Raw genomic sequence first — 67,976 nt, forward strand, 5'->3', positions numbered from 1 at the left:
TATTGTTCCTAATATCCGGGGGGGGAGAGGATATTACTGTCAATATCGCAGGGAGTGTACAACCCTTCTGTGATATTGCTCCTAATATCCAGGTAGGGAGAGGATCATATCACTTTCAATATCACCAAGTGTGTACATCCCCCTTGTGATATTTTTCCTATGTTTAGGGGATAGTGGATTATATTACTGTCAATATCACAGGGGCTGTGCACCCCCCCATGGTATTGTTCCTAATGTCCAGCAAGGGATAAAACACTACTACTCCCAATATGGCAGGGGGTGTACAAGTCCTATGCGATGCTGTTCCTATATCCATGGGGGAAAATGATATTGGGAACAATATTACAAACAATATCACAGGGGGGTGTACGTGTCCTGCGATATGAGGAGTAATATAACCCTCTCCCCATCTGGATATTACAAACTGTATCACAGAGGGGTGTAAACCCCCTGCGATGTGGAAAGTAGTATCATCCTCTCCCCCACTGGATATTACAAACAATATCACAGACGGTGTACACATGAGGTGTTTATGATATTGGGAGTAATATCATATCCCCCAGTGGATATTATGAACAATATCACAGAGGGGTGTATACACACTCTGCCTCATAGGGAGTAATATACTCCTCTCTCACCCTGGATATTACATCGCAGGGAGGTGTACATCCCCTGTGATACAAGGAGTAATATCATCCTTTCCCAGCCTTGATATTACAAACAATATGGCAGGGGGCAGTACCCCCTGGCGATATGGGTAGTAACATCATCTCCTCCCCGTGTGGATATTACAAACAATATTCTAGGGGGTTGTACACCCCCTGCAATATGGGGAGTAACATCATCTTCTCACCGACTAGATATTATAAACAATATCGCAAGGGGGGTGTACACTTCCTGCAATAAAAGGAGAAATATCATTCTCTCCCCCCAGAGTATTATGAACAATATTGCAGGGAATTGTTCTCCCATGCTATATGGGGAGTAACATCTTCATCTTCCCCCTGGATATTACGAAAAATAATGCAGGGGAATGTAAATCCCCTGCGATATGGGGAGTAAAATCATTCTCTCTGGCCAGGTGCGGTGGCTCACACCTGTAATCCCAGCACTTTGGGAAGCCGAGGCTGGTGGATCACGAGGTCAGGAGACCGAGACCATCCTGGCTAACATGGTGAAACCCCGTCTCTACTAAAAATACAAAAAATTAGCCGGGTGTTGTGGCGGGCGCCTGTAGTCCCAGCTACTAGGGAGGCTGAGGCAGGAGAATGGTGTGAACCTGGGAGGCGGAGCTTGCAGTGAGGCAAGATCAGGCCACTGCACTCCAGCCTGGGTGACAGAGCGAGGCTCTGTCTCAAAAAAAAAAATCAAATCATTCTCTCCCTCCCTGGATATTATGGACAATATCACAGGGGGGTGTACAACGAGTTTCTAGAATATATTTGAGGAGGGTGAAGGGCGGTGTGTGCGTGCTTCATGGCCTCATTCAATTAAACACTCTGCTCTCAATTTATTGCTAAATCCTCCTTGAGCCCTTAGATTTCATAACGGTTGTCGCGAGATTTTTCTGGATGTAGAAAACGTACCCATTTCTTGCCACCTCATGGGCTACACCTTGACCTAACGTTTTTATGTAGATACTTCTGCTTACTCTGTGGCCTTTCCAGGGTTTGCTGAAGATGGAGGTATATAGGCTGGGCAAGAGGTGGTGAGGTAAATTGGGGTTTATCGATTATAGAACAGGCTCCTTTAGAGGGATATAAAGCACTGCCAAGTCCTTTGAGTTTTAAGCTGTTGCTTGTAGTGTTCTGGCGAACAGTTTTGTTGATCTAACTATTCGAGTTTAGGGTTAAGCATAGCGGGGTATCTACTCCCAGTTTGGATCTTAGCTATTTTGTCTTCAGAATATTAAAGGCACCTTCGTAGTTATTTCAGCTGGGGTTTTTTTACAACTTTTTTACAACTTACTTAGAAACTTTCAGGTTTCTAAATATACGAATGAACCATAATATAAGCCTTGGCCAATACAACGCCAGTTAGGCCTCTTACTGTAAAAAGGAAAATAAATCCCCGGGCTCACAGCATTGCGGGGGATCATTTGATATTACCGCCGTGAAGTTTAACTAGCTAGTCAGCTAAAAACTTTGACGCTAGTAGGAATAGCAATAATTATAATAGCAGAGGTGAAGCAGGCTCATGTATCCACATCTATCCCTACCGTAAATATACGGTGGGCCCATACAATAAACTGTAAGAACCCAACTGATCCTATAGCTCACACTAGGCCCATATACCTGAACGGTCCTTTTTTTCCAGAATAGTATGTTACGACGTGGGAAATTATCCCAAAGCCCAGTGGGATGAGGATGTAGACTTCAGGGTGACCAAAGAATCTGAATAAATGCTGATATAAGATAGGATCACCTCCACCAGCCACGTAGAAAAAAGTAGTATTAAGATTGCGGTCAGTTAACAATATAGTGATGCTGGCGGCTAGGACTCGGAGACAAAGGAGTAGAAGAACTGCTGTAATTAGGACTAATCAGATGAAGAGGGGTGTGTGATATTGGGACATGGCTGGGGGTTTTATATTAACAATTGTGGTAATAAAGTTAATAGCCCCTGAAGCAGAAGAAACACCTGCCAAGTGGAGTGAAAAGATAGTGAAATCTACAGAGGCGCCTGCATGTGTTAGGTTTCCTGCTAAGGGAGGAGAGACTGTTCAGCCGGTTCCAGTGCCAGCTTCTACTATAGTGGATGCAAGTAATAATAGGAAGGAGGGTGGGAGGAGTAAGAAGCTCATATTATTTATGCAGAGAAATGCTATAGCGGGGGCGCCAATTATCAGAGGGACTAATCAGTTGCCAAGACCTCCAATTATAGTATTACTATAAAGAAAATTATGACAAATGCATAGGCTATAACAATGACATAAATTTGATCATCTAGTAGAGTTCAGCTCGAATAAGGCTTAAAGCTGTACTGACTATCCCTGCTCATGTGCCAAATAATAAATATAATGTCCCGATATCTTTATGGTTGGTTGAGAATAGTCAACTGTCAGCCAACATAAATGAAGTGAGAAAAAAGGGTAAAATGACTGAGTAGGGCATTAGACTGTACATCTAAAAACAGAGGTCAAGGCCTGTTTTTACGAGTCCCGAGGTGATTTTCATGTTAAATTGTAAATTCAAAGAAGCAGCTTCAATCCTGCTTCTCTCACCTTTTTTCCCCCAGCGGCTGGAGAAGAAGATTCAAACCAGTTGACTAGGGAGTTTAGCTGTTAAGTTTTCGTGGGTTTAAGTCTCATCAATTTAGTAAGGACTTAGCTTAAAGTGATAGATCTGTATTCAATTGACCAAGGGTGATCTGTATCTGAGAAAGTACATTTCAGGGCTACCATACAACAACTGTTCAAAAAGGCCTCCAATATGGGATAGTACTATTTATTATCTCAGAAATTTTTCTCTTCGCTGGATTCTTTTGAGCATTCTACCATTCTAGCCTAGTCCCTACTCCAGAATTAGGAGGACATTGACCCCCAACAGGTATTTCTCCCCTTGACCCCCTGGAAGTACCTCTCCTGAATCCATCTGTATTACTTGCTTCAGGAGTTTCAATTACTTGAGCCCATCACAGCCTAAAAAAGATAATCAAAAACATACAATCCAAACACTACTTATTACAATTATATTAGGTATTTACTTCACCCTCCTACAAGTCTTAGAATACTTCAAAACTCCCTTTGCTATTTCTGATGGTATTTATGGCTCAATATTTTTTTATAGCTACAGGCTTTCACAGACTTCACGTCATTATTGGGTCAACATTCCTCAGTCTGCCTTCTCCGCCAATTAAATTACCACTTTACATCTAGTCATCAGTTTGCCTTTGAAGCCGCTGCCTGATATCGACACTTTGTAGATGTAGTATGACTATTCTTATATGTTTCTATTTATTGATGAGGATCTTACTCTTTTAGTATAAATAGTACTATGATTTCCAAAGTTTCGATAGCATCCGAAAAACAGTAATTCACCTAACATTAACCCTAGTAATCAACACACTATTAGCCCTGTTACTAATAATTATTACATTTTGGCTACCACAACTTAGTATATATATAGAGAGACAGAGAAAAATATATATATATGTATAAAATAAATATATATAGAAAAATCTAGCCCTTATGAATGCAGATTTGACCCTCTATCCTCTGCCTACATTCCCTTCTCCATAAAATTCTTTCTAGTAGCCACCACATTTCCCCTATTTGAGTTAGAACTTGCCCTACTACTACACTTACTGTGAGCCCTTCAAACAATCTGATACTAATAATCCCTGTGATATGTGTAGTGACTTCACACTTCACCACCCCCCGGATATTATGGCCAATATCAGAGTGGAGTGTGCACCCCCTGCAATATGGGGAGTGACATCCTCCTCTCCCCACTGGATGTTATGGACAATATCACAGGGGGTTTACTCTCTCTGCGATATGGGGAATAATATCCTCTTGTCCCCGCCTGGATGTTAGACATATTTACAGGGGGGTGTCCACCCCCTGCGATACAGGGAGTAGTAATATCCTCTCCTGCCCTGGATGTTATGGACAATATATAGGGAGATGCACAATCCCTTCACTTGCCCAAGTGTTCTGTCCTGTCCTCTGAATCCGCTTCCAAGTCGCAAGACGCTGTGAGCTCCAAGTCCACGCAGAGTCCTCCAAAAGCTCCGGCCGCTGCTCCGCTCTGCGAAGATCTGAGTACAGGCCAGCCAGGGTGGGTTTAAATAGCCTCGGGCGCAGCCTCGCAGCGGAAAGGGCGGAGCTTCACTCCTCCTTTCCATCAGTCACCCCCAACGTTCCCAGGCTACACCTCGTAGGAAACTGTTCTCCTGATTTGATTTCATGCGCCACCTTTGGGACAATCTAAGAACTTACAAGTTTTCTTGGCCAGATATATTAGGAGTTGTATGCACTGAAACACTGAAAACCAACTAGTGGTTCTGTGGTTCCCACGTTGTGGTTTTGACACCAGCAGCATCCTTGCCACAATCAAACCCCGGAGATCCGCAGATCTGTGTTGTAACAAGACCTCCCCCTGACCCTGATGCATGGCAGTTGAAGAAGTCTTTCCGTGTAAGCGAAAAGACTTTGAAGAAAAGGTGGAGATATGCGTTGTATAAACATTCTTTTGCTCTGGAACCCCGTAGAGACTTGGGAGCCAGTTGGGTGGAGCATTCGTTGGATGAGGGTGCTCGGGTTAGGAATATCAAGGTGTGGCTCCAGATAATTCCGTCATCTAGTTAAGATTCCAGATATGCTAATCTGTTTTAAAATTCCGTTTGTGTAAATTCTTTTACTCAGACTGAGAATGGCAAAGCCTCAACCCCAATTTCCAGGGAGGGTTGAGAGCCTCAGGTTGAGTTGATCACCAATAGCCTATGGTTTAACCCATCATGCCTATAGAATGAGGTCTCCATAAAAACCCAAAAGGACTGGGTTTAGAGAGCTTCTGGATAACACTTCCTGGAAGGCAGTGCGCCCCTCCCCACATGCCGGGCCCAAAAGTTTTCTGAAGTTTTTGCAATATCTGCTAAAATACAGAAAATGGGAAATGTCAGTGTTTCCCTGCGTGCTGTGAGCTCTTCCAGCAAATGAATGCAACTAAAACTGGGAGTGGTGGAAACTTGATTTATAGCCAGTTGCTGAGAAGCACAGGTAAAGCAACGTAGGGCTTCCCATTGTTATTAGTGTGGGAGGCCAGTCTTGCGGGACTCGGCCCTTTGGAATCTAATGCTATGTCCCGGTAGATAGCGTCACCGTTGAACTCGAAGCCACACGTATGTTGAGAACGATTTTTCTGGTCCTCCGCTGCATGTCTTATTTACAATACGTCATCAAATTCTTTATGCTGACCTTATGGCACCTGGGTTGAGAACCATGATTTGAACCAAACATTGGTCTGTCACTTTCTCAGTTTGAAACTCTGTTTCGCCGTTAGCGTTTTGCTATCGCTTTCTCGTTTTCTTTGCTTTCGTTTCGTTTCTAAGTTCTGGGATATATGGGCAGGCTGTGCAGATTGGTTACTAAGGTAAACGTGTGCCATGGTGGTTTGCTGCACCTGTCAACCCATCACCTAGGTATTAAGCCCAGCATGCAGTAGCTGTTTTTCTTAACGCTCTGCCTCCCGAAAGGCCCCAGTGTGTGTTGTTCCCCTTCCTGTGTCCACGTGATCCCATTTTTCAGCTCCCATTATAAGTGAGAATGTGGCGCTTGGTTTTCTGTTCCTGGATTAGTTTGCTGAGGATAATGACTTCACATCACCAGTGTCTTTGTTTTTTATTATAAAGAGTAGTATTTTATTGAATAAGATTTACTTCCAGAAAAATAAGCTTTAATCTACAACGAATGCCAGACTCTACAGCACAAAGCAATTTTCTCAGTTTTCCACACACAAAGGTTCCTACTAAGTGAAAAAAGCCACAGAATCTCATACACTGTCTCAAAACATCTCACATAATCATCACTGTACTAATACCATTAGATCAGCTCTTCCGTCAGGTTAAAGTATCCCTCTAATAACTGATTTTTATAATGTTATCCACATCCACGCCCAATCAGTCTGCCATTGTTAATGGTGTACAGCATTATTGAATACAATGGAATTGATGGAGCCCATATCCAGCGACAAATCGTGACTTAAGTTGGTTTGATTTATGATTTTTCAACGTTATGATGGGTCTATTGGAATATTAGATGCGTTTCTGAGTTACACTGGGTTTATGAGTATGCGACCCTATACTCCAGAAACAGGTGTATAAAGAAAAACAGGTGTACCTAATTAAAATATACTTAGTGACCTGGGATAAACCAATAGATGCTTACAACTGATGGAGAACCATGAAAGAGAGATACCGGTAAATAATTACAATAACACAATTTTCCAGCACCTGTCGAGGATTCCCCAAAAAGACGCAGGACGTAGGATGCACCTAAGGCATATGAAAGAGAGAGGGCAGAAGGAATAAGAGAGAAATGGGAGGAAGGGAGGAAGGAAGGGAAGAAGGAAGGAAGGAAGGAAGGAAGGAAGGAAGGAAGGAAGGAAGGAAGGAAAGACGGAAGGAAGGAGAAAACACCCGGTGTTACTGAAACCACAAAATGCGGTTTCCCCCTTTGGGTATGGCTGCAATGTGGATGAATCTTGAAACTACTGTGCTAAAAGTGTTATGTCAGTCACAAAAGCTCACGTATTGTGCAATTCCGTTTATAGGAAATGTCCACAATATGGAAATCTATGCATATGGGGTTGATCCCTCTATGCAGTTGTTACCTAGGGCTGAGGGTCAGGGAGAGGGTTTGAGACAGAATGAGGAGTGACTAATGTCCACAGGGTGTTTCTCTGGTCGGGGGTGATAAAACCTTCTAAAATGGATCGCGAATTAAAATTGAATGTGCACAACCACAGGTATACTAAAATCCACTCAATTCATGACTTTTAATGGGGCAATTTTATGTGGCACACTCTTATGGAGACCACGGCAGACATAGTGAGAGAGAAAAAGGTGAGTAAATCTCTGAAACGGAGGCAGAAACAGAGAGAATGAGAAGCCCTGTGAATGGAAGGGAGAGAGAAAAGGGAAAATGGTCCTATTTACAAATGACAGCTGTGAAACTGGGGTTCAAATCAGCAGTGTCACTGCCAGGAAGGAGGGTGATGCTAGCCATGTCACCGGTAGCGTGGCCCGCAGGGACGCCGACATGCTGGAGCGTCGTGCCAGCATGGGCTGTGGCAGCCACGTGGGCCAGCAGGAGGGTCCCGCTGCACAGCTGTGGGGTGAGGATAGACTGGGCGGTGATATCGGCCATTACAGGGGCCTCTTCTGCTGGCAAGAGTGTGACAGTAGCAAGTGGAAGGACAGGCCTGTGTGTGAGGACGGAATGCAGGAGGGGCTCTTCTGTGGCTGGGTGTGGGGCCCTCCCCAGAAATGTGGAGACATGGCCAGGTAGCTGCATCATGTTGGCTAGTAGATGGGCCAGGGCTTCGAGCTGAAGGACAATAACGGGGAGTAGCTGTCAGGCCCTGGGAGTGTCTGAGTGTAAGTGGAGATGGGTTTGGGGTCACTGAGGGAAGCATGGGAGCCATCCCTCTATAGATACAAGTCATTGGGAAATAGTCTCGTGAGGCCTGTGAGTGTCCAGGATTCCCCTGGGTGCCTGGGGCTGACTGTGGCAGAAATCTGGGGAAGGCTGGAGAGAAGCTGGGAGGCACAGGAGAGTCCCTGAAAGCAGGGGGTGAAGAGGTGAAAGAAATGGGGGAGGGTTGCAGTAAGGTCCCTGAGTTTGTAGGTGATTCCTGGGTGTGGGAATCTGACCCCAGGTGTGATGTGGAGATGGTTGGAGAGTAGCTGAGAGAGACAGAAGAGTCCCTGAGGGCTGGGGGTGAGAACATGAGAGAGACTGGGGAGTAATTCAGTGAAATTCGTGATTTTGGTGGTGTGTCGTGGGTGCCTGGAACTGAGTCCAGCTGGAATCTAGAGAAGTTTCGAGAGTAGCTGAAAGAGACACAAGAGTCCCTGTGGGCTGAGGGCAAAGACCTGAGAGAGACCAGGGAGGACCTCCGTGAAGTCTGTGAGTCTGTAGGTGATTCCGGAGTGTGGGAGGCTGACTCCCTCTGAAACCTGGGCGTGGTGGGAGAGTAGCTGGGACAGACAGGAGAGTCCCAGGGGGCTGGGGGTGAAGACATGAGAGAGACTGGGGAGTAACTCAGTGAAACTGCTGAGTTTGTAGGTAATTCCTGGGTGCCTGCAAGTGACTCCAGCTGAAATGTGGGCGTGGTTGGAGAGTAGCTGGGACACACAGGAGAGTCCCTGAGGGCTGGCGGTGAAGACATGAGAGAGACCGGGGAGTAACTCAGTGAAACTGGTGAGTTTGGTGGGGACGCCGGGGTGCCTGGAACTGACTCCAGCTGAAATCTGGGGGTGGTTGGAGAGTAGCTGGGACAGACAGGAGGGTCCCTGAGGGCTGGTGAAGACATGAGAGAGACTAGAGAGTAATTGAGTGAAATTGGTGAGTTTGGAGGTGATTCTGGGGTGCAAGGAACTGCTTCCAGCTGAAATCTGGGCGTGGTTGGAGAGTAGCTGGGACAGATGGGAGAGTCCCTGAGGACTGGTGAAGACATGAGAGAGACTGGAGAGTAATTGAGTGAAATTGGTGAGTTTGGTGGTGACTCAGGGGTGCCTGGAACTGACTCCAGCTGAAATGTGGGCGTGGTTGGAGAGTAGCTGGGACACACAGGAGAGTCCCTGAGGGCTGGCGGTGAAGACATGAGAGAGACCGGGGAGTAACTCAGTGAAACTGGTGAGTTTGGTGGTGAATCCGGGGTGCCTGGAAATGACTCCAGCTGAAATCTGGGGGCGGTTGGAGAGTAGCTGGGACAGACAGGAGGGTCCCTGAGGGCTGGTGAAGACATGAGAGAGACTAGAGAGTAATTGAGTGAAATTAGTGAGTTTGGTGGTGATTCTGGGGTGCAAGGAACTGCTTCCAGCTGAAATATGGGCGTGGTTGGAGAGTAGCTGGGACAGACAGTAGAGTCCCTGAGGGCTGGTGAAGACATGAGAGAGACTGGAGAGTAATTGAGTGAAATTGGTGAGTTTGGTGGTGACTCCAGGGTGCCTGGAACTGACTCCAGCTGAAATGTGGGCGTGGTTGGAGAGTAGCTGGGACACACAGGAGAGTCCCTGATGGCTGGTGAAGACATGAGAGAGACTGGAGAGTAATTGAGTGAAATTGGTGAGTTTGGTGTTGATTCCGGGGAGCAAGGAACTGCTTCCAGCTGAAATGTGGGCGTTGTTGGAGAGTAGCTGGGACAGACGGGAGAGTCCCTGAGGGCTGGTGAAGACATGAGAGAGACTGGAGAGTAATTGAGTGAAATTGGTGAGTTTGGTGGTGATTCCTGGGTGCAAGGAACTTCTTCCAGCTGAAATCTGGGGGTGGTTGGAGAGTAGCTGGGACAGATGGGAGAGTCCCTGAGGGCTGGTGAAGACATGAGAGAGACTGGAGAGTAATTGAGTGAAATTGGTGAGTTTGGTGGTGATTTCTGGGTGCCTGCAACGGACTCCCGCTGAAACGTGGGCGTGGTTGGAGAGTAGCTGGGACAGACAGGAGAGTTCCTGAGGGTTGGAGATAAAGACGTGCTTGAGACTGGGGAGTAACACAGTGAAAGTGGTGGGCTTGGTGGTGATCCCTGGGTCCCTGGATCTGACCCGCGCTGAAATGTGGGCGTGGTTGGAGAGTAGCTGGGAGAGACTGGAGGGTCCGTAAGGCCTGGGGGTGAAGACGTGAGAGAGACTGGCGAGGATCTCACTGAGGTCTGTGAGTTTGTAGGTGTTTCTGGGGTGTGGGATACCGACGCCCGCTGAAATCTGGGCGTAGTTGGAGAGTAGCTGGGACAGACAGGAGAGTCATTGGTGGCTGGGGGTGAGCTGCTGGATGATGGCAGTAAGAACATATGGTATATTATTGATGACTGGGGTGACTGTGAGGAATCTCCAGAGGAGGACACGGGAGAACACAATGACATGAGTGATTGTCCTGCTTGGTTAGGAAAGGGAAATGTAAAGTTGTGGAATTCTGCCGATGACGGATGTGAGAGTGGTGAAACCCTGCGGGATGATGTAGAGTACTTCCACATCCCTTGTGAGGAGCTGCCCCTTGGGTCTGAGTTCCTGGGAGGGGAGAGGTAGATGCTGGGTGAGGCAGGCATGAATCTTGAGGAGTCAGGGCTGGGGGACCGCTCATATTCTCCCGAGACCTGTGAGTCTCTGGGGGACTCCTGAGTGCATGGGGCTGACTCCCGCAGGAACCTGGGGATGGCTGGAGAGTAACTGGGAGCCACAGGAGAGTCCCTGAGGCCTGGGGGTGAAGAGATGAAAGACATAGGGGAGGAGCACCGTGAGGCTCGTGAGTTTGCAGGTGATTCCTGGGTGTGGGGGGCTGACTCCAGCTGAAATCTGGGGTTGTTTGGAGAGTAGCTGGGAGACCCAGGAGACTCCCCGAGAGCTGGGGGTGAGCTGCTGGGTGATGGCAGTAGGAACATGTGGTATATTACTGATGAACGTGGTGACTCTGAAGAATCCTCAGAGGAGGACACGGGAGAGCCCAATGGCTTCATGGATTGCCCATCACGGAGAGGACAGGGAAATGGGAGATTGTGGGATACTGGTGATGACAGAGGTGAGTGTGGTGAAGCCCTAGGGGATGGTGAATGGTAGCTCCGGATCCCTGGTGAGGAGCTTCCTCTTAAGTCTGAGTTTCTGAGAGGGGAGAGGGAGAAGCTGGGTGAGGCTAGCATGGATCTTGGGGAGTCCGGGCTGGGGGACCGTTCATAAGAAGAGCCAGACAAGACCCTAGTGTTCTTAGGTGCAGACATGATTAGGAAACCTGCAGCTCCCAGAGACCCCTACTAATTTCCAAACCCGCAGAATGAATTAGTGTGTGTGTGTGTTTGTGTGTGTGCATGCGTGCGTGCGTGTGTGTGTGTTTGTGTGTGTGTGGTGTGAGGTATGTGCTCCTTAAGAAAATGGAAATAAACCAACCAATGAGACAGACAGACAGACAGAGATTCACTTGCCCAAGTGTTCTGTCCTGTCCTCTGAATCCGCTTCCAAGTCGCAAGACGCTGTGAGCTCCAAGTCCACGCAGAGTCCTCCAAACGCTCCGGCCGCTGCTCCGCTCTGCGAAGATCTGAGTACAGGCCAGCCAGGGTGGGTTTAAATAGCCTCGGGCGCAGCCTCGCAGCGGGAAGGGCGGAGCTTCACTCCTCCTTTCCATCAGTCACCCCCAACCTTCCCAGGCTACACCTCGTAGGAAACTGTTCTCCTGATTTGATTTCATGCGCCACCTTTGGGACAATCTAAGAACTTACAAGTTTTCTTGGCCAGATATATTAGGAATTGTATGCACTGAAACACTGAAAACCAACTAGTGGTTCTGTGGTTCCCACGTTGTGGTTTTGACACCAGCAGCATCCTTGCCACAATCAAACCCCGGAGATCCGCAGATCTGTGTTGTAACAAGACCTCCCCCTGACCCTGATGCATGGCAGTTGAAGAAGTCTTTTCGTGTAAGCGAAAAGACTTTGAAGAAAAGGTGGAGATATGCGTTGTATAAACATTCTTTTGCTCTGGAACCCCGTAGAGACTTGGGAGCCAGTTGGGTGGAGCATTCGTTGGATGAGGGTGCTCGGGTTAGGAATATCAAGGTGTGGCTCCAGATAATTCCGTCATCTAGTTAAGTTTCCAGATATGCTAATCTGTTTTAAAATTCCGTTTGTGTAAATTCTTTTACTCAGACTGAGAATGGCAAAGCCTCAACCCCAATTTCCAGGGAGGGTTGAGAGCCTCAGGTTGAGTTGATCACCAATAGCCTATGGTTTAACCCATCATGCCTATAGAATGAGGTCTCCATAAAAACCCAAAAGGACTGGGTTTAGAGAGCTTCTGGATAACACTTCCTGGAAGGCAGTGCGCCCCTCCCCACATGCCGGGCCCAAAAGTTTTTTCTGAAGTTTTTGCAATATCTGCTAAAATACAGAAAATGGGAAATGTCAGTGTTTCCCTGCGTGCTGTGAGCTCTTCCAGCAAATGAATGCAACTAAAACTGGGAGTGGTGGAAACTTGATTTATAGCCAGTTGCTGAGAAGCACAGGTAAAGCAACGTAGGGCTTCCCATTGTTATTAGTGTGGGAGGCCAGTCTTGCGGGACTCGGCCCTTTGGAATCTAATGCTATGTCCCGGTAGATAGCGTCACCATTGAACTCGAAGCCACACGTATGTTGAGAACGATTTTTCTGGTCCTCCGCTGCATGTCTTATTTACAATACATCATCAAATTCTTTATCCTGACCTTATGGCACCTGGGTTGAGAACCATGATTTGAACCAAACATTGGTCTGTCACTTTCTGAGTTTGAAACTCTGTTTCGCCGTTAGCGTTTTGCTATCGCTTTCTCGTTTTCTTTGCTTTCGTTTCGTTTCTAAGTTCTGGGATATATGGGCAGGCTGTGCAGATTGGTTACTAAGGTAAACGTGTGCCATGGTGGTTTGCTGCACCTGTCAACCCATCACCTAGGTATTAAGCCCAGCATGCAGTAGCTGTTTTTCTTAACGCTCTGCCTCCCGAAAGGCCCCAGTGTGTGTTGTTCCCCTTCCTGTGTCCACGTGATCCCATTTTTCAGCTCCCATTATAAGTGAGAATGTGGCGCTTGGTTTTCTGTTCCTGGATTAGTTTGCTGAGGATAATGACTTCACATCACCAGTGTCTTTGTTTTTTATTATAAAGAGTAGTATTTTATTGAATAAGATTTACTTCCAGAAAAATAAGCTTTAATCTACAACGAATGCCAGACTCTACAGCACAAAGCAATTTTCTCAGTTTTCCACACACAAAGGTTCCTACTAAGTGAAAAAAGCCACAGAATCTCATACACTGTCTCAAAACATCTCACATAATCATCAATGTACTAATACCATTAGATCAGCTCTTCCGTCAGGTTAAAGTATCCCTCTAATAACTGATTTTTATAATGTTATCCACATCCACGCCCAATCAGTCTGCCATTGTTAATGGTGTACAGCATTATTGAATACAATGGAATTGATGGAGTCCATATCCAGCGACAAATCGTGACTTAAGTTGGTTTGATTTATGATTTTTCAACGTTATGATGGGTCTATTGGAATATTAGATGCGTTTCTGAGTTACACTGGGTTTATGAGTATGCGACCCTATACTCCAGAAACAGGTGTATAAAGAAAAACAGGTGTACCTAATTAAAATATACTTAGTGACCTGGGATAAACCAATAGATGCTTACAACTGATGGAGAACCATGAAAGAGAGATACCGGTAAATAATTACAATAACACAATTTTCCAGCACCTGTCGAGGATTCCCCAAAAAGATGCAGGACGTAGGATGCACCTAAGGCATATGAAAGAGAGAGGGCAGAAGGAATAAGAGAGAAATGGGAGGAAGGGAGGAAGGAAGGGAAGAAGGAAGGAAGGAAGGAAGGAAGGAAGGAAGGAAGGAAGGAAGGAAGGAAAGACGGAAGGAAGGAGAAAACACCCGGTGTTACTGAAACCACAAAATGCGGTTTCCCCCTTTGGGTATGGCTGCAATGTGGATGAATCTTGAAACTACTGTGCTAAAAGTGTTATGTCAGTCACAAAAGCTCACGTATTGTGCAATTCCGTTTATAGGAAATGTCCACAATATGGAAATCTATGCATATGGGGTTGATCCCTCTATGCAGTTGTTACCTAGGGCTGAGGGTCAGGGAGAGGGTTTGAGACAGAATGAGGAGTGACTAATGTCCACAGGGTGTTTCTCTGGTCGGGGGTGATAAAACCTTCTAAAATGGATCGCGAATTAAAATTGAATGTGCACAACCACAGGTATACTAAAATCCACTCAATTCATGACTTTTAATGGGGCAATTTTATGTGGCACACTCTTATGGAGACCACGGCAGACATAGTGAGAGAGAAAAAGGTGAGTAAATCTCTGAAACGGAGGCAGAAACAGAGAGAATGAGAAGCCCTGTGAATGGAAGGGAGAGAGAAAAGGGAAAATGGTCCTATTTACAAATGACAGCTGTGAAACTGGGGTTGGAGAGTAGCTGGGACAGACAGGAGAGTCATGGGTGGCTGGGGGTGAGCTGCTGGATGATGGCAGTAAGAACATATGGTATATTATTGATGAATGAGGTGACTGTGAAGAATCTCCAGAGGAGGTCACGGGAGAACACAATGACATGAGTGACTGTCCTGCTTGGTTAGGAAAGGGAAACGTAAAGTTGTGGAATTCTGTTGATGACGGATGTGAGAGTGCTGAAGCCCTGCGGGATGATGTAGAGGACTTCCACATCCCTGGTGAGGAGCTGCCCCTTGGGTCTGAGTTTCTGGGAGGGGAGAGGGAGAAGCTGGGTGAGGCAGGCATGAATCTTGAGGAGTCAGGGCTGGGGGACCGCTCACTTTCTCCCGAGACCTGTGAGTCTCTGGGGGACTCCTGGGTGCATGGGGCTGACTCCCGCAGGAACCTGGGGATGGCTGGAGAGTAACTGGGAGCCACAGGAGAGTCCCTGAGGCCTGGGGGTGAAGAGATGAAAGACACGGGGGTGGAGCACCGTGAGGCTCGTGAGTTTGTAGGTGATTCCTGGGTGTGGGGGGCTGACTCCAGCTGAAATCTGGCGTTGTTTGGAGAGTAGCTGGGAGACACAGGAGACCCCCCGAGAGCTGGGGGTGAGCTGCTGGGTGATGGCAGTAAGAACATGTGGTATATTATTGATGAACGTGGGGACTCTGAGGAATCCTCAGAGGAGGACACGGGAGAGCCCAATGGCTTCATTGATTGCCCATCACGGTGAGGACAGGGAAATGGGAGCTTGTGGGATTCTGGTGATGACAGAGGTGAGTGTGGTGAAGCCCTAGGGGATGGTGAATGGTAGCTCCGGATCCCTGGTGAGGAGCTTCCCCTTAAGCCTGAGTTTCTGAGAGGGGAGAGGGAGAAGCTGGGTGAGGCTCGCATGGACCTTGGCGAGTTCGGGCTGGGGGACCGTTCATAAGAAGAGCCACACAAGACCCTACTGTTCTTAGGTGCAGACATGATTAGGAAACCTGCAGCTCCCAGGGGCCCCTACTAATGTTCTAAATCGCAGAAGGAAGGAGTGTGTGTGCGTGTGTGTGCGTGTGTGTGTGTGTGTGCGTGTGTGTGTTTGTGTGTGTGCGGTGTGAGGTATGTGCCCCTTAAGAAAATGGAAATCAACCAACCAATGAGACAGACAGACAGACAGACAGACAGACAGACAGACAGAGATTCACTTGCCCAAGTGTTCTGTCCTGTCCTCTGAATCCGCTTCCAAGTCGCAAGACGCTGTGAGCTCCAAGTCCACGCAGAGTCCGCCAAACGCTCCGGCCGCTGATCCGCTCCGCGAAGATCTGAGTACAGGCCAGCCAGGGTGGGTTTAAATAGCCTCGGGCGCAGCCTAGCAGCGGAAAGGGCGGAGCTTCACTCCTCCTTTCCATCAGTCACCCCCAACTTTCCCAGGCTACACCTCGTAGGAAACTGTTCTCCTGCTTTGATTTCATGCGCCACCTTTGGGACAATCTAAGAACTTACAAGTTTTCTTGGCCAGAAATATTAGGAATTGTATGCACTGAAACACTGAAAACCCACTAGTGGTTCTGTGGTTCCCACGTTGTGGTTTTGACACCAGCAGCATCCTTGCCACAGTCAAACGCCGGAGATCCGCAGATCTGTGTTGTAACAAGACCTCCCCCTGACCCTGATGCATGGCAGTTGAAGAAGTCTTTCCGTGTAAGCGAAAAGACTTTGAAGAAAAGGTGGAGATATGCGTTGTATCAACATCCTTTTGCTCTGGAACCACGTAGAGACTTGGGAGCCAGTTGGGTGGAGCATTCGTTGGATGAGGGTGCTCGGGTTAGGAATATCAAGGTGTGGCTCCAGATAATCCAATCATCTAATTAAGATTCCAGTTATGCTCATCTGTTTTAAAATTCCGTTTGGGTAAATTCTTTTAGTCAGACTGAGAATGGCAAAGCCTCAACCCCAATTTCCAGGGAGGGTGGAGAGCCCCAGGTGGTTTTGATCACCAATAGCCTATGGTTTAACCCATCATGCCTATAGAATGAGGTCTCCATCATAACCCAAAAGGACTGGGTTCAGAGAGCTTCTGGATAACACTTCCTGGAAGGTAGTGCGCCCCTCCCCACATGCCGGGCCCCACATTTATTTCTGAACTTTGTGCAATGTCCGCTAAAATACAATGGCAAATGTAAGTGTTTCCCTGCGTGCTGTGAGCTCTTCCAGCAAATGAATGCAACTAAATCTGGGAGTGGTGGCAACCTGATTTATAGCCAGTGGCTGAGAAGCACAGGTAAAGCAACGTAGGGCTTCCCATTGTTATTAGTGTGGGAGGCCTGTCTGGCGGGACTCGGCCCTTTGGAATCTAATGCTATGTCCCGGTAGATAGCGTCACCATTGAATTAGAAGACACACATATGTTGAGAATAATCATTCTGGTCATTTGCTGCATGTCTTATCGACAATATGTAATCACATCCTTTATCCTGACCTTATGGCACCTGGGTTGAGAACCATGATTTGAACCAGACGTTGGTCTGTCACTTTCTCAGTTTGAAACTTTATTTTGCCTTTAGCGTTTTGCTATTGCTTTTTCGTTGTCTTTTGTTTCGTTTCGTTCCTAAGTTCTGGGGTATATGTGCAGGATGTGCAGATTTGTTACTAAGGTAAACGTGTGCCATGGTGGTTTGCTGCACCTGTCAACCCATCACCTAGGTATTAGGCCCAGCATGCAGTAGCTGTTTTTCTTAACGCTCTGTCTCCCGGAAGGCCCCAGTGTGTGTTGTTCCCCTTCCTGTGTCCATGGGATCTCATTTTTCAGCTCCCATTATAAGTGAGTTGTGGCGTTTGGTTTTCTTTTCCCTGGATAAGTTTGCTGAGGGTAATGACCACACATCACCACTGTTTTTGTTTTTTAGTATAAAGAGTAGTATTTTATTGAATAAGATTTGCTCACAGAAAAATAAGCTTACATCTACAATGAATGCCAGACCCTACAGCAGAAAGCCATTTTCTCACTTTTCCACACACAATGGTTCCTACTAAGTGAAAAAAAAGCCATAAAATTTCATTCACAAATGTACTACTCTGTCTCAAAACATCGCACATAATCATGCACTGTACTAAAGCCATTAGATCAGTTCTTCAGTCAGGTTAAAGAAGTATCCCTCTAATAACTGACTTTTATAATGCTATCAATATCCACTCCCAATCAGTCTGCCATTGTTAATGGTGTACAGCATTACTGAATACAATGGAATTGATGACGCCCATATCCACGGACAAACCGTGACTTATGATGGTTTGATTTACGATTTTTCAACGTTATGATGGGTTTACTGGAATATTAGATGCGTTTCTGAGTTACACTGGGTTTATGAGTATGCGACCCTATACTCCAGAAACAGCTGTATAAGGAAAAACAGGTTTACCTAATGAAAATATGCTTAGTGACTTGGGATAAACCAATAGATGTTCACAACTGATGGAGAGCCGTGAAAGAGAGATAACGGTAAATAGTTACAATAACACAATTTTCCTGCACCTGTCGAGGATTTCCCCAAAGAAACGCAGAATGTGGGATGCACCTAAGGCATAGGAAAGAGAGAGGGCAGAAGGAGTAAGAGAGAAATAGGAGGAAGGAGGGAAGGAAAGAAGGAAGTCAGGAAGGAAGGAAGGAAGGAAGGAAGGAAAGAAGGACGTAAGGAAGGAGAAAACACCGGTGTTACTAAAAGCCCCCAAAAAAATGGTTTCCCCCTGTGGGTAAGCCTACAATGTGGACGAATCTTGAAAATATTGTGCTACGTGTTATGTCAGTCATAACAGCTCACCTATTGTGCAATTCCGCTTATAGGAAATGTCCACAATATGGTAATCTATGCATATGGGATTGATCGCACTAGGTAGTTGCTACCTAGGGCTGAGGGTCAGGGAGAGGGTTTGAGACAGAATGAGGAGTGACTAATGTCTACAGGGTTTTTCTCTGGCCGGGAGTGATAAGACGTTCTACAATGAATTGCGAATTAAATTTGAATGTGCACAACCACAGGTATACTAAAAGCCACTCAATTCACGACTTTTAATTGGGGAATCTTATGTGGCGCACTCTCATAGAGCCCATGGCAGACAAAGTGAGAGAGAAAAAGGTGAGTAAATATCTGAAACGGAGGCAGTAACAGAGAGAATGAAAAGCCCTGTGAATGGAAGGGAGAGCGAAAAGGGAAAATGGTCCTATTTACAAACGACAGATGTGAAATTGGGGTTCACATCAACAGTGTCACTGCCAGGAAGGAGGGTCACGCTAGACACGTCACCGGTAGTTTGGCCCGCAGGAACGCCGACCTGCTGGAGCGTCGTGCCAGCATGGGCTGTGGCAGCCACGTGGGCCAGCAGGGGGTTCCCGCTGCACAGCTGTGGGGTGAGGATAGACTGGGTGGTGATATCGGCCATTACAGGGGCCTCTTCTGCTGGCAAGAGTGTGACAGTAGCAAGTAGATGGACAGGCCTGCGTGTGAGGACGGAATGCAGGAGGGGCTCTTGTGCGGCTGGGTGTGGGGCCCTCCCGGGAACCGTGGAGAAATGGCCAGGTAACTGCGTCATGTGGGCTAATAGATTGGCCAGGGCTTCGAACTGAAGGACAATAACGGGGAGTAGCTGTCAGGCCCTGGGAGTGCCTGAGTGTAAGTGGAGATGGGTTTGGGGTCACTGAGGGATGCGTGGGAGCCATCCCTGTATAGGTACAGGTCATAGGGAGATAGTCTGGTGAGGCCTGTGAGTGTCTAGGGTTGTCCTGGGTGCCTGGGGCTGACTGTGGCAGAAATCTGGGGAAGGCTGGAGAGAAGCTGGGAGACCCAGGAGAGTCCCTGAAGGCAGGGGGTGAAGAGTTGAAAGAAATGGGGGATGGTTGCAGTAAGGTCCGTGAGTTTGCAGGTGATTCCAGGGTGTGGGAAGCTGACTCCAGGTGAAATCTGGAGATGGTTGGAGAGTAGCTGAGAGAGACAGAAGAGTCCCTGAGGGCTGGGGGTGAGAACATGAGGGAGACTGGGGAGTAAGTCAGTGAAATTCGTGAGTTCGGTGGTGTATCGTGGGTGCCTGGAACTGACTCCAGCTGGAATCTAGAGAAGTTTTGAGAGTAGCTGAAAGAGACACAAGAGTCCCTGTGGGATGAGGGCAAAGACCTGAGAGAGACCAGGGAGGAGCTCAGTGAAGTCTGTGAGTCTGTATCTGATTCTGGAGTGTGGGAGGCTGACTCCCGCTGAAATCTGGGCGTGGTGGGAGAGTAGCTGGGACAGACAGGAGAGTCCCAGGGGTCTGGGGGTGAAGACATGAGAGAGACTGGGGAGTAACTCAGTGAAACTGCTGAGTTTGGTGGTGATACATGGGTGCCTGGAACAGACTCCCGCTGAAATCTGGGCATGGTTGGAGAGTAGCTGGGACACACAGGAGAGTCCCTGAGGGCTGGGGGTGAAGACATGAGAGAGACCGGGGAGTAACTGAGTGAAACTGGTGAGTTTGGTGGTGACTCCGGGGTGCCTGGAACTGACTCCAGCTGAAATGTGGGCGTGGTTGGAGAGTAACTGGGACAGACAGGAGAGTCCCTGAGGGCTGGTGAAGACACGAGAGAGACTGGAGAGTAATTGAGTGAAATTGGTGAGTTTGGTGGTGATTCCTGGGTGCCTGGAACTGACTCCCGCTGAAGTGTGGGCGTGGTTGGAGAGTAGCTGGGACACACAGGAGAGTCCCTGAGGGTTGGAGATAAAGACGTGCTAGAGACTGAGGAGTAACTGAGTGAAATTGGTGAGTTTGGTGGTGATTCCGGGGTGCCTGGAACTGACTCCAGCTGAAATGTGGGCGTGGTTGGAGAGTAGCTGGGACAGACGGGAGAGTCCCTGAGGGATGGTGAAGACATGAGAGAGACTGGGGAGTAACGCAGTGAAATTGGTGAGTTTGGTGGTGACTTCTGGGTGCCTGCAACGGACTCCCGCTGAAGTGTGGGCGTGTTTGGAGAGTGGCTGGGACAGACAGGCGAGTCCCTGAGGGTTGGAGATAAAGACGTGCTAGAGACTGGGGAGTAACTCAGTGAAAGCGGTGGGCTTGGTGGTGATCCCTTCGATCCTGGAACTGACCCGCGCTGAAATGTGGGCGTGGTTGGAGAGTAGCTGGGACAGACTGGAGGGTCCGTAAGGGCTGGGGGTGAAGACGTGAGAGAGACTGGCGAGGATCTCACTGAGGTCTGTGAGTTTGTAGGTGTTTCTGGGGTGTGGGGTACAGACTCCCGCTGAAATCTGGGCGTAGTTGGAGAGTAGCTGGGACAGACAGGAGAGTCATGGGTGGCTGGGGGTGAGCTGCTGGATGATGGCAGTAAGAACATATGGTATATTATTGATGAATGAGGTGACTGTGAAGAATCTCCAGAGGAGGTCACGGGAGAACACAATGACATGAGTGACTGTCCTGCTTGGTTAGGAAAGGGAAACGTAAAGTTGTGGAATTCTGTTGATGACGGATGTGAGAGTGCTGAAGCCCTGCGGGATGATGTAGAGGACTTCCACATCCCTGGTGAGGAGCTGCCCCTTGGGTCTGAGTTTCTGGGAGGGGAGAGGGAGAAGCTGGGTGAGGCAGGCATGAATCTTGAGGAGTCAGGGCTGGGGGACCGCTCACTTTCTCCCGAGACCTGTGAGTCTCTGGGGGACTCCTGGGTGCATGGGGCTGACTCCCGCAGGAACCTGGGGATGGCTGGAGAGTAACTGGGAGCCACAGGAGAGTCCCTGAGGCCTGGGGGTGAAGAGATGAAAGACACGGGGGTGGAGCACCGTGAGGCTCGTGAGTTTGTAGGTGATTCCTGGGTGTGGGGGGCTGACTCCAGCTGAAATCTGGCGTTGTTTGGAGAGTAGCTGGGAGACACAGGAGACCCCCCGAGAGCTGGGGGTGAGCTGCTGGGTGATGGCAGTAAGAACATGTGGTATATTATTGATGAACGTGGGGACTCTGAGGAATCCTCAGAGGAGGACACGGGAGAGCCCAATGGCTTCATTGATTGCCCATCACGGTGAGGACAGGGAAATGGGAGCTTGTGGGATTCTGGTGATGACAGAGGTGAGTGTGGTGAAGCCCTAGGGGATGGTGAATGGTAGCTCCGGATCCCTGGTGAGGAGCTTCCCCTTAAGCCTGAGTTTCTGAGAGGGGAGAGGGAGAAGCTGGGTGAGGCTCGCATGGACCTTGGCGAGTTCGGGCTGGGGGACCGTTCATAAGAAGAGCCACACAAGACCCTACTGTTCTTAGGTGCAGACATGATTAGGAAACCTGCAGCTCCCAGGGGCCCCTACTAATGTACTAACTCGCAGAAGGAAGGAGTGTGTGTGCGTGTGTGTGCGTGTGTGTGTGTGTGCGCGTGTGTGTGTTTGTGTGTGTGCGGTGTGAGGTATGTGCCCCTTAAGAAAATGGAAATCAACCAACCAATGAGACAGACAGACAGACAGACAGACAGACAGAGATTCACTTGCCCAAGTGTTCTGTCCTGTCCTCTGAATCCGCTTCCAAGTCGCAAGACGCTGTGAGCTCCAAGTCCACGCAGAGTCCGCCAAACGCTCCGGCCGCTGATCCGCTCCGCGAAGATCTGAGTACAGGCCAGCCAGGGTGGGTTTAAATAGCCTCGGGCGCAGCCTAGCAGCGGAAAGGGCGGAGCTTCACTCCTCCTTTCCATCAGTCACCCCCAACTTTCCCAGGCTACACCTCGTAGGAAACTGTTCTCCTGCTTTGATTTCATGCGCCACCTTTGGGACAATCTAAGAACTTACAAGTTTTCTTGGCCAGAAATATTAGGAATTGTATGCACTGAAACACTGAAAACCCACTAGTGGTTCTGTGGTTCCCACGTTGTGGTTTTGACACCAGCAGCATCCTTGCCACAGTCAAACGCCGGAGATCCGCAGATCTGTGTTGTAACAAGACCTCCCCCTGACCCTGATGCATGGCAGTTGAAGAAGTCTTTCCGTGTAAGCGAAAAGACTTTGAAGAAAAGGTGGAGATATGCGTTGTATCAACATCCTTTTGCTCTGGGACCACGTAGAGACTTGGGAGCCAGTTGGGTGGAGCATTCGTTGGATGAGGGTGCTCGGGTTAGGAATATCAAGGTGTGGCTCCAGATAATCCAATCATCTAATTAAGATTCCAGTTATGCTCATCTGTTTTAAAATTCCGTTTGGGTAAATTCTTTTAGTCAGACTGAGAATGGCAAAGCCTCAACCCCAATTTCCAGGGAGGGTGGAGAGCCCCAGGTGGTTTTGATCACCAATAGCCTATGGTTTAACCCATCATGCCTATAGAATGAGGTCTCCATCATAACCCAAAAGGACTGGGTTCAGAGAGCTTCTGGATAACACTTCCTGGAAGGTAGTGCGCCCCTCCCCACATGCCGGGCCCCACATTTATTTCTGAACTTTGTGCAATGTCCGCTAAAATACAATGGCAAATGTAAGTGTTTCCCTGCGTGCTGTGAGCTCTTCCAGCAAATGAATGCAACTAAATCTGGGAGTGGTGGCAACCTGATTTATAGCCAGTGGCTGAGAAGCACAGGTAAAGCAACGTAGGGCTTCCCATTGTTATTAGTGTGGGAGGCCTGTCTGGCGGGACTCGGCCCTTTGGAATCTAATGCTATGTCCCGGTAGTTAGCGTCACCATTGTATTAGAAGACACACATATGTTGAGAATAATCATTCTGGTCATTTGCTGCATGTCTTATCGACAATATGTAATCACATCCTTTATCCTGACCTTATGGCACCTGGGTTGAGAACCATGATTTGAACCAGACGTTGGTCTGTCACTTTCTCAGTTTGAAACTTTATTTTGCCTTTAGCGTTTTGCTATTGCTTTTTCGTTGTCTTTTGTTTCGTTTCGTTCCTAAGTTCTGGGGTATATGTGCAGGATGTGCAGATTTGTTACTAAGGTAAACGTGTGCCATGGTGGTTTGCTGCACCTGTCAACCCATCACCTAGGTATTAGGCCCAGCATGCAGTAGCTGTTTTTCTTAACGCTCTGTCTCCCGGAAGGCCCCAGTGTGTGTTGTTCCCCTTCCTGTGTCCATGGGATCTCATTTTTCAGCTCCCATTATAAGTGAGTTGTGGCGTTTGGTTTTCTTTTCCCTGGATAAGTTTGCTGAGGGTAATGACCACACATCACCACTGTTTTTGTTTTTTAGTATAAAGAGTAGTATTTTATTGAATAAGATTTGCTCACAGAAAAATAAGCTTACATCTACAATGAATGCCAGACCCTACAGCAGAAAGCCATTTTCTCACTTTTCCACACACAATGGTTCCTACTAAGTGAAAAAAAAGCCATAAAATTTCATTCACAAATGTACTACTCTGTCTCAAAACATCGCACATAATCATGCACTGTACTAAAGCCATTAGATCAGTTCTTCAGTCAGGTTAAAGAAGTATCCCTCTAATAACTGACTTTTATAATGCTATCAATATCCACTCCCAATCAGTCTGCCATTGTTAATGGTGTACAGCATTACTGAATACAATGGAATTGATGACGCCCATATCCACGGACAAACCGTGACTTATGATGGTTTGATTTACGATTTTTCAACGTTATGATGGGTTTACTGGAATATTAGATGCGTTTCTGAGTTACACTGGGTTTATGAGTATGCGACCCTATACTCCAGAAACAGCTGTATAAGGAAAAACAGGTTTACCTAATGAAAATATGCTTAGTGACTTGGGATAAACCAATAGATGTTCACAACTGATGGAGAGCCGTGAAAGAGAGATAACGGTAAATAGTTACAATAACACAATTTTCCTGCACCTGTCGAGGATTTCCCCAAAAAAACGCAGAATGTGGGATGCACCTAAGGCATAGGAAAGAGAGAGGGCAGAAGGAGTAAGAGAGAAATAGGAGGAAGGAGGGAAGGAAAGAAGGAAGTCAGGAAGGAAGGAAGGAAGGAAGGAAGGAAGGAAGGAAGGAAGGAAAGAAGGACGTAAGGAAGGAGAAAACACCGGTGTTACTAAAAGCCCCCAAAAAAATGGTTTCCCCCTGTGGGTAAGCCTACAATGTGGACGAATCTTGAAAATATTGTGCTACGTGTTATGTCAGTCATAACAGCTCCCCTATTGTGCAATTCCGCTTATAGGAAATGTCCACAATATGGTAATCTATGCATATGGGATTGATCGCACTAGGTAGTTGCTACCTAGGGCTGAGGGTCAGGGAGAGGGTTTGAGACAGAATGAGGAGTGACTAATGTCTACAGGGTTTTTCTCTGGTCGGGAGTGACTATAGTCAAAGCAATTTAATTGTACATTTTTAAGTAACTAAAAGAATGTTATTAGATTGTTCGTAAAATAAAGAACAAATAGTTGAGGCAATGAATAACCATTTATCTGATGTTATTTTTGTGCATTTCATGCCTTCATCAAAATCAGTGATATAATCCATAGATACATATATGTACTACGTACTCACAAAAATTAAAATAATAAATAAAATATAAATTTAAAATGAAAAGCGTAAAAACAAACACCACTGGTCCTCGTTTCTTCATAGATATATGAACTTAACACCACGCTGATCACATTGCCTTTGTGAGAATTCCTGAACATAGTTAAGAATTTGTACTACTTCAGTTGAGCACAATGCCAAAAACATGTAGAAGAGAAGAAAAAGCTTATTAGATATGCCCAGCGCAGCCTGACCTCCTCCCAATACAGCATGGTGCAATCCAGGAGAAACTCCCAACTCTATGCTTCTTCCTCAGGAGACAAAGAGAAATGTGGAATATATGTCCACATTCCTGTCTTTTGAGGGACTGTCCGAAGAGGAATTTTGTCTCCCCTGACGTGCCTCCTCTGACGTAGAGTGCTGAAGGGAATGGTGGTATACTTCGTATGACAGCTATGCATATTTCGCATTAACATAAGACGCAATCCTGACGTGGTGCAGTGGCTCACACCTGTAATCCCAGCACTTCGGGAGGCCGAAATGGGCGGATCACGAGGTCAGGAGATCGAGACCATCCTGGCTAACTCAGTGAAACCCCGTCTCTACTAAAATACAAAAAATTAGCCGGGCGTGGTGGCGGGCACCTGTAGTCCCAGCTACTAGGGAGGCTGAGGCAGGACAATGGTGTGAACATGGGAGGCGGAACTTGCAATGAAACGAGATGGCGCCACTGCACTCCACTCCGCCTCAAAAAAAAAAAAAGAAGCAATCCTAAAATCATATCAGAACTGAAGAGACCAGAAGTGCTGAACAACTGTCAAAAAGAGAAACAACATCATAAGCACCATACCTCCTGATTTTAAACACCTATTATAAAGTTATAGTAATTGAAATACTTTATAACTCAATTTTAAAATACCAGTGAAACAGAATAAAGAACACAAATAGTCCCTTGCATATATTATCAAATGAAGAGTAATTTACACATCCATATTCACGGTAGCATTATCTACAAAAGCAAGTAAGTGAAAAGAACTTTTCTTAATAAATAAATGAATAAAGACAATTTCAAATATATAAATAATTAAATATTACTCAGCTTCTTAAAAGCAGAAAATTTTGTTAAATCCACAATAAGGATACATTTTTAAGGCTTTATTTATGTGGAAGAAGCCCAGGAACAAAAGGACAGAAACGATATAATTCCACTTATGTAAGATACCTAAAGTAGTTAAACTCATAGAAACAGAAAGAAGACTAAACTGTGTCGGGGTTAAGTGGAGAAGAAAATGAGTAACTGTTGTTTCATGGACAACCTGTTAGAATGCAAAACAACCCCCCCACCCTTTTTTTTTAAACTTTAAGATCAGAGTATATGTGCAGGTTTCTTATACTGGCAAACTTCTGTCATGGAGGTTTGTTGTACAGATTATTTGGTCATCAAAGTATTGAGCGTAGTTCTCATCATACAACACTGAATTATACAACACATCCTTTCATACCACCTGTAATAAAACTGGAAATCAAAAGCAGAAGCAAAATTGCCAAATCCAAAAACCTGTGAAACTCAACACACTCTTGAACATATTCTTATCTGTGTCAGTTGATTTGATATTGTTAAATGACCATACTACACAGTGATATTCAAATTCAACGTAAGCCTAATGAAAATAAAAATAATACTTTGTGAAAAAGTATTTTTTACAATTCTTAACTTTTACATGGAATTTCAAAGGACCACTGATAGCCCAAACATTCTTAGAAAACAAGAACAAAGTTACATGCACAACGTTTCCTGTTTTTAGAACAGATAACAAAGCTAAATAAAAACAGTGTGGTACTTGCCAGAAGACAAATAGATGATGGAACAGAACACAGAACTCAAAAACCAACCACTGTGTATATGTTCAAATGATCTTCAACAATGTTGCTATAACCACACAATAAGAGAAAGACAGTCTCTTCAATAGATGGTGTTGGAAAACTCTATATCCATATGAAAAAACTGAGGTTGGATCCTTCCCCTGAACCATATACAAAAACTGTCTTGAATGAGTTAAATATTTAAATGTAAGAATTATAATTATACAATCTTTAGAAGAAAATATAGGAAGATTATGACATTGATCCCAGCAATGTTTTCTTGCATGTAACATCAAACACATGAGCAAAAAATTCAAAAGCACAGAAAAGTAAGACTACATTAAATTTATCTCTCCACATTAAAGTTTTAGTAAGAGTCCCACCTAAGCAGCAGAAAAGCCAAAATATACATATATTTGACAGAAGATAACATCCAGAACAACTCCAAAAAAAAAACAAAAATTTACATGACTAATAGACAAGAGATGAAAATGTTTCTCCAAAGATGAAATACACAATTATTGAAAAAAAAATTCTAATCTTTAGAAAAATGTAAAGAAAAACCACAATGAGGTATTACTGTGTATTAAGATGGCCAATATCAAGCAAACAAAAAATAATATATATTGTCAACAATGTAGAGAAATTGAAACCCTTGTACACTGTTGGTGGGAAAAACGTGATGCAGCCACCTGAAAAATGTATGGAGGTTCCTCCAAAAATTAAAAATAAAGTTACTGTATGACCCAGTAATTCCACTTCTGAGCATCTATTTAAAGTATGCAATGTATACCTGAAAGAAGTATTTGCACATCCATATTCACTGTATTAGTTTATTCTTGCAGTGCTATAAGAAAATTCCTGAGACTTGGTAATTTATTTTAAAAAGAGGTTTAATTGGCTTATGGTTCTGCAGGCTGTACGGCAAGCATAGCAGCTTCTGCTTTAGGGGAGGCCTTGAAAAGCTTCCAGTCATGGCAGAAAGAAAAGGGACAGAGAGTCATCTCACATGGTGGGAGCAGGAACAAGAGAGCACGAGAGGGAAGGTGCCACATGCTTTTGAAAAATGAGATCTCAGAAGAAGTCACTCACTATGGCAAAGACAGTACCAAAGGGGCTGCTGCTAAACCATTCGTGAGAAGCCAACCCTACGATCCCATCACCTCCCACCAGGCCCACCTCCAACACTAGGGACTGCAACTTGACATGAGATTTGAATGGGGACCCAGATCCAAACTATATCACTTACAAAAGCCAAAAAGTGAAAAAACTCAAACACCCTTCAATAGATGAATGATTTAAAAAGATGTGGCTTATACATACAATGAAATATTCTTTAGCATCAAATGAAAATATCTTGTCAGATGCTACAATAAGGATAAATCTTAAAGCCATTATTTTAAGTGAGATAAGACACCAACAAAGTGACAGTGTATGATTCCATGTATATAAGATATTTTAAATAGTAAACTCCTGGAAAACGGAAGTAGAAAGGTGCTTGCCTATGGTTAGGGTTGTGAAACCTCAGTGGTGCCAAAGATCAAAAAGGGTTATTTGGGAAAAGCAGGCCCTCACCCAGGTGGCCAACTCAAGGGCCCACAGACATGGCTACAGACAAGGAAATGGGGCACCGAGCTTGGTCTTACTGAAGATTACAAAGCAGTTCTGCAACCTCTCTCAAACTCCTTCAGCTATAGTCCAAAAGTGGTCCTTCCCATCAAGTGACCTGCAGGGAAACACACCCAGCCATGGCCCTGGAGGCAGGCCTGCAGATCTTGGCCTCAACTGTGCTCCTTGAAGCAGCCCTGTGACTCAGTTCTAGCTCTCACAGCCACAGTCCATGGCCAGTTGTACACACTCAGGGACCCACATGGAGACTTGTGAAACCTGTTCCCAGGTAGTTAGTAGAAGCCAATCCCATTCATACACATGGTATTTGGGCCATCATATGCAGACAAACTGTAAAACCCTACCCTACTGCCTGCCATATAGATTAATGTCCTCAAGGATATTTAATCTTTCCATGGCCCAGAAAGAATCCATGACTATCCAAATCTCTGGTAATACAACCATCAAAGGCAGACCCCATATCACTCAAACACAGATGTATGGTAAGTTCTCACTTAATGTTCAAAATAGGTTCTTGAAAACTGCATCTTTAAATGAAACAATGCCGCTATATGCCATTTAAACAACAGACCTAGCAGCACCCTTGTGACACAATGGCCAGGCTAGTCTGGAACTCCTGGCCTCAAGTGATCTCCCCACCTTGGCATCCCAATGTGCTGGCATTACAGGTGTGAGCCACTATGCTTGGTCACTTTACATTTATTTTGATTAAGTTCCTTATTTTTATACTATTGCAATTGGAAACTTTCTCTCTTTTTTGGAAAGTTTGTTGTTACTATATGGAAATGCAACAAATATTTGTATGTAGGGTCAGGTGCAGTGCCTCATTTCTGTAGTCCCTGCACACTTTCAGAGGCTAGAGGCCAAGGAAGGTGGATCACTTGAGCACAGGAGTTTGAGATGAGCCTGGGCAACAGAGTGAGACCCTATCTCAAACAAACAAAAAAACCCCACAAGTATTTTTATGTTGGTCATGTATCCTGATACCTTAATGAATGCATTTATTAGTTCAGTTTTTGTTGTTTCACTCTAGGGTTTTGTATATACGCATAATTATATTATCTACAAACAGTAACATTTTTACTTTTATTCCAAGCTGGAAAGCTTTGTTATTTTCCTTGTCTAATTGTTCTGATACAAACTTTCAGTAATATGTTAAGGTAGAAGCTGTGGCCCTGGAGGCATGCTTGTGGATCTTGGCCTCAGCTTTGGTCCCTGAAACAGCCCCATGTCTGTATATTTGAAGGATCTAACAACTCTTAACAGTTTCTATAAACTATGGCAAAACCCCATCTCCACTAAAAAAAACTATCTTTGGCAAGTAAAGATCTCCTTTTATTGGGTCCCCAGGCTGATAAGATTACCTCTGGGGTTGCTGAGAAGAAAGGTCATAGCTGGGTCACAAGGGTGCTGCTGGGTCACAAAACCCCATCTCCACTAAAAATACAAAAAAATTAGCCAGGCATGGTGGTGCGTGCCTGTAATCCCAGCTACTCGGGAGGCTGAGGCAGGAGAATCGCTTGAACCTGAGAGGCGGGGGTTGCAGTGAGCTGAGATTGTGCCACTGTACTTCAGCCTAGGGAACAGAGTGAGACTCTGTCTCATAAAATAAGTACATAAATAAAATAAATTTTAAAATGTAAAGGATGAGATAAAAATGTATACACTAACACAGTTAAGATATTGATGACAGAAATTGAAGTAGGTAAAAATAAATGAAAACATATTCCATTAGGATAACTAATATTGTCAAGGAATATTATCCAAAGTGATATGGAGATTCAATGTCATCCCTATCAAAATTTGAGTGGCATTTTTCACAGTAATAGAAAACACAATTGTAAAATTTAAGTGTTATCTTAAATAACTTAAAATAACCTGAGCAATCTTGAGAAAGAACAAAGCTGGGGACATCATACTTTCTAATTTCAAACTTTACTTAAAGGTCATGGTAATCAAAAGAGTATAGTATGTGCATAAAAACAGATACAAAAACCAATGCAACAGAATAGGGAGCCCAGAAACATATCCATGCATACAAGGTCAACTAATCTTTGACAAGGCCACCAATAATATACAATGCAGAAAGTATAGTCTTGTCAATACATGGTACCAGAAAAACTGGATATCCACAAGCAAAAGAATAAAATTAGACTATACCATAAATAAAATTTTCTTATACCATACCCCAAAATTAACTCAAAATAAAAGACTTAAATGTAAGACATAAAAGCTTAAAACTCCTGAATAAAACATATGGAAAAACCTTGTTGATATTGGTCTTGGCAATTTGGTATGTCATCAAAAGCACAGCAACAGAAGAAAATACAAAAGAGTGGGACTGCATCAAAGTGTACAGCTTCTGTACAGTAAAGGAAAAAACCAAAATTTTAAAAAATCCTACACAATAGAAAAATATTTGCAAGCCATATATCTGATAGTTAATATCCAAAATGTGTAAGAAACTTCTGCAATTCAAAGCAAAACAATAATGATGATAACCTATTCAAAAATAGGCAAAAGGTTAGTTTTGTTTTTCCCACAAAGAAGACATACATACAAGGGAAATCCTGTATGCCACTAGTGAGATATAAATTGATAAAGTCATCATACAAATCAGTAAAAAATAAAAATGAAAGTATCACATAATTCAGCAATACCACCTCTGGGAATACTACCAAAGGAAATAAAATTAGTACCTCAAAGAACAATCTTCAGCCCCATGTTCATTTTAGTTTTGCTTAAAATAGCCAAAAAAATTTATATATATACACACACAGTAGAATACTATTCAGCCATAAAAGAGAAGGAAATCTAGCCATTTACAGCATTGATAGACCTTGAAGACATTACGCTAAGTGAAATAAGCCAAACACAAAGAAACTGCATGTTCTCAGTTAGATGAGGAATCTAAAAATGTAAACTCATAGGAACAGAGAGTAGAATGGTGGTTGTTAGTGCCTGAGGGTGGGAATATGAGGAGATGCTGTTCAAAGAGTACAAATGATTAGTTGTAAGTTGAGTAAGTCTGAGAAAGCTAATGTACATTAGCATTAGATTAGCAAAATAGCATTGTCTTTATAGTAATACTGTAAAGTATGCTTACAATTTGCTACAACAGTAGACCTCAAGTGTTCTTGTGACAAAAAAAAAATGGTTATCTATGTGAGGTAATAAATGTGTTCATCAACTTGACATTTTGTTTCAAAATGTATATGCATATCAAATCATTACATTGTACAAATTAAATATAGTTATATAATTTTATCAGAAAAATCCGTATCACACAAACACAGATGTATGTTAAGTCCTCATTTAATGTTCAAAATAGATTCTTGAAAACTGCATCTTTAAATGAAACAATGTTGTTACATGCCATTCAAACATAACTTGTTTTTATTTATTAAACTCTGGTAAAATTAGTTTTCTTAAACAATATGTTGCTTTACTTACAGTTTCCAAGAACCTATCAATGATGTTAAGCGAGAATTTCCTATACACATATATGACTCATATAGGTATGTGTATGTGTGTGTGACACACAGTTCTACATATAGATAGATTATAGCTCAATGACAGAATCCCAGGAGGCTTCCTACTAAATAAGACAAAATTATAAGATAATAGTTTATCAAGAAATAAGGTAACAATTGAGAGCTTAATATACACTTAGGAATGTTCTAAGCCGGTTAATGACATAGTGCATTTAAGAAATCTAGAAGGCGGGCCAGGCACGGTGGCTCAGGCCTGTAATTCTAGCACTTTGGAAGGCAGAGGTGGGCGGATCACTTGAGGTCAGGAGTTCAAAACCTGCCTGGCCAACATGGTGAAACCCCATGGCGGGCACCTGTAATCCCAGCTACTCAGGAGGCTGAGGCAGAAGAACCATTTGAACCCGGGAGGTGGAGGCTGCAGGGCAGCAGAGGTTGCAGTGAGCCGAGGTCACGCCACTGCACTCCAGCCTTGGTGACAGAGCAAGACTCCGTCTCAAAAAAAAAAAAAAAGAAAAAAGAAAGAAATCTAGAAGGTGAGTAGATACTTTAAACCAGTGGTATCCAATCCTTTGAGTGTGAGGACGTTTTTGCTTATCTGTGGTGATGGGTATCAAAAAAATTATTCACAAACCTATTTCTTGTTTCTTAGCTCATCGGCTATCATTACTGTTTGTGTATTTTATAATTTTAAGTGTGTCCCAAGACAAATCTTCTTCCAATGTGGCCCAGGGAAGCCAAGAGTTTGAAAACCTGTGCTGTAAACTATATTGTAATTTGAAAATTTGAATATATATAGAGTTCAAATTACAAATTTCAGTTTATACAAAATAACATTTTGAAGTAAAATAACATATTTTTTCATATTTGGAAAAACGCTTATTGTTCTGATAAAATTGCTGAGTAAGAGTTTTTGTAGAATTACATTTGCAACCTCTACAGGATTAAAAATCACTAAGCAGGGTGATGCACACCAGCATGGCACATGTATACGTATGTCACTAACCTGCACATTGTGCACATGTACCCTAAAACTTAAAGTATAATTAAAAAAAAATCACTAAGCAGAAAAGATGCAACATCTGTCCTCGGTGTTCCTAAGATTTCTAAACAAAATCCCATTATGTCCACTACTCACCTTACGTATTTTAGGCATGATGCGAAAATAATATTTGAAAAAATACTTTAACATAGAGGTCCTCAATAATACAAATACTCCTATGTCACTAAAAGCAATGGAACAGCAGTCAGATTATGCAGCCCATTATAAGCGATAAAGTGGACATTGGCTCTCCTTGTAAACTTGGAGATCACTGAAGAAAAAAAGGAAATTCTTAGAAGATTTAAGAGCATGGGACAGAAGATGACCCTATTTGTGAATAAGAGAAAAAATGCAGCCTTTTCGGAAATTATTTTTATTGGCGCAGTTTCCCAGACTACATTTGAAGGCCTGGCTTCCTTCCTGACCTCTGGCCTCCTAGCCTGTGTCCTCTCCTTCATTCAGTCTCACCTACCTGGGGGTTTGGCTGCTGTCTCATGTATCTTCAAATTGCAGGGCTCTTTTATTTGCTCCAGACAGGTGACCAGGTCTGGGTTAGAGATCACAAAACCTGTTTTATTAAAAAAAAATTAACATGACTATTGCTGGGGATACTCCAATGACCAATCTATTACTATGCTAAGTAGAATAAAGAAATTATGGAAGACTCCAGAAAATTAATCCAAAAATTGTTTCCTGACAGAATCTTTAGAATACTGAAATATTTTAAATCTGTGGGTTCTAAGTTCCACTACCCAGTACTACTGAATCAAAAATAAGTGGTGCAAATTAGATTTTAGATGTGGAAAACAATATTTTACATCACTGAATTTCTAGAATTACTACTATCCTAGAGTGAAGGACAAAAATTAGCTCAAGAAAAGAGATGGTTTATGCAATGATGAAACATCCTAAAGATTTTCTTTTTACACCAGCAAATCCCAATTTTTTTCTTGTAGAAAGGCACTGAAATTAATTAATGCAAAGCAGAAGCACCCAAGAGACATTCTGCAAAGAAAGAAAATGAAACTCTGAGGAAGTATTAGGAATTATGTATTGAAGTTATCCTCACCCAGGGAGACCAGGTTCCTGTAGTTCTCCAACATCACATCTCTATACAAATTCTGCTGGGCAGGGTCCAGACATTTCCACTCTTCAGGGGAGAATTCTATGGCCACATCCCTGAATGTTACGAGTTCCTGAAAACACATATTTATCATGTCACAGAGTTCTTAATTTGACTATAAGTGAAATCAGAGAACTAGTTGTGACTTATGGGGCTGACTGGAATTATCTGATAAAATAACTTTTAACACAGTAATGTTATCTAAAGTATTGTATAATTCTGAAGAAAAAGGAGGGCATGCCAGCAATTTTTGTTGCTGCAATGGAAATATGGGCTACACTGATCTGTCCCTACCAAAACCAAGCAAAGCAGGTCCTGTGACCTCCTTGAACAAAGGGTGAACTCACGTCTCATTAAAGTAACTGGAAGCCCTCATGCTTGACCCTGGCCTCACTGTAATGTCACACAAGAAACTTAACAGGATCTGTGGGGAGGGAACAGGTGACTGTTTCTCTTCAAACTGCCATGTGATCCTACTGGAAGACTGGGCTGAGAGTCACTTAGCTAAACATTGCCTCTCAAGCTTCAATGTGCACATAAATTTGGTATTCTAGGCCTCACTGTAAGTAACAAAATTCTGCAGGTTTGAAAAGGGTCCATTAATCAGCTTTTTATAGCCAAGTCTCCCATTAATGCTCATGCTCCTCCTAGACCCGTTATAGTACCACTCAGCTAGAGAAAGCAGACACAGCACGCAGAGTCCCTTACCCCAACACCCTTATCACAACACAAATACTTTTCATCCGAAGACAAGACCAGCAATCAACATCCTGAAACGTGGCATTATCTGCAAGCCCTTTAAAGGTTACAGAGGCTGGAGATGGTGGCAATGTCTGAGTAAGTCTGCATTTGAAAAACAGCACATCCACATGCATTAATGCGATATTTGTGGAGCATGTACTATGTGCTCAGGAGTATGTCACAGAGCACTGTGCTGGGAAGCTCACATTATGTGTGTTAATTCTCACAGCATCCTGGGAGGTGGGTACAAAGTGTGTGATACTTCCCAGGATTTAAATGCAGGGCCCAGCATTTCTATTTTTTCTTCTGTTTTCCTATCATTGATTTTTAAAAAATATATAGAATAATAGCTCAATGTAGATAAATGGGAGAGACACAGAAGAAAGTTTTAAGTACAATTCGGGAATTTTTTATTTTTGTGTTTATAGTTACTTTGAGACTTGTGAAAAATCCACTGAAACTGCAAAGATGGAGAACAGGTTGCTGGATGGGATGTCTCTAGAAATACTGGTTTTAATTTTACATAAAATAATTTAAGTACATTAAATTCAAAGTACATTGCCTTTCTCCATTTATCAGCTTTTGTGTTTCAGGAAATTGGGAGCACCAGCTCTGGAGAGGCAGTAGGAATAGCTACTCCAAACTCTGATCTTCTCTAAGCAGTTCTGTGAGGTATTTCAGTGTGGGGTCAGACCTGGACAAGGTTCAGTAGAGGGGGGATCTGGGCAAAGTTGGGACAGAAAATGGGCCCTAGGCTTCTGCTCTCTAGGCCACTAAGTAGTTTCAGTTTTGTCTTTTCTAAGCCTGCCCAAAAGAAATTTGATTCCCAGAGTTTGTGAAATTTTTATCTATTTTGCCACTTCCCCATCTATAACATACAATAACAAGGAATTTAACCAAAACCCTTTTGTTTTTCCAGACCAATTATATTTGAAGTTAAATATTTATTCTTAGCAAGGCAAAAACAATACAAATAATGACTTCTCTTCTGTCCATAAACAGCCATGCAGGTGGTGGTATCAAAACTCACAAAACAATAAAAGGGAAGTAACCCAAACGAAGCTTAAGTCTCCTGTACAGTTTTCATCTTTGTACTGAATACATGACGCTGAATTCAATCATTTATTAATGTGCTCTAGAATGCAAGTTCCTTGATGGTAGGGACCACGACTATTTCATCTCTTTTTCTAATGTCCATATGAAACACTGACCCAGTCTGCACAGGACATCCTCAAATGTCTCAAATACTCACTGATGCTGCTGAGAGTGTCCCCAGTGACCCTGGGCTGATGCCCCCATAGTGATCCAGGCAGGAGACTCAGGCTGACTTTCTGGGGTGCAAACAGAAAATGGAACTGCCCTGATGGAGATGCAGATCCTGGATCTGGATGTGATATCCCCTGTCCCTGATCAGCTAACTCTGAGGTAGGCGAAGGAAAAAAGTACTCTACTCCAGTAACACAGGGAGGCATAGTTGGCATTATGGCTCTGGATATTTAGTGGCCTTGACTTCCCACTGCTAAGGTGCTTGTTTACACTTACAGATTCTGCCACAGTATTGTGTTCACACCAGAAGCCTCTTACTCAGCTGTAGCAGGTCACTGGACAAGATCTGGAAAACTCAAAGGGCTCCACTCTGAAAGTGGGGCTTATGTCTATGCTGACCTCTCATGATGCAGAAAACACCTTCTGTGACTTTTCTGTATCTCTTCAACCCAAAGTCTGGCCCTGTCTTGTGAATCCTGGGCAGAAGCCAGCTTTTATGTGCAGATTCTAGGTGAGATCAATGTGTGCTGCATTCTTGAGTTACAGGAAACAGAGTAAAATCAGAGGAAAGACCTTCTCATGAAGCCTCCTTCAACATATTCTAAAGAATATTTTGAGCTAAAGGGAAAAAGCTGGGGTAAACATAAGTAGAGAGTTTATTTGAGCCAAAGCTTGAAGACTGCAATCCTGGAGTATAAAGTTGCCCTGAATATACACTCCAATTAGAAGCAGTTACAAGCATATTTTTACAGGCAAAAAGGAAGTCAGAGAGGAGATTGATAGAAAGGTGTCAGAAATTCTTATTGGTTTATAGAAGTAACATTGGTTAGTGATTGGCCATATACATAGTTAAGCTATAGGGTATGGGTCATAGTGTCCAGTGTGGCATTATTAGGTTAATTTACAGCCACTTGTGGCAATAGCAAGCAATTTCAAAAGACAAATAGTTCAAGGAGGAGAACAGTATGTGAGTGTGGTCTCATTTTAACACATCTCTGGGTCTGATAAATCTAAAAACTTGTATTTCTCAAATAAAAGTTCTTTTATCAAATCTCAGGACATAAATTCAGAATTTGGAACTGCACATTTAGGTCTTGGAGGGCTGGTGAGCTATGTTTGTGGGCCACAATGTGGCCCATGCCAAATGTTTGTGGGCATGTGGGCAAGGGGAGGTGGGAGGGAGCAGAATTTCTCAGGTTTAATCGATGCGTATGTGTGAATCTGGTTAGGTTTATGGGCCCCATATCTCTGAAATCAGTGTCAGAACGGAAGATGCCAGGAGCACTGAAGGCGGTGAAATAACTGACTGCTGTCCTGAAAAGTTATTTTTGTAGAAATTTAACTGCTCTAGAAAGGACTGTAGATGCCAAGAGAGAGACCATTCTGTTTGCAGATTTAGGAAATACTTTGCTGCACTTTGCCGCACAATTGCAGGTTGTGACTGGAATCCTGAGAAAGAATGTTTTCTCAAGTGAAGTCTGCTCGACATTTTGTGTATAACATCTGGTAATTCTGGACAGTGTGTGGAAAATATAACTAAAAGCAAAATCATCTGCAATCCTAAAAAAGTCTCCACAGTAACAGAACTGCAAGAAAATGTTTTGTTGTATAATTAAACCAAAATATGATGTGCATCACAAGCAATCTAAGAAAATGCAAACACAGAAAGTCACCATAATTAGTTCTCAAGTAGAAGCCTTGAAAGCACCATTTGTCATACACAATTTATTATAATTTCATCATGTAATTTGAGAGGTCATCTGGGTTTTCTAATTTTTTCTAATCATTAAAGAAAAAATAAACATCCACATCTTCGTGACAGGATGTAGATTTGCAATGTGGAGCTAGGTACCTGCTGAAGGCAGCCTCCTAGTCCCCTACAGAAACTGTGAAATAGGGTGTATATTCTTGCTATTTACATTTCAAAGCAATAGTTCCCAGGTCCCAGAAGAAGACAATTTTGAGCCAAAAAAGACAAATGACCTATTTAACTGATAAAAATGATTTACATATATTTCAAAGAAGCAGAGAAAATATTTAAATATAAAAGTTCTCAAACTAAATGCTTTAAGAAAAAGGAGAAGAGCAAAAATTCTTCCCTCGTTCTAAAGAGAAAGCATTAAGCCTCTTCTAATTTGTGTTTGCTCCTACAACAGCCAGGCCAAAAGGCCTGGTTTCGAACTCACTAACGTCTGAATTCTCATAGGCACCTGAGGGATGGACTTGGGCACACCGTGTACACAGAAAAGAGAATTTGTGGGGAAGGAAAAAGCAGAAGAGAAAGGAGCTATCAACAGCCATGGGTGGGAGGCCGGGCGCGGTGGCTCACGCCTGTAATCCCAGCACTTTGGCAGGCCGAGGCGGGAGGGCTCAAGGTCAGGAGATCCAGACCATCCTGGCTAACACGGTGAAACCCCGTCTCTACTAAAAATACAAAAAAAAAAAAATTAGCCAGGCATGGTGGCGGGCGCCTGTAATCCCAGCTACTCGGGAGACTGAGTTAGGAGAATGGCGTGAACCTGGGAGGCGGAGCTTGCAGTAAGCCGAGATCACGCCACTGCACTCCAGCCTGGGCAACAGAGCAAGACGCCATCTCAAAAAAAAAAGCCATGAGTGGGAGCAGAGCAGGACTGACTAAAGCACTGGTTTGTGCCACAGGTACAGGCCGAGGCAGGGCTACGCTCTGATTCCATGTCTACAAAGACAGAAGGGATTAGGATCAGGTGGTCCGGAAGCCTGGGTGGGTGAAGGAAGCAGGTTCCTGCTGTAGATCCGGTCTGCGGTTGAGATGAGCCAGGAGACTTCTGGGCACTGCGTGTGTTTTTGGCAGAAAACGCTAGGCGCAAAGCTGCCATGGGCACAATTCCTGAGGTGGAATCCCGTACTGGGAAGAGTGGGGCAATGCGAATGCCCGGTGGGCGTGCTCAGGAGTGGACTAGCATTGGGTGGGGGCTGGCAGCAGGGTGCAGGGAAGGGATGTTTCTCAGAACTCCTTTCCTCTTTGTTCTGGGTCCCCTCTCTCCCCGGAAGGAGACCTGGAGGAAAAGGACAGTGCCCAGCGGGACAGCACATATGCAGAACCCGGCCGCGCCTCCCGCAGACACCAGGCATCTTTCTCCAGCCCAGGCTCAGCCATGTCTTTCTTCTGACAGAAAACGTGCGGAGTTTCCTCAACACCAGTCAATGCTCCAACCCCAACGCGGTGTCCAGCAACTCACTAACGACACCACCCAGAGTCAGCGCAGACCCCACAAGCTCAGCGCTCTTCCCACAACTGCTCCCGCTGCAGACGCCAGTCCCTGCCTCTGGACACCCGTCTTCATTTCTGAACGCCTGTCTACAAACCAGGGGCGCCCACACCCTCAAGTTCAGCAATGTGGCAGAACTACTCACAGAACTGAGAAGCGCCGTGCGCACCGACACCAGCGTATTCTAAAAGATGTTACTCAGGAACAGCCACGCGGAGGAGGTGCACAGGGCAAAGGGACTGGTGGAATAGTTGGAGCGGGCGGGTGATTTGCTTCGCTTGCTCACACACCTCACAAAAGCCTTTCCTTCAAGACCCGCTGGCAGTCCCCAAACCAGGAGCCGCGGCCGACGCTGTCCCATTAATGAGACCCCGTTTGCTCACATGAACTTTGTTTCGATGGGGCCTCGATCTCATTCCGAACAGGGTAAAGTAGGGACCGGACCCCCGGACCACAGCTCCTCCCAGGCGGGCACCTCGCACGCGGGCGCCGGCGTCTTCCAGATGAGCTCCTCCTCACCCCACGGCCCAGGGAAGGTGCGGGGCTGCGGGCGCAGAACTGCACAAGGAGGGCCGCAGGCTGGGCCAGAGCCGCCGTGCGGGGACCGACAGGAGCCCGGTCCGTCACCGGAGGGGACTGAGGGCTGAGAGGCGGCAGCGGGGACTCCGTTCGCAGACTCGGTCCCGCCGCCGCCATTTCCCGCCGGTTCCGATGAGGCCTCCCCAGCCTCCGGACGCCCTGCCCCGCACACTCACCATTTCCCGACTTCAGGGTATCCGGGAGTCTTAGCTACAAATTGTCCAATACCCTCAGGTCACAGAGCAACGGGAGGCAGAGGCTGTGGCTGAATCACCGAGGCCTCCCGGAGCCGAGAACGCAGAGAGCCGAAGCCCTAAACCAAGCCCTCGCAGGAGCCAGAGGAAAACGCCGCGCCAGATCCCGGAAGCCAACCCCTCCTCTCTGGCTGCGGGCCTGATTGGGCAGTTCTCATTCCGACACTCTGATTGGATATTACTCCAATCCCCGCCCTCGGGCCTTGAGTAACAGAATTTGCAACCATACACTCCACTGATGTGGCAAGAGTGACAGGCTGGGGCCTCCAGGCCCTTTCAGGCGGGGCTTTCTCTCCCGGCTTGGCCTGACGCAGCCCAGGGGTGTTTTTTTTAACCTTGTTGTGTGTAAGGTTATGTCCACTTGTAAAATACACTTACACACAGACGTGCACACACACGCGCACACACACGCGCGCACACACACGCATGCACACATGCATGCACACACACTTTTTCACAAACGGAAGTGATATAATGACAATTATTTTAATATTTTAGATTTCATAACCCTTCTGGCCGCTAGTCTTTTGAGTAGGACACCTGAGATTTTAAGAGGGAAGCAATCCTTTAAAAAATAAAATGTTAATTTGTGAATTTTGCGTTTTTATTAGCCACGTCAAAAATAATATTTAAAGAGTGAAGTTGTTTGTAATAATTTTTAACTCATTGTATCAAAATATTGTTTTAATATGTGATTGATATATAATTAGAAATAAAGTATATTTCTGATCTAATTCTTCTAAACTCACTGTGTATTTTATGTATTTCTGATCTAATTCTTCTAAACTCACTGTGTATTTTATGTTTGCAGCACATTTTACTTCAAACCAGTCACATTCCAGGTACCCAGTAGCTACATATGGCAGGTGGCTGCCACATTGAGCGCAGCCATGAGGGCTCTCTTCCCTTAGGGAAGTGAGGGCCTGAACACCTCTTTTCTGCTGGAAGTAAGGGACCAGCCTCTCTACCAACTTTTCTCCTCAGGCTCAAGGGTGGGTGGGACAGTGCCCCTAGAGAGAGCAGGGGCTGCAAGCTGAGAGTATCCACGTGAAGACCACGGTTTCCCAGTTGCTGTTTGGTGGAGGTGTGGTGGTCTCCTCGGTTCAGCCAGGTCGGGACTCTTGTGCCACGACCAAAAAGAATGAAGCACACGGATACCAGAGAGTGAGCAAGGCAGAGTAGGATTTATTAAGCAAAAGGAAAGCTCTCAGAAGCAAGAGGGGACCTGAAAGCAGGTTGCCAGAAATGAGGCTGAGGTCTGGGTCTTTTATGTGGCAAGAACAAGTATGTCTTCTGTGGGTTCTGCCCAAATGGGAGGGGTAAAGTTCCTCACTAAGGGTGTTGCATCTGCGCATGCCTGGGATTGGCCACAGTGACTCCATTTTGGTTATTACCCATGAGTGCCTAAGCGAAACTTACACGAGGAGAGCCAAAACCACAATGCTAATGTCATGTTAATGACCTTATAATGAGCTGGGTCAAGTTAAGGACATTTGGGTTGATTTATTGCGCCTGTGCTAAGTTGGGACAGTCCCTTTGGAGCAACATCCTGGCATAAGAGGAAGTTCTTAACCACATTTCTTCCTGCTAGCTACAGATGTGGTGCAGGTGCGGTCCCACACGTGTTTTTCCTCTCCCCAGGCCCTCTCTCTATCTGCCTAACCAGCGTCCGACTGCCTCCTCTATCAAAGGTTCCTCTTCCTTTCAAATATCAGACAGCAAACAAAGAATGTTGGGGCCACACAAGCAGAGAACACCATGTCTTCAGATCTCTTCACAGCCTTGTCCTCCAGAGTTTAGAAGTGGAGGGAAAAGATTAAAGGCAATCTTCTTGTTTTGCTATTTGTCCTTGGACCTAATCTGGACTTAATTTGGACACACAGGCTGTAACTATGTGTTTTTCTCCTTTGGTGTGGGGCACTGTGAGTTTAAGCACCAATCACATGCATCCACATCTAACTGCACTTCTGTTCCCAGAACGAAGGCCGTGAGTGTGAGTTGTCCAGGTCCTTGACAACAAAGAATTGAACAAAATGCACAAAGTAACAAAGGAACAAAACAGAGGGAGGAAGCATCAAAAGCGGAAATTTATTAAGGTAAGAAATAGGGTGGGTATGGGCTTGAGCAAGTGGCTCAAGGACCCAGTTACGAAGTTTTCTGGGTTTTTAGTACTCCTTTTGAGGTCCCTATCAGCTACCACTGATATGGATTAAGGATTTAGTCTGTGGCTAATTAAAGGCTTAGGAGAATTGGCACGCTATGCGGATGAAGGAATGCAGGTGCTTGGCCTGCAGCCACTCCAAGGCACTTTCCCTTTCTACCTGAGAAGTGGTAGAAAGGGGAGGGTTGTAGGGACAGTAGCCTTTGATCCTTTGCTATTCAGGTGTGGGGAGATGGGACTTTTTCTTTTGGTTTAGCTGTTGGAAGTTTGTCTTAATTGGCCTTAGGTTTCCTGCCTCCAGACCTTGGTGTTTTTTCTTTTAGGAAGTCAGCACAAATTGGCCTTAAGTTCTCTGCCTCCATACCCCATTCTCCTGCCTCCCTTCTGTACAAACCATTTGTTATACATAGTTCATCTTAAACTCACCTGGTAATTGGGGAGGCCTTCTGTGTATGCTGGTTGGTTATATGCAAAGAAAAAATAAACTTCCAACATCATGATAGGAGGCAGTTTTGCAACTTAGAGCCAGGTGTCTGTTGCAGGTAAGCCTACCTTACCTTCAGCTGTAAGTGGCTCTAAGTGGCTCTAAGTCACCCTCCATCTCGTACAGAAAGAGTGAGATAGGGTACTATCATCTTGGCTATTTATATTTCTTTTTTTTTCTTTTTTTGAGACAGAGTCTTGCTCTGTCGCCCAGGCTGGAGTGCAGTGGTGCGATCTTGGCTTACTGCAAGCTCTGCCTCCCGGGTTCACGCCATTCTCCTGACTCAGCCTCCCTAGTAGCTGGGACTACAGGTGCCCGCCACCACACCTGGCTAATTTTTTTGTATTTTTAGTAGAGACGGGATTTCACTGTGTTAGCCAGGATGGTCTCGATCTCCTGACCTTGTGATCTGCCCGCCTTGGCCTCCCAAAGTGCTGGGATTACAGGCATGAGCCACCGCGCCCGGCCGGCTATTTATATTTCAAAGCAATGGATCCCTACTCACTAAGCCCTGGGCTGCAGCAATTCTGCTTGCCCTCTCCTGGTGGCCTGTGTCCTCTCCCAAACCCTGCCATCTACCACTGAGGCACAGCCCACAGCTGGCAGCTCACATTTTACATTAGAGAGTGGGGTCCCCACATTTTACATTACAGAGCGGGGTCCCTGAGCTGCAGGAGGAGAGCCTGCAGGGCTCTTGGGTAGAATTGCACTTTTGCAATAAGGGAAACGGGAGCAATGTTTCAGCCTCAGTTTCTATTTATAATACTGACACAAAAAGAATATTGCTGGATACATAGCATGGATCTAGATAGAGCAGCTCCAGGAGTTCTCACGGTGACAGCCCCCCTCACTCACAGACACCATGTGATACTAATAGGGCTTAGACACAAAGCACTGAATTCCCAAAGCATTGAAGAGAAAGACAGCTCTCAGTCTGAGTAAAACCGTATTGAGAGAAGAAAAGAGGTTGAAAGAATCTTAAAGACAAATTCAGATTACATGTAACATTGGTCAAATTGACCAGAAAATATTCTTCCAAAGAAGTTCTTCTCTAAACACCAAAAGTGCACAGCTACTCTCAGCATGAGAAATACAAGTATTATGAGAAAGAGGGCTTATTCTGAGCAGAATTTCCATCTCTGCTGCTCTCCCATCTGCCGGCCGTTGGATTGGGAATCTATACTGGAACACACCTGACAACCTCCACCAGCACTTTTTGATGAAGAATTGGAATTCACTCTATTCACATAGTAGAATTATATCAGAGATTGCAAGATAGCTAACTGAAGAGCTACTATGATTCTTGGGTGGCCACATCACCTGCATTTATTTGTCCGGGAATAGTGGCATTCCTAATTTAGTAAAATAAAAGAATAGACTGTAAAATTATGCTGACCTATAATTATACCTATAGGATCAATTAATAAACATGTCAGGTTAATATCTACTGTAGCAATGTGGTAGTAAATTTTCTTTGGGTATTAAATATAAATGTGTACATATAAATAATTTTGGTATATTAGTCATAATGTATATATTTTAAAAATTATCTGTAAGCTTAATTACAATATTTTATAATACTTTATATTTCAAACAAATTAATGCTTATATTAAAGTTATATAAACTTAATTCAAACAAATTAATACTTATAATAAAGTTATATAAACTTAAAGTTATAATACTTTATATTTCAAACAAATTAATAACATTAATATTAAAATTACTATTTAAGAAGTTTATTCAAAATAAATATTGTGGCCTTATATTCACACAATTGTAGAAAATACTGTTTAATTTACATGGATGCATGTTGTCTACTAAAGACTAAACAAAACTATGCTAATTTTTCTGAAGTAATAAGTAGAAACCAAAGCACAGCTAAAAATTCCACTGCTCAGTTTATACACTAACAGTTCTAGCTTTTGCAGTGTTAAATACTTTAGGCTCCAGATATTATCACCTTTGATATAATCGCCTTGGATGATTAGTTTTCTATTGGAGAAACTTAGTATCTTTTACTCTTCATTACTCTGTATTGCTGAATTGAATCCTATCCTTTGTGCTCAACTTTTGTGTGATCTTAAAGTGAGCTTTATCATTCTAAACAAATCTGTGTCTACTTTAAAAGACTGAAAATGGAAAAAAAAAAAACTTTGCCAAATCAAAAGCAAAAACAAAGTGGTGGTTCTCAGGTCCTAGATAAAGAGAATCCTGAGTCAAAAAAAAGAAAAAAAGGTAAGTTTTATTTAGCTGTTAAAATAATTTATATATATGTGTGTATTTCAAAAAAGCAAACAAAAATGTACATGTAGGCTAAATGCTTTTTAAAGAAAAGCAACAGCTGGATTAAGGACATGATCTTGAACTTCCAGACATCTGAATTTCAGTACACACTGGATTTAGGTATCTAATGGGTGGTCCTGGACACACTGTGTACACGTAAAAGAGAAACTGTGGGGAAAAATGTAGAAAACAGAAAGGAGCCACCAAAAATCCATGAGTGGAGGACAGTAAAAGGTAGGTGGACAGACTGGTTTGTGTTAAAGATAATGGTCTAGAAGGGGCTATACTCAGAATTATTCCTGTGTCCGTGCAGGCAGTTGAGATTATTAACAGGTGGTGGAGAGAACAGGTTGCTGTTGCAGATTCAGTGTCTGAGGGTAGAATTATACTAGGAGACCTATAGGCACTTGTGTAGGTTTTTGGCAAGAAACTAGAAGAGAAGGCACTGTGATGGGATTCCTAAGGGTGGTACTTACTCCTGGGAGGGGCATGGCCACATTAATACCTCCTAGGAGTATGTTTATAAGTGAGTGAAAAGTATGTGATGGTAGCTGTAGGCTAAGGGGGTCTGTTCTGAAGTTTTTAGTCCCCTCTTACCTGGGGAAAAGAACTGAAATCACAGGAGAATGTGCAGTGTGACAGCCTATATACAGGAGAAGAGAGCCTTTCTTCTCCAGACACCCAGTCTTTCTCTAGCTCAGGCCCCTGTCGTCGTCGTCGTCGTCTTCTTCTTCTTCTTCTTCTTCTTCTTCTTCTTCTTCTTCTTCTTCCTCTTGTTCTTCTTCCTCTTCCTCTTCCTTCTTCTTTCTTCTTCTTCTTTTCTTTCTTCTTCTTCTTCTTGTTCTTGTTCTTCTTGTTCTTGTTCTTCTTGTTCTTGTTCTTGTTCTTCTTCTTCTTCTTTGTTCTTCTCCTTCTTCTTCTTCTTCTTTTTTGAGATGGAGTCTCACTCTGTCACTTAGGCTGGAGTGCAGTGGCACTATCTCAGCTCACTGCAACCTCTGCCTCCTGGGTTCAAGTGATTCTCCTGCCTCAGCCTCCTGAGTAGCTGGGACTACAGGCACCTGCCAACATGCCCAGCTAATTTTTGTATTTTTAGTAGAGATGGGGTTTCACCGTGTTGGTCAGGCTGGTCTCAAACTCCTGACCTCATGGTCTGCCCACCTCAGCCTCCCAAAGTGTTGGGATTACAGGCATGAGCCACCATGCCTGGCCGATGTCTTTCTTCTAACACTACATCTGTAGAGTTTGAGGAATACAAAGCAGTTCTCCAACACCAACTAGTTGTTTAACATTTTAAATCTCACACCACCAAAGTCAGCACAGGCCCTAGAGTCCAGAGCTTAGTCCCACAACACTGCTCTTACTGCAGATGCCAGTCAGAAACCACAGGTACCCATACGTACTTCTGAGCTACTAAGAAGTGAGGACTCCCATAACTCCTTTCTCAAGTTTGAGAATTTGATTAAAATACTCACAGAACTCAGCCAAACACTGTACTTGTGTATAACAGTTTGTTATAAAATATACAACACAGGAACAGTTGGAAATGGAACAGGTGTATAGAAGCTACAGAGCCTGGGCAGGCTGGGGACTTGTAGGCAGATGCAGCTGGGGATAGGATGAAAGGGGATTGGGACAAACTTTCTGAGGATACAATTTTTATTGTCCTGGGGTTGTTTATAGACTTTGTCAAATAAAACAAATTCAGATTTAGGGAAGATTTAGATACACATGTAACCTTAATATTATATACCTATTTTTGTAATACTTTATAGTTTATAATGTGTTTTACTGGCAATCTAAGTTGAAATCTAGTTTACTTTTAGCTACAAATACCCTCCAGGAAGGCAAGTTTTATAACTACATATTTTTGTTAAGTTGTATGTGGTACTATAAGGCACAACATGCCTCTACTTTGAAAAGAATAGCCACCAAGTCCTGAATGGAAATGCAAGAATTGTGAAAGAATTCAGTCACCTAATTTGTTGATTGGAGAGGATTTCTTTTTTTTTTTTTTTTGAGACAGAGTTTCACTCTTGTTGCCCAGGCCAGAGTGTAATGGCGCAATCTCAGCTCACTGCAACCTCTCCCTCCCAGGTTCAAGTGATTCTCCTGTCTCAGCCTCCTGAGTAGCTGGGATTACAGGTGTCCGCCACTACACCCGGCTAATTTTTGGTATTTTTAGTAGAGAAGGGGTTTCACCATGTTGGCCACACTAGTCTCAAACTCTTGACCTCAGGTGATCCACCTGCCTCGGCCTCCCAAAGTGTTGGGATTACAGACGTGAGCCACCACTCCCAGCCAAGGATTTCATTTCTGTAGGTACCATCGGCTTTCTCACTTCTCCCTATCTGTTCAACATGTTCCACATTTTTTCCCGCAGCCTTTTCACCAAATCATAACCCAGGAGAATGGTGAAGGCACAGAGAGTGATAAGCTGCTTCATGACAATCTTCATTTCAGAACTAAAAGCAAAAACTGCACTATTTAGGTATCTGTGACTTGTGAACGTTCTGTCTATGAGTTACAACTGTCTATTTTAACTTAGAAGACTCAATCTTCAAAATTAATAATTACTTTTTAGATGTATACAAAAGTAAAATATTCCAACATTTTGGGAGGCCGAGTGTGCAGGGGTGGATCACTTGAGTTCAGGGATTCAAGACCAGCCTGACCAACATGGTGAAACCCTGTCTCTACTAAAGAAGTACAAAATTAGCCGGGCCTGGTGGTGTACTCTGGTAATCCCAGCTACTTGGGAGGCTGAGGCAGGAGAATTGCTTAAACCTGGGAGGCAGAGGTTGCAGTGAGCTGAGATCATGCCATTGCATTCCAGCCTGGGCAACAAGAACAAAACTTTGTCTCAAAAAAAAAAAAAGTAAAATATTGTCCTTAATTTTTATCTTATAAAACTATATTATATTCTATAAACAGTCACATAAATTAATTTTTCTTCAGCCATGTTAAAATGTACTATTGTTTTCACGTCGTAAGAAAGAATAAGTATGGACACAAGAGTTTGTTTTCCTTTTCCAGACTTAAGATTTGTGATATAAAAGTTAACTGAAGTGAGAGCGTTTCAACTGGGTTTCCACATCATTTTCCACAGTGGAATCATCTGAGGCATAGAATTCAGTGCACCCACACATAGCTTTGAAATATAGTCCTCTGACTATGTCTGGAGAATATGCCAAGCTTTCCAACAGCAAGCAAGACTGAGGCATCAGCATAGAGATTAGGCCTGGCTGAAGAGCTCTTGAAATACGTGTGCCTTATACAAAACACCTGGGAATGTCAGACACCATGGTATAAAAATCACCAAAGTAATTAGGCCAGTGACTGTGTCATTGATTGTAACTACCAGTCAATGTCTACCTAATATTTAACTAGTGGCAGCAATGAATATAACATTCAATGATAGATGGAGAGGGTAGAAAGTCTGCTCTCCAAAGAATGTCATCTTTTTCTCAATTCAGAAAAGTCCCTCAATTGCATTTTTCTCAGCTGCTTATACATAATTCAAATCTACTCTCTCGTATGTCTTATGTCACAAGCAATCAAAAATGCAGTTATAGTCAAATTGAAAAGAAACTTGGAGTTGGTAGATCTGGGTTCAAATTTCACCTCTGCCACTTATTATGTGTAGCCTTGATGGGGTTCAGTTCCTTCTTCTGTAAGAAAGGGTTAATACCTACCTCATAGAATTGATGTGTTTTAAATATAGTTGAGCATTCACATAAAGAGGTTTTTGAAATTTTCTTCACTTTTCCGTAAGTTATAGCCAACTCATCTTTTTGTTCCAGTTTCTCCCTCATGATATTTGGTATATATGACTTCCAATGGTGACTGCTTTAAAGGCTGGTGTACATTCAAATGCATATACATGTTCTTGTGTTAAATTTTTAAAAACCAAACTCCTGTCCAGGCGCAGTGGCTCACGCCTGTAATCCCAGCACTTTGGGAAGCCGAGGCAGGCGGATCACCTGAGGTCGGGCGTTCGAGACCAACCTGACCAACATGGAGAAACCCCATCTCTACTAACAACACAAAATTGGCTGGTCATGGTGGTGCATGCCTGTAATCCCAGCTGCTTGGGAGGCTGAAGCAGGAGAATCGCTTGAACCTGGGAGGCAGAGGTTGCAGTGAGCTGAGATGGCACCATTGCACTCCAGCCTGGGCAACAAGAGTGAAACTCCATCTCAAAAACAAAACAAAACAAAACAAAACAAAACTCCTTTTGTTGCTTTACACCTTCTCTCACATGGTATGATATACTGATAACACCTACACTTTTTTTGGAAGTGTTTTCATATACTTCCTTTGGACCAATAAAAATGAACCTTCTGAGATGTGGAGGATATGGGCTATTACCCCAATTTTAAAGGAAAAAAAAAGTTCAGTCAGAAGTTGAATGTCCCCATGAGGAGTAACAGAGGTCATTCCTGATTAATCTAATTTAATCTTTATAATTCAAGGATCCTCCCAGCCAAAACAATCTCAGGTATCCGATTTTATGCAATTCATTTTGTGAGTAACATCACAGAAGGATTGAGTAGGATACTGGTTTAACCATGGGCATAACATTTTTTTTTTCAGTATTGAAGAGTAAAGCTAAAGTTTGTTCACTAAGATGTTTAATTCAAGCCCCAGTAACAGAGATACACAACTGCCAAAGTCAGCTCTTAGGGGTGTTGTACCAGGAGGTGGTGTAAACAGATCTGGACCCAGAGAATTAGAAAGAAAAGGCAGAATGAAGTTCACAACAGCAGCTGCTACATTTAAAAATGTTAGAGCTGTTTTACAATTATTTTCACTTCCCTAGCTTTCTGAGCCTGTAAGTCTCTCTTCCCTATTTCAACATTCATCCTAAAGAGTTTTAAATTAGTATGTGAAACCAAAAGGTCAGAGTGTTTTAGTCTGATACAAATCATCCCTAACTAAAATGATTCCAGTATGTGCTTCCATTTCATTAAAACTGTTCTGTGAAAATTTGGATATCCTCAGGAATGCATTATTACAGAATAATTTAAAGCATTAGCTATGCTTCATCTGCATGCTACTATATTTTAGAATCTCATTTTTAGGAATTGCTATATAAATTGATTACATATTCTTTTGAAGAACCTCAGTAATAGGAAATCTATGGCCTCTGAGAGTGGATTTACTTTTTGATAACAGTCAAATCCTATGACTATTGTGTAAAGGTGAGGGACCCAGCTAGGCAATTCTGCTTGGGGTTAAAATAATAATAAATGTACCTGAAAATAAGGAGGTTGACTTCTTATACAGCAGCTACACACCAGCTCCTCAAACACACCTACCTCAGGACCTTTGAGCTTAATGCTCTCACTTTGTGGAATCTTTTTATAGCATGTTCTTTTTCACTGATATGAGTTACAGGTCACTTAAAAAAGGCCTTTCCTGAACACCCTAATGGAGAGTGGTCCACAATCACTCTCAACAACCACATTTGTCTAAATCAATGTCATGCTTGCTTTTTTATCAACTGTTATCACCATTTATTAATTTTTTGTTATTTTTCATCTCCTCTTCTGACCCATGCTGTCCAACACAGTAACCAGTAGATTAAAATTCCAATTAATTGTAATTCAGAAACTTAAAGAAAAAAATGGAAAAATTGTATTTCACCAAAAACAACTTTGTTCTTTGAAGGAAGCATTTAAAAGAGTAAAAAATGGTTTTCTGGTTCCAAGATGGCTGAATAGGAACAGCTCCAGTCTACAGCTCCCAGCATGAGTGACGCAGAAGACAGGTGATTTCTGCATTTCCAACTGAGGTACTGGGTTCATCTCACTGGGGCTTGTCAGACAGTGGGTGCAGACCACAGAGTGTGAGCTGAAGCAGGGTGGGGCATCACCTCACCTGGGAAGCACAAGGGGCTGGGGAATTCCCTTTCCTAGCCAAGGGAAGCTGTGACAGATGGTACCTGGAAAATCGGGACACTCCCACCCTAATACTGTGCTTTTCCAGTGGTCTTAGCAAATGGCACACCAGGAGATTATATCCTGTGCATGGCTTGGAGGGTCCTATGACCACAGAGCCTCGCTCACTGCTAGCACAGCAGTCTGAGATTGAACTGCAAGGCAGCAGCAAGGCTGGGGGAGTGGTGTCTGTCATTGCTGAGGCTTGAGTAGGTAAACAAAGCGGCCAGGAAGCTCGAACTGTGTGGAGCCCACCACAGCTCAAGGAGGCCTGCCTGCCTCTGTGGACTCCACCTCTGGGGAAAGGGCATAGCTGAACAAAAGGCAGCAGAAACTTCTGCAAACTTAAACATCCCTGTGTGACAGCTTTGAAGAGAGTAGTGGTTCTCCTAGCACGGAGTTTGAGATCTGAGAGTGGACAGACTGCCTCCTAAAGTGGGTCCCTGACCCCCGAGTAGCCTAACTTGGAGGCACCTCCCAGTAGAGGCTGACTGACACCTCTTATGGCCAGGTGCCCCTCTGAGACAAAGTTTCCAGAGGAACACTCAGGCAGCAACATTTGCTGTTCTGCAGCCTCCGCTGGTGACACCCATGTAAATAGGGTCTGGAGTGGACCTCCAGCAAACTCCAACAGACCTGCAGCTGAGGGTCCTGACCGTTAGAAGAAAAACTAACAAACAGAAAGGACATCCACACCAAAACCCCATCTGTACGTCACCATCACCAAAGACCAAAGGTAAATAAAACCACAAAGATGGGGAGAAACCAGAGCAGAAAAGCTGAAAAGTCTAAAAATCAGAGTGCCTCTTCTCCTCCAAAGGAATGCAGCTCCTCACCAGCAATGGAACAAAGCTGGATGGTGAATGACTTTGATGAGTTGAGAGAAGAAGTCTTCAGACGGTCAGTAATAACAACCTTCTCCAAGCTAACGGAGGATGTTTGAACCCATAGCAAAGAGAGATCAGACTGTTACTGTGTCTATGTAGAAAGAAGTAGACATAAGAAACTCCATTTTGTTCTGTACTAAGATAAATTATTCTGCCTTGAGATGCTGTTAATCTGTAATGCTAGCCCCAACCCTGTGTTTGCAGAGACATGTGCTGTGTTGACTCAAGGTTTAATGGATTTAGGGCTGTGCAGGATGTGCTTTGTTAAAAAAGTGCTTGAAGGCAGTATGCTTGGTAAAAGTTATCACCATTCTCTAATCTCAAGTACCCAGGGACACAATGCACTGTGGAAGGCTACAGGGACCTCTGCCCAGGAAAGCCAGGTATTGTCCAAGGTTTCTCCCCATGTAATAGCCTGAGAGATGGCCTTGTGGGAACGGAAAGACCTGACCATCCCCTAGCCCAACACCCATAAATGGTCTGTGCTGAGGAGGATTAGTGAAAGAGGAAGGCCTCTTTGCAGTTGAGATAAGAGGAAGGCATCTGTCTCCTGCTCGTCCCTGGTAATGGAATGTCTTGGTGTAAAACCTGATTGTATGTTCTGTTTACTGAGATAGGAGAAAACCACCTTAGGGCTGGAGGTGAGACATGCTGGCGGCAATACTGCTCTTTAATGAACTGAGATGTTTGTGTACGTGCACATCAAAGCACAGCACCTTTCCTTAAACTTATTTATGACACAGCGATCTTTGTTCACATGTTTTCCTGCTGACCCTCTCCCCACTATTACCCTATTGTCCGGCCACATCCTCCTCTCCGAGATGGTAGAGATAGTGATCAATAAATACTGAGGGAACTCAGAGACCAGGGCCAGCGCGGGTCCTCTGTATGCTGAGTGCTGGTCCCCTGGGCCCACTGTTCTTTCTCTATACTTTGTCTGTGTCTCTTATTTATTTTCTCAGTCTCTCATCCCACCTGATGAGAAACACCCACAGGTGTGGAGGGGCTGGACCCCTTCACATCCACACCAAAACCCCATCTGTACATCACCATCATCAAAGACCAAAGGTAGGTAAAAACCACAAAGATGGGGAGAAACCAGAGCAGAAAAGCTGAAAATTCTAAAAATCAGAGCATCTCTTCTCCTCCAAAGGAACACAGCTCCTCACCAGCAACAGAACAAAGCTGAATGGAGAATGACTTTGACAAGTTGGGAGAAGAAGGCTTCAGACGATCAGTAATAACAACCTTCTCCGAGCTAATGGAGGATGTTTGAACCCATCACAAAGAAGCTAAAAACCTTGAAAAAAGATTAGTCAAACAGCTAACTAGAATAAACAGTGTAGAGAAGACCTTAAATGACCTAATGGAGCTGAAAACCGCGGCACGAGAACTACATGATGCATGCACTAGCTTCTTTAGCCAATTCAATCAAGTGGAAGAAAGGGTATCAGTCATTGAAGATCAAATGAATGAAATGAAATGAGAAGAGAAGTTTAGAGAAAAAAGAGTAAAAAGAAACCAACAAATCCTCCAAGAAATATGGGACTATGTGAAAAGACCAAATCTACATCTGATTGGTGTACCTGAAAGTGACAGGGAGAATGGAAACGAGTTTGAAAACACTCTTCAGGATATTATCCAGGAGAACTTTCCCAACCTAGCAAGGCAGGCCAACATTCAAATTCAGGAAATACAGAGAATGCCACAAAGATACTCCTCGAGAAGAGCAACTCCAAGACACATAATTGTCAGATTCACCAAAATTGAAATGAAGGAAAAAATGTTAAGGGCAGCCAGAGAGAAAGGTTGGGTTACCACAAAGGAAAGCCTGTCAGACTAACAGCGGATCTCTCAGCAGAAACTCTACATGCCAGAAGAGTGTGGGGGCCAATATTCAACATTCTTAAAGAAAATAATTTTCAGCCCAGAATTTCATATCCAGCGAAACTAAGCTTCATAAGTGAAGGAGAAATAAAATCCTTTACAGACAAGCAAATGCTGAGAGATTTTGTCACCACCAGGCCAGGCCTGCCTTACAAGAGCTTCTGAAGGAAGCACTAAACATGGAAAGGAACAACCGGTACTAGCCACTGCAAAAACATGCCAAATTGTAAAGACCATTGATGCGAGGAAGAAACTGCATCAACTGATGAGCAAAATAACCAGCTAACATCATAATGACAGGATCAAATTCACACATAACAATATTAACCTTAAATGTAAATGGGATAAATGCTCCAATTAAAAGACACAGACTGGCAAATTGGATAAAGAGTCAAGACCCATCAGTGTGCTGTATTCAGGAGACCCATCTCATGTGCAGAGACACACATAGGCTCAAAATAAAGGGGTGGAGGAAGATCTGTCAAGCAAATGGAAAGCAAAAAAAGCAGGGGTTATAATCCTAGTCTGTGATAAAACAGACTTTAAACCAACAAAGATCAGAAGAGACAAAGAAAGCCATTACATAATGGTAAAGGGATCAATTCCACAAGAAGAGCTAACTATCCTAAATATATATGCACCCAATACAGGAACACCCAGATTCATAAAGCAAGTCCTTAGAGACCTACAAAGAGACTTAGACTCCCACACAAAAATAACGGGAGACTTTAACACCTCACTATCAACATTAGACAGATCAACGAAACAGAAAGTTAACAAGGATATCCAGGAATTGAACTCAGCTCTGCACCAAGCGGCCCTAATAGATATCTACAGAACTCTCTACCCCAAATCAACAGAATATACATTCTTCTCAGCACCACATCGCACTTATTCCAAAATTGACCACATATTTGGAAGTAAAGCACTTCTCAGCAAATGTAAAAGAACAGAAATTGTAACAAACTATCTCTCAGACCACAGTGCAATCAAACTATAACTCAGGATTAAGAAACTCACTCAAAACCACTCAACTACATGGAAACAGAGCAACCTGCTCCTGAATGACTACTGGGTACATAACAGAATGAAGGCAGAAATAAAGATGTTCTTTGAAACCAGTGAGAACCAAGACACAACATACCAGAATCTCTGGGACACATTTAAAGCAGTGTGTAGAGGGAAATTTATGGCACTAAATGCCCACAAGAGAAAGCAGGAAATATCTAAAATTACACCCTAACATCACAATTAAAAGAACTGGAGAAGCAAAAGCAAACATTCAAAAGCTAGCAGAAGGCAAGAAATAAGATCAGAGCAGAACTGAAGGAGATAGAGACACAAAAAACCCTTCAAAAAAGCAATGAATCCAGGAGCTGGTTTTTTGAAAAGATCAACATAATTGATAGACTGCTAGCAAGACTAATATAGAAGAAAAGAGAGAAGAATCAAATAGATGCAATAAAAAATGATAAAAGGGATATCACCACCCATCCCACGGAAATACAAACTACCATCAGAGAATACTATAAACACCTCTACACAAATAAAGTAGAAAATCTAGAAGAAATGGATAAATTCCTGGACACATACACCCTCCCAAGACTAAACCAGGAAGAAGTTGAATCCCTGAAAAGACCAATAACAGACTCTGAAATTGAGGCAATAATTAATATCCTCCCAACCAAAAAAAGTACAGGACCTGATGGATTCACAGCTGAATTCTACCGGAGGTACAAAGAGGAACTGGTGCCATCGCTTCTGAAACTATGCCAATCAATAGAAAAAGAGGGAATCCTCCCTAACTAATTTTATGAGGCCAGCATTATCCTGATACCAAAGCCTGGCAGAGGCACAACAAAAAAAAAGAGAATTTTAGACCAATATCCCTGATGAACATCGATGCAAAAATCCTCAATAAAATGCTGGCAAACCAAATCCAGCAGCACATCAAAAAACTTATCTACCATGATCAAGTTGGCTTCATCCCTGGGATGCAAGGCTGGTTCAACATATGCAAATCAATAAATGTAATCCATCATACAAACAGAACCAAAGACAAAAACCACATGATTATCTCAATAGATGCAGAAAAGGCCTTCGACAAAATTCAACAGCCTTCATGCTAAAAACTCTCAATAAACTAGGTATTGATGGGATGTATCTCAAAATAATAAGAGCTATTTATGAAAAACCCACAGCCAATATCATGCTGAATGGGCAAAAACAGGAAGCATTCACTTTGAAAACTGGCACAAGACAGGGATGCAACCTAAGAAATGGGAGAATGAATTCCAGGAACAGGTGATCCATGCAGGAGAGAGGAGCAGCATTGCTGAGAGCCAGGGGTGAAGCAATTCAAGCTGGAGACACTGAGACAAACACAGGGGCGCCTGGCATTCTCTGAAAGGCAGTACAGTGGTTCTCACCACTCAGTAAATGTGGTAATTACCTCTTATCTGGTTACAATGCGTCTTCCCAGGCCTGCCAGCAGGGATTCTTAATCCTGATGCAAATGATGTGGCAGCACTTGTGGTTATAGACATGAGTGTTTGAATCACAGATCTATGTCCAAACCCAAATCCCCTCAGTAATTAACTGTAAGCTGTCATTCAATTACTTAATCTCTCCAGCATGCCACTTCCTCAGACCAATTCATATGGGAATATGAATTCATAGGAGTGTTATAAAGGGTAGTTTATACAATGAACTCATGACTATGAAATGCTTAGCATGGCATCCAAAAAGCCCTGAATAAGTGGTGCAACAATACCTTTTTATTACGGAAAACACACCCAACCTAGAAAAGAGTGTTCATAGGGGATTAAGAGAAGTAAGTACAGTTAGTGAGCAGAGCAAGCCAGCGTGGTGAGGGCCTTTCCTAGGTGAGGCATCCACCACATTTGAAAGTGGGATGCAGGGCAAGAGCTCAACATCAACCAGGATGGGCAGGAATGAAGTAAATAGCTCACACCTGTTCCTTCATGGGTCAGTTCCTTTCATTTTCACTTTTGACTCTGATGCAAAATTAGAACTCTTCTCTGCTCAAATGTTACTATTCTTAATAAAGTAAAGTAAATAAGTAGGGTCCAAAAACTTCAATTGCGTAAAGTACATGCTCTTGTTATTACAAGGCAAATGGGAAATATTTTGCAGTTGGTCATTGCCATCACAATAACACAAATTCTAAAATTTACACTGTTTACAACTGAACCACACCCTCAAATAATCAAAAAATGGTCCCTCCCTAACCTCTCTCCCCAGGAAGAGAAGGTCTTTGGCTGCCCCAACCTGAGCAGGAGAGCAGGTGGAGAGTGGGAGCCCACAGCTGCAGTGGCAAGAAGCCTGAGGGCTGATGGCCTAGACCAAATAATAGGGAATTGGGCTGAGTTGTTTGAATCGTTTTCCAATAACTGATTTATAAAATAGATCAGACTCATTGAAGGACCTGGGGAATGGGAGCCCACCCCTCGGTCTCCAGCCTCCCCAAACTATGTGTTTCTCCAGAGTAAGCTTGAGCCTCTCCCAGCATGGATTAAAACCCATGGCTCTTCCAGATCTAAAATCTGAGGCTCTACAATTTAAGTCATAGTTAGGCACTTGCATACCTGTAATGGTAACATGCTTAAATACTCAGTCTATCATTGTTTAATATTGAATGAAAGACACATATTTTGTTTACTTATTATGCAGCAGCTAGTCTGTGTTCACCTGCATTGTCTCAGGGTTAGCTCTTTATTTCCAAGCATCCTGTCCCATTTCCTGGAGCCTATTGACCAGGGGAAAGATATGGTCAAAAGTTACAGGTATGTTGGGCAAAGCCTTAGGAATAGCTTTTCTGACAAACAAGCAATGGGGAAAAGACTCCGTTCAATAAATGGTGCTGGGATAACTGGCTAGCCACATGCTGAAGATTGAGCTGGGCCCCTTTCTTACACCATACACAAAAATGAACTCAGGATGGATTAAAGACTTAAGTGTAAAACCCAAAAATATAAAAACCCTGGAAGACAACCTAGGCAATACCATCCTGGACATAAGAACAGGCAAAGATTTCATGACAAAGACAACAAAAGCAATAGCAATGAAAGCAAAAATTGACAAGTGGGATCTAGTTAAACTAAAGAGCTTCTACACAGCAAAAGAAACTATCAACAAAGTAAACAGGCAACTTGCAGATTGGGAGAAAGTATTTACAAACTATGCATCTGACAAAGGTCTAATATCCAGCATCTATAAGGAACTTAAACAAATTTACAAGAGAAAAACAACCCCATTAATAAGTGGGCCAAGGACATAAAGAGACACTTCTCCAAAGGAGACAAACATGTGTGCTGGGCGTGGTGGCTCACGCCTGTAATTCCTGCATTTTGGGAGGCCAAGGAGGGTGGATCACAACGTCAGGAGATTGAGACCATCTTGACTAACATGGTGAAACCCCGTCTCTACTAAAAATACAAAAAATTAGCCGGGTGTGGTGGCAGGCACCTGTAGTCCCAGCTACTTGGGAGGCTGAGGCAGGAGAATGGCGTGAACCAAGGAGGCAGAGCTTGCAGTTAGCTGAGATCACACCACTGCACTCTGGCCTGGGTGACAGAGCGAGACTCGGGCTAAGAAAAAAAAAAAAAAAAAAAAAAAAAGGCAAACGTGGCAAACAAGCATATGGAAAAAAGCTCTAGATCACTGATCACTAGAGAAATGCTCATCAAAACCACAGTGAGGCACCATCTCACACCAGTCAGAATGGCTATTACTAAAAAGTAAAAAACTAACAGAAGTTGGCAAGGTTGCAGGGAAAAGTGAACATGTATACACCATTGGTGGGAGTGTAAGTTAATTCAACTGTGGTGGAAAGCAGTATGGTGATTCCTCAAAGAGCTAAAAGCAGAACTACAACATTTGACCTAGCAATCCCATTACTGGTTATATACCCAGATGAATATAAATCATTCTACCATGAAGTTACATGCATGCAAATGTTCATTGCAGCACTATTCACAATAGCAAAGACATAGAATCAACCCAAATACTCATCAGTCACGGATTGGATAAAGAAAATGTGCTACATATACACCATGGAATAATATGCAGCCATAAAAAAGAATGAGATTATGTCTTTTGCATTAGTATGGATGAAGCTGATGGGTATTATCCTTAGCAAACTAACGCAGGAATAGAAAACCAAATACAGCATGTTCTAACTTATAAGTGGGAGCTAAATGATAAGAACTTGTGAACACAAAGAAGGAAACAAAAGACACTGGGGTCTACTTGATGGGGGGAGGGTGGGAGGAGGGAGAGGAGCAGAAAAGATAACTATTGGATACTGGGCCTAATACCTGGATGATGAAATAACAGGTACAACAAACCCCTGTGACACATATTTAACTGTATAACAAACCCTCCCGTGTACCCCCTAACCTAAAATAAAAGTTAAAAAAAAAGAAACACAGCTTTTTATTTTTTTTCTTTTTAATCCCATAAAGGTCATGGGCCATTTGCCACCTGAACAGTCAGTAACACATGAGTGGAAAGAAACTGAACACCCAGGGACACCAGAGACCGTTCACTGTAGAGGAAGGAGGCAGGTATAACTCATAAGGTGAACTTCCTCCAGTCCCAGAGTTGTTCCCCTCTCCTTAAATGTGGGTCCCATGGAATTCAGACTAGGAAGTAAAGCAAATGAGAAAGGCCTACAGGGGAGCAGTTCAAATGTGTGGAAAAGGATAGAGCAGCCCCAATGAGGAAGGAAGGCTGGACAAGCAATGGATTTGTAGGGAAGACAATGTGCACCCATCGGAGCTCTGATTCCTTCATTTTCACTACCCTCCCCTGCCCACTAACATAAAAAAAGTATTGATGGCAAGTGTTGGGCCATAAGACATTTCCTTGCTTTATAATCTGGATTTGGGGGGTTACATTTCAGAGATAATGAAAATCTCCTCCTTTAGTTAACTTTTAATTTCATAATTGTAACTTTGTTTTTACAGATTTGTGAACATGTAAAACAAAGAAAACAGCATGGGAGTAATTTATAATCAACAAATATGTGTTCACTGAGTGACACTCACATGGCATATGGCATATGGGCATCCTGAGAGTAGGATCGTGGGGCATCCGATGGTGATTGTCCTTAGAGTTGGTCGGAGCCCAGCCTTCCACGGTCTGCGCACTGCTGTGTGTACAATCGGTGCCTTCTTTAAGTTCACAGCAATGCCACAAGGCAAATAGCACTGTCTTCACTTTCTGTGTGAGAGAACTAAGGCTGGGTGAGAGTATGCAGAGCTGGATCATGGATTTGTTTGGCTCCTTCTAGTTTCAAAACCTGTAAATATTTTGCTGTCTCTAATGCTAATCTTAGCACTATATTTGGAATAAGCATATAAACATATAACCACAATCCACTCAGGTAATAGGCAACCAAATTATAAATAAATGCTCAACAAGATTATGAAATGATTGAATGAGTTATATATAAGAATAATAACTGGTGGAAGTGTTATTCATAGGATAAAGTAGAAATCATTTAAATGGCTAACAGTATAAGGAGGGTTAAATCAAGCATCCAGGTGTGGAAATAGTTGATTTACATATATAGTTTATGCCATGTAAGACGTTTATGATCCAATATTGGATGAAAAAACAGAAACATTTTATGTACAGTATAATCTAAAATTTCTACATTTCATTAAAAGTGCAGGAATATAATTATCAAAATTTGAGTGATAAAATTATGAATTTTTCTTTTTCTTATAACTCATTTTATATTTACCAAAGATCCTCCAAAGAGAATATACACTTTTATAATTAGAAAAAAAGTTATTTGTTAAAGAGATCATAAATGACATAATATTTTACAGAAGTTAAAAGCTGAGATTGTGAGGATTTCCAGGGACTCCTGCCACCAGCCCATCTCGCATCATCATTTACATGGAAATGTTGGGACTGAGGTGACTTCATGCCTCTCAATTCCCAGCCAGCTTTCTCTCCCTCTGGCTCCTAGCCAGCCTGTTAACCAGAAAATAATCAGTAAGACAAAAAACACCCTAGTGTTCTAACAAGTTACACATAATTGCTTGCTTACCAATTGCCTACCTCAGAACTCTGTTTCCCTCATAGAGTCAATATAATCATTTATTTTAAATTCAGCTTCTGCCATTTTACAGTCTGAGATGCAGGACTTTGCATAGGGCATGGATGGGTTTCCACAGTCCACAGGAGGATGGGAGGAGAGCAGGGCAGATCCAGCCGCACTCAGTGAGAGTTCTGGCTGGAGTTACTTGGCTGGACCTCACTCCAGAGAGAGGAGACCTTCTTCTGGACCAGCTACCAAGACAGCCCCTAGTTGGAAAATCTTTTCTTCTAAGGTGAGATGCAGCCCCCACTGGAGAGGAAAACACCAGAGAGTATTTAAAAAGGAAAAACCAAGGTAAGCTGAAGAGATTCTTGACAGGAGACACAGCAGAGTCCACCCAGCTGGGGTGAATCTCCGCAGTTCCCCAACGGGACAGCAGGTGGGAGCCCCAAATCACTGGCCCCTGCAGCATGGGAGCAGCATGAGCCATCTGCAGTGACATTGTCTCCTCCAGCAGCAGCCTCCATCCAGAAATCCATCTCAGGGTCTGTCCTCACAGTAACCTGATGCCAGAGCTGTGCACTCAAAGTATTTGGACGCAGATATTTTGTGGAACTGAGCATTTTCCAGGTCTTGCTGGAGTTCATTCCGCGTGAACTTGATGGAGATCTTTCTCATGGGCTTCTTTATTTTTTTCACTCTTTTTTTTATTATTATACTTTAAGTTCTAGGGTACATGTGCACAACGTGCAGGTTTGTTACATATGTATACATGTGCCATGTTGGTGTGCTACACCCATTACCTCGTCATTTACATTAGGTATATCTCCTAATGCTTTCCCTCCCCCCTTCCCCCACCCCACAACAGGCCCCGGTGTGTGATGTTCCCCTTCCTGTGTCCAAGTGTTCTCATTGTTCAATTCCCACCTATGAGTGAGAACATGCAGTGTTTGGTTTCTTGTGCTTGTGATAGTTTGCTGAGAATGATGGTTTCCAGCTTCATCCATGCCCCTACAAAGGAAATGAACTCATCCTTTTTTATGGCTGCACAGTATTCCATGGTGTATATGTACCACATTTTCTTAATCCAGTCTATCATTGATGGACATTTGGGTTGGTTCCAAGTCTTTGCTGTTGTGAATAGCACTGCGATAAACATACGTGTGCATGTGTCTTTATAGCAGCATGATTTATAATCCTTTGGGTATATACCAAGTAATGGGATGGCTGGGTCAAATGGTATTTCTAGTTCTAGATCCTTGAGGAATCACCACACCATCTTCTACAATGGTTGAACTAGTTTACAGTCCCACCAACAGTGTAAAAGTGTTCCTATTTCTCCACATCCTCTCCAGCACTTGTTGTTTCCTGACTTTTTAATGATCGCCATTCTAACTGGTGTGAGATGGTATCTCATTGTGGTTTTGATTTGCATTTCTCTGATGGCCAGTGATGAGCATTTTTTCACGTGTCTGTTGGCTGCACAAAATGCCTTCTTTTGAGAAGTGTCTGTTCATATCCTTTGCCCACTTCTTGATGAGGTTGTTTGTTTTATTTCTTATAAATTTGAGTTCTTTGTAGATTCTGGATATTAGTCCTTTGTCAGATGGGTAGATTGCAAAAATTTTCTCCCATTCTGTAGGTTGCCTGTTCACTCTGATGGTAGTTTCTTTTTCTGTGCAGAAGCTCTTTAGTTTAATTAGATCCCATTTGTGCATTTTGGCTTTTGTTGCCATTGCTTTCGGTGTTTTAGGCATGAAGTCCTTGCCCATGCCTATGTCCTGAATGGTATTGCCTAGGTTTTCTTCTAGGGTTTTTATGGTTTTAGGTCTAACATGTAAGTCTTTAATCCATCTTGAATTAATTTTTGTATAAAGTGTAAGGAAGGGATCCAGTTTCAGCTTTCTATGTATGGCTAGCCAGTTTTCCAAGCACCATTTATTAAATAGGGAATCCTTTCCCCATTGCTTGTTTTTGTCAGGTTTCTCAAAGATCAGATAGTTGTAGATGTGTGGTATTATTTCTGATGGCTCTGCTCTGTTCCATTGGTGTATATCTCTGTTTTGGTACCAATACCAATCTGTTTTTGTTACTGTAGCCTTGTAGTATAGTTCGAATTCAGGTAGTGTGATGCCTCCAGGTTTGTTCTTTCGGCTTAGGATTGTCTTGGCAATGCAGGCTCTTTTTTGGTTCCATATGAACTTTAAAGTAGTTTTTTCCAATTCTGCAAAGAAATTCATTGGTAGCTTGATGCAAATGGCATTGAATCTATAAATTACCTTGGGCAGTATGGCCATTTTCATGATATTGATTCTTCCTATCCATGAGCATGGAATGTTGTTCCATTTGTTTGTGTCCTCTTTTATTTCATTGAGCAGTGGTTTGTAGTTCTCCTTGAAGAAGTCTTTCACATCCCTTGTAAGTTTGATTCCTAGGTATTTTATTCTCTTTGAAGCAATTGTGAATGGGAGTTCACTCATGATTTGGCTCTCTGTTTGTCTGTTATTGGTGTATAAGAATGCTTGTGATTTTTGCACATTGATTTTGTGTCCTGAGACTTTGCTGAAGTTGCTTATCAGCGTAAGGAGATTTTGGGCAGAGATGATGAGGTTTTCTAAATATATAATCATGTCATCTCAAATTATGGGCTTCTTTTCTAAGTGTGGGAGAGCATGGCCTGCATGACTGCTGGCTTCCAGCACATGGTGTACAAACCCATGCCAGGGTGTGTAATTCACTGTAGCCCTTGACAGAATATCAGGGGATAAAGGTTGTTTTTTAATCTTCTGTTTATTACCCTCAGCCAATTACCTTCTATCTATATTAGAAGATATTTTGCCAATTTTTTTTCAAAATGGAAAAATACCGTGCTCCTTAAAAAGTCTTTTAGAAGCACAGAGTTTTCAATTTCATTACATTAAAATCACTAAAAGAAAAAAGTGAACTTCACATATCTAAGAAATTTTCTTTTGGCAAAATACTCTGTTTTGGTTTGGAATGTTTGTGAATTTTCCATGCATGTGTCCAGATGCATAGGGAGTTTATTCATTCAATTAAGTTAAAATATTAGATAACATGGTAAATTCAAAAAGTAGTGAGGACACATTTTGTTTCTGTCTCTTTAACTGAGAAAACTGGCTGATATCTCCTGTGTGCAAGCACTGTGTAGCTGATGCAGATACAGAAACCAAGGTTTTCTTACTTGCTGCTGCTTGCCCTGGCACTGGAGGTTGGCTCTGGGAGGGCAGGGTATCTGTTTTTATTACCACTCAGCAAGTGCTACACAAATACACACAGGTGTCTCTGCCCTCTAGTGGATCCTGGCAGGAACTGGGAGCAAACATGACTATATAAAAAAAATGAAAGATTTAAAAAATACTCATTATCTCCAGAGGGGATTTAATTCTAACAGGAGGCTTTTTTTTTTCTTTTTCAAATGGGCTGATGGGTAAAAATAATACAAGACTGGAGATGTTGGAAAAAAGCACACTGCATTTGCCTTTCAGCATCTGTGATGACTGAGTCCTTCCTCAGCGCTGCCACAGGGAGCACATTCACACATGTGTCACACATATACCAGGGTTAGGTCAGAAAACCAAGTGTTACCTGGAGGAAACCACAAAGGCTATGAGACCAAGCCTTCACCTAGAAGACACTTGATAGTTTAGAAGCTGAGATCCTGTGAGGTGTCTCAGAGAGCTCAGCTGTGACCCTGCACTGTTTGGAAGGGCGGGCAGTGGGGCCCAGGCAGGTGAAGAGAATTGTCCACTGTTGAGCATCATCAGCCTAAAACCCACATGCAATGCTGTTGCTGCAAAACCTTTGACTGTTGAAGCCACAAACCACAGAAACAGACTCCCTTTATGGTCCTGACTGTGTAACTGGTGACTTTTCAGAAGATGAAGATTAAACATATTAATCATAAATTCAAAGTGTCAGAAGAAACACTAGGAGATTTTCTAAACTCTGCTACCATGACTTTTTTTTTGGCAAGATTTGTGAATTATTGTAAATAAGCTCACAGAGGCTGAAGTGCTCCCCTGAAGTCATCCAGAAAGAGGCAGGCTGCTAATCCCCATGTCTGAGACATCTGTGTTTTCTTAGGATAATACAAAAATTAAAGATAAAGGAGAGAGAGAGGGACAGAAAGAGACAGAGAGACAGAGAATTGGAGCTAAGATGAAACATTTTCATGTTTTGCCCCCCAAAATTCCCAGTGAACATTTCCATTGCCAGCAGGTGAAATCCAAGGCCCTGGCTCCAGGATCCTGCTCTTTCCTGTGGTGACTCTTGTGCAGATTTGGCATAGAAACAATATGGAACTTGTTACACTTCTCTGGACAAGTCATTATGCTTTTGGCTCACAGGCTCCACTTCCCTGGACACCCCTTCACCCTAAGCTTCAAGTAATTCAGCTTCACCCTTCAGAGAAGAACTCAGCTGTCACTTCTTCTAAGGACCCTCCCTAGCTGCCTCTCCAGCAGAAGAGCCCCCACCTTGCTCTTTGCACCTCCGTCCCTCAAGGTGCTGCTGTCCTCTGTGGAGGGTGGGACCCCGGGAACTAGAGCGCCTTTCATGCTGGAGACACTTGGCACTCAGTAAGTGTGTGCTGAGTGGATACAAGTGCAGCAAGCTTGCACAGCCTTACAATGTATACTATCATGTCTGGAATAGATCCCCATTTTCGTTCTTGGTAAAATGAGTAAGTGGGGCAGGGTGACCCATACTCTCTTTTCAACTCAGAAGTCCACATTCAGCCTGACATCAAATAGCTTCCCAGCCAGCGCCAGGCCAGGACCCAGGTTGTTCAATGTGCCTGTGTCCCCCAAAGAGTGGGTAAAGCATGGAGAAATGGGACCAGCTCTGCTGCCTGCTGCCCAGTGCCGGCCAGCAACTCCAGGCTCACAAAGCCAAGACAAAGGCACCTGCGGGAGATCTTGGTTATTCGTTAGCTGTGATTGGGCTGGGAGGGGAGTGTGTTCACTTCTAATTTTCCAGGGACTAGCATGAGACGGTAAAGTTTGAAATGTGGTGTTTTTTTGCCTTGGCCCCCCCCCCCCCAAAAAAAAGACCTTTTTACCTTCTCATCCTTGGAGCCACTGGCATTAGTTATGGGCCTGATAGTTTAAGAAAACTTGAAAATGAACTATGTGAACCGGTATTCTCCAAAGTAATATTTTGATAAATAGTGTAATTCTTTATTACAGTAAAACCATTGCTTAAGTGGGCAAAACTCTAGAGGATAGGAAAAAACACTCTTGAAAACAGGTGGTGATGCCCTGAAATTCAGCAAACTGCAGGGGCACGTGTTGTTCTACCCAAGGTCAGAGTGTGTCACTCACCACTTGATGCCACTCACAGACCACCAACTTCAGAATATCTAGGTGTAAAGCTCTGTACAAAAGTTATAACAGAATAATGTAAATAAATTATTATTTATATTACACTATTACATAATGTAAAGACTATTAAAACATGTTTGTCTTCAAAGAATGGCCTTGGTTTCTGTGGGCAGTGTCTCCTCATGGAAAGGTAGTGCATTCCTGCTAAATCATGGACAAAACGGGCCTCCAGGAGCTGTAGGCTGCAGCAGCAGCAGCAGCAGCTTCTCATCTACATCCTTCCCTGCATGATACTGCTGTTGACTTTGAAAGCTTCTTTCAGTCTAGTTTTATCAACAGAGTTAGTATTTCATGAGGATCTACTACATACCAGGTTCCAGAAAGCTAAATGCCTTTTGTTTGTTATTACTCACTAAATACAAATCACAACTCTCTTCTCATTACTCACACAACAAAATTTAGCTGAGGGAGATTGAGTGACTTTCCCAGGGTCACACAGCTACTAAGAGCAGAGTTGTGTTTAGATTCATGTGGGAATACTGAACACTGAAAGGAGCCAGCAGAAGTATTATACATTCCAAAAGCCTACTCAAGCCATTTGTTCTTATTTTAAAGAAAATCTTTATGCTAATTTTAAACTCCAAATACTTATGAATTGCAGAGATCTACAGATTTGATTCTGATGTAAGAAATGATGCTCACCAGTTGGTTACTGCTACCACTCCACAACCCCGAGCATACTGGACAAATATCTAAGCCTCATGGTTAGTGGGGACAATGCTGGCGGAGGCTGAAGTTGTCATGCAGTGACTCACGCAAGCTTAGGCAGATTTGGTGATATATGACACAGAGATGCAAATAAATGCTGTAGCTGACACACACAGGCTGGCTCTGGAAGATGCAGAAGGAGCATGTCACCCAAAATAGAGCCAGACAGACATCTTTAAGGAAGGAGCAAAGGAGCTGCATCTTAAAGAATGAAGAAGAGATTCGTCATGAGAGATGGGACAGGAAGTTCTTGAGAGGCAGAGGGAGAACATGAGAATGTCGGGAAAGGAGGAGAGATTCTTGCACATCCGGGAAGCTGACAATCCATCAGCATGGCCAGAAGGAAAATAAGGAGGAGGAGCGGAAATAATAGATGAGGCTGGATATAGAAGCAGGGTTGAAGCTGTGTTGATTGTGGTAAAGAGTTGTGATTCTATCCAGAAGGCAATAGTTAGCATTCTAAACAGAGATCTTTAAAAACAAGAGTCAGCAAATATTTTCTGCGAAGGGCTAAATGTTAAATATTTTAAGTTTTCCAAGCCATGTGGTCCCTCTCTCAATGACTCAGCTCTTCCGTTATACCATGAAAGTAGCCAGAGACATTATGAAACACATGTATGTGGCTGTGTCCCATTACAACTTTTCTTACAAACGCAGACTATGTCAGACATGGCCCATGAATGGTAGTTTGCCACACCCTGTTTTAGAAAGCTCAGGTTTATGATGTGTTGGAGAATGCCTACAAGAGCTCTTGTTTTAAATGGTAGAGTGAACATACAATGGAATTC

At 43.5% G+C, this 67,976-nt stretch overlaps 1 protein-coding gene and 2 pseudogenes across 3 annotated transcripts; 2 read left to right on the forward strand and 1 right to left on the reverse strand.

Annotated features, from left to right (window-relative positions):
- Positions 1–17,568: 17,568 nt before the first annotated feature.
- LOC112268317 (extensin-like) lies at positions 17,569–40,558 on the reverse strand. 3 transcript variants are annotated; one of them, XM_047442804.1, is made up of 4 exons: positions 40,281–40,558; positions 34,217–34,343; positions 33,620–33,715; positions 17,569–25,936 (listed from the first exon to the last, which is right to left on the reverse strand). In XM_047442804.1, the coding sequence occupies exon 4, from the start codon at positions 21,953–21,955 to the stop codon at positions 18,974–18,976; it is 2,982 nt and encodes a 993-aa protein (XP_047298760.1). In that variant the 5' UTR covers positions 21,956–25,936; positions 33,620–33,715; positions 34,217–34,343; positions 40,281–40,558; the 3' UTR covers positions 17,569–18,973. The 3 variants fall into 3 exon arrangements, with proteins under 3 accessions (XP_047298760.1, XP_047298761.1, XP_047298762.1); XM_047442805.1 differs by having other exon boundaries at positions 39,671–40,461; XM_047442806.1 differs by lacking the exons at positions 33,620–33,715; positions 34,217–34,343; positions 40,281–40,558 and adding an exon at positions 32,462–32,479 and having other exon boundaries at positions 17,569–22,279.
- Positions 39,693–40,314, forward strand: LOC124905333 (uncharacterized; annotated as a pseudogene).
- A 1,692-nt stretch (positions 40,559–42,250) lies between the features above and the next one.
- LOC102723528 (BCL2/adenovirus E1B 19 kDa protein-interacting protein 3-like) lies at positions 42,251–44,676 on the forward strand (annotated as a pseudogene).
- The last annotated feature ends 23,300 nt before the right edge of the window (positions 44,677–67,976 follow it).

Source organism: Homo sapiens, unplaced genomic scaffold, assembly GCF_000001405.40.
Source record: "Homo sapiens unplaced genomic scaffold, GRCh38.p14 Primary Assembly HSCHRUN_RANDOM_CTG21".
Classification (NCBI taxonomy): domain Eukaryota; kingdom Metazoa; phylum Chordata; class Mammalia; order Primates; family Hominidae; genus Homo; species Homo sapiens.

Bases quoted from the DNA above. Each gene is read 5' to 3' on its own strand.
- LOC112268317 (XM_047442804.1), bottom strand. From the start codon at position 21,955: ATGTCTGCACCTAAGAACAGTAGGGTCTTGTGTGGCTCTTCTTATGAA.